Source organism: Solanum verrucosum, unplaced genomic scaffold (assembly GCF_900185275.1).
Source record: "Solanum verrucosum unplaced genomic scaffold, falcon-dt-bn FXZP01000264.1, whole genome shotgun sequence".
NCBI classification, from domain to species: domain Eukaryota; kingdom Viridiplantae; phylum Streptophyta; class Magnoliopsida; order Solanales; family Solanaceae; genus Solanum; species Solanum verrucosum.
The window spans coordinates 286346-358434 of record NW_026020180.1 but is presented as its reverse complement, the minus strand read 5'-3'; the positions used below and the strand labels follow the sequence as shown (position 1 = coordinate 358434).

The 72089-nt window shown below is 32.8% G+C and overlaps 5 protein-coding genes across 5 annotated transcripts; 3 read left to right on the top strand and 2 right to left on the bottom strand.

The window, feature by feature from the left end:
- The first annotated feature begins 19151 nt into the window (after positions 1 to 19151).
- Positions 19152 to 21412, top strand: LOC125829172 (protein RICE SALT SENSITIVE 3-like). The gene is made up of 7 exons (XM_049508422.1): positions 19152 to 19349; positions 19439 to 19492; positions 19568 to 19744; positions 19845 to 19950; positions 20221 to 20262; positions 20381 to 20437; positions 20753 to 21412. Exons 1-7 carry the CDS (start codon positions 19213 to 19215, stop codon positions 21374 to 21376), a joined length of 1197 nt encoding a protein of 398 aa, XP_049364379.1. The 5' UTR covers positions 19152 to 19212; the 3' UTR covers positions 21377 to 21412.
- A 765-nt stretch (positions 21413 to 22177) lies between these two features.
- Positions 22178 to 36054, bottom strand: LOC125829168 (threonine--tRNA ligase, mitochondrial 1-like). The gene is made up of 20 exons (XM_049508417.1): positions 35765 to 36054; positions 35115 to 35352; positions 34925 to 34984; positions 34128 to 34217; positions 32558 to 32632; positions 32325 to 32453; positions 32152 to 32241; positions 31357 to 31445; positions 31182 to 31278; positions 29875 to 29961; positions 27449 to 27533; positions 26871 to 26965; positions 26649 to 26681; positions 26487 to 26573; positions 26075 to 26167; positions 25389 to 25481; positions 25018 to 25239; positions 24834 to 24905; positions 23681 to 23752; positions 22178 to 22586 (listed from the first exon to the last, which is right to left on the bottom strand). The coding sequence occupies exons 1-20, from the start codon at positions 36037 to 36039 to the stop codon at positions 22491 to 22493; spliced, it is 2178 nt and encodes a 725-aa protein (XP_049364374.1). The 5' UTR covers positions 36040 to 36054; the 3' UTR covers positions 22178 to 22490.
- A 2222-nt stretch (positions 36055 to 38276) lies between these two features.
- On the top strand, positions 38277 to 39827 carry LOC125829173 (RING-H2 finger protein ATL47). The gene has a single exon (XM_049508423.1). It carries the CDS (start codon positions 38586 to 38588, stop codon positions 39705 to 39707), a length of 1122 nt encoding a protein of 373 aa, XP_049364380.1. The 5' UTR covers positions 38277 to 38585; the 3' UTR covers positions 39708 to 39827.
- Positions 39828 to 42693: 2866 nt separating this feature from the next.
- Positions 42694 to 61702, bottom strand: LOC125829162 (AP-1 complex subunit gamma-2-like). The gene is made up of 18 exons (XM_049508413.1): positions 61377 to 61702; positions 56788 to 57090; positions 56322 to 56463; positions 54795 to 54968; positions 52926 to 53105; positions 51883 to 52037; positions 51159 to 51249; positions 50716 to 50879; positions 50378 to 50432; positions 49782 to 49904; positions 49599 to 49694; positions 46982 to 47109; positions 46463 to 46567; positions 46112 to 46371; positions 44381 to 44629; positions 44122 to 44303; positions 43511 to 43615; positions 42694 to 43256 (listed from the first exon to the last, which is right to left on the bottom strand). The coding sequence occupies exons 1-18, from the start codon at positions 61406 to 61408 to the stop codon at positions 43161 to 43163; spliced, it is 2640 nt and encodes an 879-aa protein (XP_049364370.1). The 5' UTR covers positions 61409 to 61702; the 3' UTR covers positions 42694 to 43160.
- A 5048-nt stretch (positions 61703 to 66750) lies between these two features.
- LOC125829171 (uncharacterized) lies at positions 66751 to 70683 on the top strand. The gene is made up of 6 exons (XM_049508421.1): positions 66751 to 66886; positions 66969 to 67139; positions 67358 to 67522; positions 69353 to 69550; positions 69794 to 69891; positions 69974 to 70683. The coding sequence occupies exons 1-6, from the start codon at positions 66817 to 66819 to the stop codon at positions 70475 to 70477; spliced, it is 1206 nt and encodes a 401-aa protein (XP_049364378.1). The 5' UTR covers positions 66751 to 66816; the 3' UTR covers positions 70478 to 70683.
- The last annotated feature ends 1406 nt before the right edge of the window (positions 70684 to 72089 follow it).

The window sequence follows — 72089 nt, the reverse complement described above, 5'->3', positions numbered from 1 at the left end:
CGACGTCCTTGTGAGGTTTTGTATTGAAGGAGTGTCCAGCTCTAATTACCCTAATTAACCCCACCCCACCCCAACAAACAAAAAAAATTAAAGAAGAAACATATGTTCTTTTAATAATTTATCTTGGTTGGAAGAGGAGACACTTTATGTAAGATTGCTCCAATGTCTTTGTCAATTGGATGTGCCCACATATCTGAGTCATGTCTTCAATCACAGCTAATCTAGATGCCTATTCTATCTTTATATGATTGTGAGAGTCACTTTCAACATTCTGTTGCCTAAAGAAACTTGCATCATCAACAAACCCCACTCCCTATCACTTAAAGTCTTTCAATTATTTATAGCCTAGCTAGCTCTTACAAAGCAAACATCAACAAGTACTACCTAAGTCCTAATTAATTTTTCCATTAATCATTTGGATTGACTTCTCAATTGTCATTATCTTAGGGTTTTATTTAATTTAATCTTTGTCTCCAATTAGGACAAAGAGCACTATAACCTCTCCTTTAAGAGACATTGATTGCACAATTAAGAGAGAATAATTGTGCACAAAAAGCAAGGCAATCTAGAGTCTAATTATCCCAATAATGATACCATAATAGCCAATATAATTTATTTCCCCACCTACTTAGTACTTAGGCTTATCATCATGTGAATTTGAACTTAGAAATAACATTATTAAAAAGTTTATATGATGTGTGGATTAAGATCATCACTAGTGCTTCCACTTATAATGAAAAGATCCTTCTTAATCTATGACCCCCTATGGCACTAAATATATAAACAAGAAAAATTTAAAAACTATAAATAAGATATAAGCTAAGATAAATAGAATGAATTTTAGAATGTGCTGACCTGGCTCCAATGATATCTTCAGGACAGCTCCACACTAGGCAAGTCCTATATGACAGGCTCGATTCAAAAGGCATTGAGGGGGGATCGATTCTGGATCATCCGTGTGGATAACCACCCTCCAAATCAATATTTCTATGCATACTTATCTATATTCACTATTCATACTCACGCACATTTCTCTTATATGTACTATTGACCCCACGAAAATATTGAATAATGATAAGGTACAATAGTTGTTAGTAAAACTCATGAACTTTATTTGAGCAAGACATAATTAAAGAAGTACTACAAAAACATAAAGAAAAATTGCCACTTGATTAAACAATGATATGACTTCTCTTTCTTTTTTTCCATGAACTTTTGCATATAGTGAAAGAATAAAACCAGGACAGAGACCATACATGACATGCTTATATATGAGTATTGAGTAAATTAAAATTGAAATTGATCTATTCAATATTCACAAATTTTAAATAAGAAAGAAATACTTATAGGTAAACTATAATACATACCTCGTAATTAAATTAATCAAGACTTTTTAATCAATCTATCTTTATCTCAATCAATGCTCGAAATCGGATTATTTCATTTTAGAATTAGATCAGTCAGAATGTATTTATGCATGCTAACACACACATAGGGGAGAGGATTACAAAGCGTGGAAATCGAATCTTTTTCAGCAAGGTAAAAGTTCATAATTTAAATATATATAGTCAACCAACTGAAGTACCATAATTTTCCTCTCTTTGTTAGAATATGAGAAAATAATCAAGTTGTGGACGTTTTGCCTAAGAAAGGAGCAAAGAATAGAAATGTTTATGGGACAAAGATTTTGATAGTTTCTCCAATATTTGCTAATAAAGCTATCTAGACAAACATTTAGGAATTACGTTAAAATGACATATTTTAATTTGACATGTAATATTATATATAAAAACTAGGCATAACATGATATATAAACCGTGCAAATCTATGCACTCCTACTTTAGACGTGCATAAGGAGATACTCAAATTTGTATAAAGTTGAACAAGTAAATACACGTCCTACATGACATAATATATCTGTAGGACGCAAATTGTCATGTAGGACTCCACGTAGGTGTGTCGACTTGTTCAACTATATATAAGTTTAAATGTTTATCTATGCGCACTCAAATTTAGAGGACATAACTATCAGTTGAGGTCAAATTAAAGAATATTTTTAGGTGTGATGTGTGTATTATTTAACCCACCCCACCCCACCCCAAGCCCAAAAAAAGAAGATGTTACAATAGTGATTAGACTGGCTGTCAATCATTAATTTTTCCTTTTCCTTTTACTTTTTTCACCTCTTTATCTTCTCTTTCTATGTACACCTAAATTCTCATGACCAACAATGTCCATCACGTGATGTCTTGGATTTTTCTTTGGTAGAGGAACTACTTAATACTTATATTATTATAATGCCTAATAGGCAGTGATTGAACAACATTTTGCACCATTTACCTAATTGTAAGATGGAAAAAATTTCAATAAGTGAGTTGAGAGGTCGTTTTTGCTTGAAAAAAAATTAATGTTTACATAAAATAGGTCCTCCTAGCTTGCTTGAAAAAGTAATTCAAAATAAACATCAACTTATTGTATGAAATTATAAAACCTTAGAATTCTACCACCCCGAGTTCAAATTTGTGTAAAAATAGAATCAAGACACTTCATGTCGTTTTCACTGTGTCTAACTTACAAAATAATTATCTAAAAACCTCAAAAATTTATGTTTCATATCAGCGTCAGAGTCTCGGATGTGTGTGGGGACGAGTTGGAGTGTTCCGTTGAGATCAAATTGAGGTGTATATATCTCGATGTGCACTATCAAAGTTGGAGTGCTTACTTGTCAGCTAAGGTCAAATAATTGAGTGTATATTTATGTATTATTATTGTGTGTATCTCACTCTCTCCAAACTCATACAAGATAGAGATAAGATCTACGTAACTTATATGACCACATTGGATATTTTATTATTGTGTACAAAATCTTGTGTATTATAGTAAAAACAACTTATTTGGTACTTTAGTCCTTGCATAGTTTAGTTTGGCCATAGTGATGATTATACAGTTGGATGAATTAAAGAGCCTTTTGTATATAGACCTGCAGATACCCAATAACCTAAAAGTTGCACTTTTTTTTGTGTTTCCATTGGTTGTTACCTATAACTAAATTTGGATTCGCGTTGGAAATCACACATTCATGTAAGGTAAAACACTTCCTCATAAAGGTAATTAATTCCATAAACATAAGAATTCAAATCTGAAACATGTGGTTATATATATTTAAAAAAAGTACTTACCAATCCACTACGACGTCAAAAAGTTGCACTCATGGTATACAATGGTACTAATGAAGTGTTGTGTTGTAATATTAATAAGGATCTTCATCATCTCCCACTTTGCAGGTACCCTACAACTTTATTTTTTCAAATAATATTGGGTGAGACCTAGCTAGCTAGACTGATGATTTAAAAATATATATGGTATCCAGCTCTATTGTGCACTGTCCTATAATATTTCTTCTCACATAACCAGTTGCCTTCCACTTAATTTCCCAAACTACACATTTGACTTGTGCAAAACAAATGATATGATGTTATTCCAATACAAAAGCCTGACCTACAAACTACAAAGTCACTACTTCTCTCAATGGAGTTAAATTTTTTAGTTTTAATCGTAAATTCAGACATAAAATCTCTAAAAATAAAATAAAATTATATATTTGAAAACCTTGTAAAAGTATCATAAGGTATATTTCATTCGTCTCAATTTACGTGACACATTGTTCCTTTTTAGTCAGTCTAAAAAGAATGATATAGTCACAGAAATTTCTATGAAATTTTTTTAGATTATACAAATTTAAAAAGTCTTTATTTCTTCTCTTAAACTATGTATTCAGTCAGATATATACATTCACATAAATTACGATTGAGGGTGAAAGTAATAAATTACTTTGACTTTCGAAATTCGAAAAGAGGGATTCTCCAGCTTGTTTCTTTTGAATTTTCCTATGTATCTGTTGGGTGCTCACAGCTAAGCTAGATACTATCTTTAATTCTTTATTTTCCCATCAAGGTGTAATCTATTTGATGTTCGACTCTATTGCTTTACTATCCTAGCTAGAAAGAAGAAAATGATATATAGTACCATGCAACATGCAGCATCTCCAGCTTTTCACCTTTAAGCAAAGTTGACCCCCCTAATAAATTATACGTCTTATTGTTGATGATAGAATCAGAATTTTTATTTAAAATATCAAAATATAGAGAACTATAAACATAAGAAAACTTAAAACGTATGTGTAGTTAGCAATATATTTTTTTAACGAAGGAATATCAATTGACATCTAAGACGAATACATGTAAGTAACATGTTATAATCGACTAGATTAAGCTAATGGTGTTTTTATAAAGTTTTACGTTGTCACGCACTTACAATTGTACCATTATGTGAAATGTGTAATATGTCAACTCATGACTCACATGGGCCCTTCCATTTATGACAAACTTTGAATAAGTAGATTTTTAGACCTAAATAATAGGCGAAGTTATAATATTAATTACTACTCCCTCCGTCCCATTTTATGTGAGGTAGTTTGACTCGGCACGAAGTTCAAGAAAGAAAGGAAGACTTTTAAAACTTGTGGTCCAAAATGAATGATAGAAATTTGTGTGGCTGTAAATCATTTCATTAAGGATAAAATAGACATTTTATAGTGAAATTGTTACTTAATATAGAAATGTGTCATTCTTTTTGGGACTGACTAAAAAGGAAAGTAAGTCACATAAATTGGGACAGAGGGAGTATATGATTTCTCTTTTGAGTTTTCGAAATTATCATGTGTCAGATTTTGGTCCTCAAATGTATATGTATGTATCTAGTGCGTTCTAATATATATATTTCGGATATATGAAATTAAAATTAGATGTAATTTATTTCAGATATACTGTATCCAAGTGAGTTATATATTCACATGTATCTGAAATATGTGACTCTCTCGCTCGTCTCTCTCCTATATTGCTCGCCTTTCTCCTTATGTCGCTTGCGTCTCTCCTTATGTTTATGTATTTTAGAATGTATCTGTAATCTCTTATACAGATACATGTATCTAGTATGATTTGCATATATTTGGTATACATTAACTCTCTCGCTCACCTCCCTCCTATATTGCTCACTTCTCTCTCTATATTGAGTATATTTGGTAGCAAAAATACATGTATCTATATGTATCTGACTTGAAATTTGGTATAAAATTATGAATTAACGAGACAATATTAAATTAATTATTTCAAAATATATAGAAAATTAGTAAATATGACAGAAATGTTCGTGTAATTATAGATAGTTCGCTTCCAATTTAAATTTCTTTTACTACTAGCTAGTATACATAATGTTATTTGTTGATGAAGGGGGTTCGAATGAATCCTGCCCTTGCTTCTATCTAGACTAGATTCACATATGTCTTGTAGTTATACTGAAAAATTGACTAAATAGATAAAGTCTCTAGTTCATTATGAATCCATTAATTAAAATGAGCTGTAAATTTGATAGTAGATTCAGAACTTATAAACTTAAAATTTTGATTTCGCTCCCAACATGAATATGGATTCCACAATTTTCATGAATTTGGATTCCTGAATTCCGACATGAATAAGTTTATGAGCTATAGAAAATGCAAGAACTGAACTCCGCAAAATACGGTTGGCCATAAAATTCAGGAATTCAACTTGAAGTTATTAAATTCCATCATTTTCATGAATTTGGAAAACAATAAAAAGGTGTTTTCACTTTTATGACTCCAAATTACTCACAAAAAGTAAAAGAAGTTGAATTTCTAAATTTTCAAGAATTTGAAAAATAATAAATTAAAAAGGAGTTCTCATTATTATTATTTTCATTTCAAATTACTCACAAAAAGTCAAAAATAACTCCAATTTTCAAATATTTCCTCTGTCCCTAATTACTTGTCCACTTTTCCTTTTATAGTTATCCTTAATTGCCTGTCCATTTTGACAAATCAAGAAAGGACAAAATAATTTTACATATTATACCCTCAATTAATTACTTGAAAATCTTAAATTTTTAATCCATCCACTTCATAATTAATAGGGGTAAAATGGTAAACTCACTATGTCAATAATTGTTTTCTTTAAGGTGTGTTAATTCAAAAGTGGACAAGTAATTAGGCAATCATTTTTCACTTTGAAAATAAAAGCTGCTTTTTTTTTAATTTTTCAAATTTTACAATAAAACACGATTAAACATAGTAATAAAAAATATGGAAGGACTGCATTGCATTAATATCCCATGCACGTTTGCATGGTGGATATATGAAGAACTACATTATATTGTATGGAGTAATATTTTTAGGTTTCTGATTATGGAAGGTCCAAAGAATCACAAGATCATATTGGAAACTGTAAAAACCTTAGAATTCTTATTTTTTAATTAACTAAAATAGATGACGTTCTATCAATTCAAGAATCACTGAAATTTATAGCATTTGACCTGTAAGTTCTAGGGTGGCTACTCTTTTTTTAATTCTATATATCATATTATAATATAAAGTTTCTTTTCTTTGTAATCTATGATTAATAATACTCAGTACTAATAAAGTAAACGTTTCCAATTAATTAATTAAAATAATGATTTACTTTCATCATGTCAAACATTCCGAATCCTATGCCAAGAAAAAAGTAAAATTTAATATCAAGATTTGCTTCCTTTGTGCAGTGCACTATAAGATATCATGTTATATTGTCTCATAATTAAATTAATAATATTATCATTCTTATCATAAAGTGTTAAGTAATTTGTCATTTTTAACCAGAGGTCCTGAATACAGAGTCGCGACCTTTGTAAGTGTTTAATCCCCAATGTGAGATTTTCTGCCATAAATTCAAATTTACTCAAGTTTCAAACATCAGACACCAAAAAAAAAAAAAAAAAAACTCAACATCAAAAACTTTTATAGTTTCTTGTACTAGAATTCAAATAATTATATTAATTAAACAATCACCTTTCCTAAAATAAAATTTAGAATTACTAAAAAGATCAAAAGAAATTATGTGACCATGGAGTATATATATAGAAAATTAATTTCCTTAGTAGTAGAAGTAAGCTTTTGAGGTCACTAACTTTTTTAGATACTAAAATGGTGAAAAAAAATTTAAAAAATTTAAATTTATTTTGTTATTGTTTATTTTTTATTTTTTAAAAAGAGACATAAAACATTGGGAAGGATGGGAATAGCAGAGATTCCACTTTCCTTAATATGGAGGAAAGGGATGGGGCATTCCACACACTGTTTGTTTATATCTTGACCAAATTCTCTCTCTCCTCTACCATAACTATAGTAATAATATTTTCGTATAATTTTTAAATATCTAAATTTTAATTATAAGACGTTTGATCAATTAATCTAATACTATAACTAGGGGTGTTCACGAGTCGGTTTGGATCTGTTATTGATCAAAACCAAAACCAAACCAACTTAATCGATTTTAAAATTATCAAAACCAAACCAAACCAAATATAATATACATTTATCGGTTTGGTGGTTATTAGTTTCGATTTGGTTTGGTTCGGTTATTCGGTTATTAACCATACACAAAAATAAAAGAAACAATTCATTCAAAATGTGAAAAAAGTGACAACAATCCATTCAAAACGAAAAATAGTTAGAATGACTTCAATTACTGAACTTTCGATCATTAAATTTACTATCAATAAAGCTTTAAAATTCATTATATTGGCCTAGACAAAAGAGACAATAACATTTTCAGTCCCACAAAGAATTGTCATAGACACTCATATACGTGAAATCAATAAGATAAATGTTTCTTCTTGGACATTTTTGCTTTCAATAAGTAAATTATAAAGAAATTTTAATGAAAATATGTATAAGATCAATAAAATTGTTTATAAAAATAATATATTAAATATGTATATTAATAAAATATATGTATATAATTCATCGGTTCAGTTCGGTTATTTCTTTGATTTATTTCGAATAAAACCATAACCAAATCAAATACTATCGGTTTTCAAAAATCTAAAACCAAACCAAACCAAATCCAAAGAAAATCGGTTTTATTTTATCGATTTGGTTCGATTTTTCGGTTTGGATCGAGTTTTATCCAAACCGTGAACACCCCTAACCATACTAAGGATTCATTTGATTGGTAGATGAAATAGTTATAAATAAAGATATTAAATGAAATTAATTTATCTCACTTTTTTATATAGAATCTTGTTCTACTATGTAAATTAAAATATTAAGATAGTTTATTGGCACTTTGCATGATCATAAATAACTTGTTTTAGCCTTGTCATCAATAGGGGTCGAGAATAAAACGATCTGGTAACTAAATAATATTCTTTTATCTTAATTTATATAACATTTTTGGATTTCGATATTTAAAGAAATCTATTTTTCACCATAATTTTTCAAAATATCTTTTATATATTTTGAATTGTCAATTTTTGTGGTTGATAATACTTATAACATGGTTTTTAACTATATAAACTATATTTCAAAAAACTTGAAATTTTTCTATTTAAATTCACAATCAAATTTAAATTATTTAACCGTTTTAAAATTTAAAATATGGCATACAAATTAGCACAAAAAGAGTAGTTATCACCAAAATGTAAAATAAAATAATTATATAGAATAGTACTTTTGTTTTTAAAGAGGAAATCAAATATCAATTCTCTTGACAGGTGTGTCAATACAGAAGAAACAGTAGTTTTTTTTATTATTAATATTTTTTGTGTAAAAGAGAATTCCAAAAAAAAAAAAGTCCCCACAAGAGTAGAGAGCCATCACTAACACCATCACTATCCATCAATAAATACAATTTCTTTTAACCCAAACAAATACTCTCTACTTTCATCACTCTCTCAGAACTCTTGTCCCCAATACACTTTACTTAAATCTCGATTAATTTTATGAGATATTTGTCATTTTTTAGCAACGATAAATATCTATTCATCAAAACTAAGATAGATGGAAAGAATTATCTAGTAATCTTTTTGTCTCCGTTGAGTTTTGAATCTGAAATTTCAAAATTCTCAACCACTTCATTGACCACAATATAAAATTTTAAAAAGTAAAAGAATTTCGAATCTTATAATCTTATGGATTAAACATATCATGCAAAATGTTAAAATTTTAAAAAAAATTATAAGATAAATAAATTAAAATGAAAAAGGTGATAAGTATTTATTTCAGTTTTATGTACATTCATGCACAAGCAACACAAAATTATACACACCCCACACCCTTTTTAAAAATAGAAATTAATTTTAGAAAGTGCCAAAAGAAAACTTAATGTAAATGTATGTCGTTATCATGAAAAGGATGGTCAAAAAACTTTTATTATATTTATGTAGTAATCATTTATTGATAAAAAAAAAAAAAAAAAAAAAAAAACTTAAGGTACGTACTCCTAGGAGAAAAATAATACTGAAATTATGCTTGTTAGAAAAGAAAAGAAAAAAGTTTAGTAATAAATAGAGGAAATACATATGTTGTGAATTAAATATAAATCGTTTTAGTTTTGAATTTAGCCTAGCTATATGAGTTTATGGCAGGTTGGATATTTTATTTTTCAGTAATTAATTTCACCTAAAAAAAATAAGTGAAAATTTTAAAAATTAGAAGTGAATGGTAAAAAACACACCTACAATATCTATGATTTTTGAGTTTCATACCTTAATAATTAATTATCAAGCGGAAACATTTTTTAATTTAAATTATTGTCAAATATTTATCGAAAGACATGTTAACTATCAATTGTTTACCTTTTTTCCTCCGTAGCTTTGTGTATTTACAGGAGTTAAACATACTCTCAATTGTATCGATAAACAATCAAATTTTCATCTGCTTCTTAAACCTTTCAGTAACATTTTCCTTTTACACAAACTTTAAAAAATCACAAATAAGGAAGTATATTTCACTAATTTATCCTAATGTATATATTATTTACTATTAAAATAATTAGTTTAAAGAGCAAAATAAAAAAGCTTATTAATTTTATTAATTAATAAGTATTTTGAGACAGACATTTTAAGTAATATTGACAACTAATAAGACCAGAGGGAATAGTTACTATTTCGAAAATGTTATTTAGAAAATGGATCCTTTTATTTCCAATACTATTTCTACTCATATTGTTTTTTCAGAAAAGGGTCAAAATTGCCCCTGAACTATGCGAAATAGACCACTTATACCCTCCATTACATTTTGGGATCAAAAATACCCCCGCAGTTATCCCAGGAGACCACAAATACCCTCAAGAGTACTTAACACCCCAATTTTTTAGTGATGTGGCAAGCCACATGGGACTAATCCCTCCACCTAAGCATTGCCAACTAAGACTCACTACAAAAGAACTTGACTTTTAGTGGCGACAAAGTCGCCACAAAATCCCAAAATATTGCCACTAAAGGTTATGAGTGATTTTTAGTGGCGACTAAGGCTCCAACAACCATTCGCTAGTAAAACCTATTTTTTCAACAAAAAAATATGATAATTAATTTTCGATTGCGACCTAATTTTCTAAAATAAATAACTTGCAATATCCATATTAAAAACATCCAATATTATTACGAAAAATAATCAAAATTACTTCTCGATTCAAATCTCCTACTATATATATATAATGCATCATTGTACATTTTATACATTTACATATGATATAAAAATAAAACATATAGTGTCTTCAAACTCCTACTTAATCGATATCATATTTGGTTTTTTAAAAACAATGAAGAAAAAAACACAAAATTAGAATTTAATGTTAAAAACTTTTAGTGACGATTTTCTAGGCTTTTGTGGCGACTGTTGTTGCCGCTAAAGGTCTAGTTCTTTTGTAGTGAATCCTAGTTGGCAACGCTTAGGTGGAAGGATTAATCCCACGTGGCTTGCCACATCAACAAAAATTTGGAGTGTTAACTCTTGAAGGTATTTGTGGTCTCTTAGGATAACAACAGGGGCATTTTTTATCCCAAAATATAACGAAGGGTATAAATAGTCTATTTCACATAGTTTGGGGGCAATTTTGACCCTTTTCTGTTGTTTTTTTAATAATAGTGAAGGTAAGTAGTACTACTAAATTTCTGAATTGAAGGGTCAGGGAAAAGACTTGTCAAATTTTACTCTCACGTAATTGTCAGCTTGGTAGAAATTGAAAGCAACTTATGATATAATTATAAGTACAATAAAAATAATATATTTCTAGAAGCTAGCTAGATGTCACATGTATATGTTAAAAAATGTTATTTGGTTCGTATTCAATAAAATATGAATAATAAGCATTGTTCACAAATTTATAGTAACATAAGATGAAAGAATGAAAAAATCGAGTTTATTGAATTTATAATAATGTGTGTTTAAAAGAATTATGAATTGTGAAGATTCACTTATGCATGCCTCAATCTAAACTGGTTGAGATCAACTATTTTATATTGTGAAGATTTATCGTATTAATTACTTTTAAATTGATACAATTAAATTTATAAACGTCGATTTAGAACAGGTGAATTGAAATGACCAAACAGGAAAAAATTTATATTAATTTTCTTAATTGACAAGGTATATTTATTACTAATATTTGTCATATACATTGTTACATAGTTTTATTATTTTTTATGCTAATTTTCAATCTAGTGTAATCCTAAACTTTTTATCCATGTTTAAATTTTTGCCATATATATGTATGTATATATAATGAAGAAACTAGAATGGAAGTACAGTTAGGATAATATATTTCATCTAGTCCATATATAATTTTTTTTGTCACATTTATAAATAGATATACTTACATTTTGTATTTTATGTGAGAGTGATATGTGAAGTGTTAGGTATAAAACTACACAGTACAGTACAGTACTGTTATGTCTTATATAACAATTATATATATAATGATAACTGCAAAACAGTTTCGATTGTTCATTGTTTTGAGTTATTGTACGTACGATGTTAACAATGGTTTAACAATCATAGATGGTACACTTTACGTCTCAAATTAATTGTCATGTTTCATTTTTCTAGAGTTGATTGGACCAATTACTAAGTTAAATTGGATTATATTAATTAACTTAATATTTTGATAAATAAAATTTAGATATTCGGAAATTCAATGAAAGATATAGAAAAAAATGTCTGAAATATATTTAAATTTTGATCGAAATTGTTATAACAATCCCAAACTTTGGGCGAGACCTATTATCACATGCACCATTTAATAGTGTATTTTAAAGATATATAAGTGTCCAGCTGAATAAATTACTATTTATAATGATGCAATACTTTTGATGGGAAAATGTTTGAAAATATTATAATCCTATTTAATCATAATGTATTTGTTTAAGTATTTATCACTCAACACTCTCACGTTTCCTTTATTTAATTGATAAGTACTAGTAATTATTGTAAAAATAATTCAAGTATAAAAATAACGATTGTGTGTATCTGTTCACAACAGTAAAATAAATCGTAGTTGAAATCATCAAGAAAAAGCTGCCACAAGTCCACTTTGTCTCTCTTGAAAACAAAAATTTATTTAACTACCCGATTTACTTTACAGAGTTTTATTTCACAAACTACGGTCTATTATTGATATTTTACATTAATTGTGTTCTCTTCATTTCAACATATCTTATTTTTACCCTCATTCCTTATAGTACTCATCCCTATCATTTCATACCCCTATCTTCCTATCCAAATCGTCCATAGTGTTTGTCTAATTGTATTCAAATATTTTTAGGATAATATTTTTTGTTTATCCATCAAATACATAAAAAAAATTCTCTTATTTTCCTAGATGAAAAATAATTTTCTTCGTACGAACACACTCTTAATGTAGGATAGATTTTTTGGAGTTAAATAACTTTTTTATTACTTTTTCTAACATTTCTAGTACAGATTAATTTATTCGAGCTAGACATCGTATATGATGCATGATGCGTTCATGCTTCATATGGCCCTTTCTTTAATACTTTTGGCTCTCAGGGGTCTCGTTGTAGTATATTTGACTGAAGTGTGACTTGTAAATCCATAAATAATTGGTATTGTAACGAAGTGATTGTTGCTCACCAGATACAATCGTATGTCAGATCACAATTCACCCAATACGCAAGCAAAATTCATGTCAATGATGAGGATATTCAGTCGACTCCTTCCCTCTTTGTGGGGTCCCAACCCTTACGAGTGAGCAAAAAAAAGAGAAAGAATGAGATCCTGGTGAACTGTCATAATTAGTGAACAAATGTAAGCTTCATGGATTCCTTGACAACTTTTTCCAAATTAATTATCTCCTCTAAATGAGTTGAATCAGTCCATATAAATAATCCGCGACTAATAAGACTCGATATTCAACAATAATTAATCCCCTCAAGAAAAAAGAAATAATAAATTATAAAAGATTTTTTCTTCTTCTTTTCCAAAATATCAACTTTTCAAAACAAATTCATTTTGTCAAAATAATTAATATTTGAAACAAAAGGTAACATATATATACAATTACAAAATTGTAAGATAAAAAATTCTAAAATTGCAATAAATAAATAAATTAATATCATGTCAGTATATATATATATATTGAAACATGCATGTGTCTTTGTATTATTGCATTTAGATTTGTACATAAAATTTGTTGTTCCCTTGTGTGTTTTGGACCACAAAAAATACAGAAAAGAAGAAGAAGATGAAATTATGTATGGAGTTATTAATGTAATGAACAGTAGTCTGAAAAAGAAAATAAGATTGGAATTGGTCAAAGAAAACAGATGCATTCATGACACACATATGTCACGAGACTATTGGATTTTATTGAACGTTTTTCTATCTATACATACATCTTTTTAGTACCCAATGTATATCAATTTTTGGTACTATTGGGGTCATTAGGTTTGAAAATAATTTAGATTGGAATTAGTTAGGTTGGTATTATTTTTAATTGGCTATTTGATTTGTTATATTAAAAATAACATTTATTACATAATTTTTAGGAAACTTTACGTTAATTTCATAGTTTTAAGAGCTAGCTGCATTATATATCTATTTTTTTTTAATTACAAGTATCCCTTAAATTTGATGGAATTCGGATATATTCCAAAATGTCCTGACATATCACGTCTTGATTTCAAATACATCGTTCAATATTTCGATACATCACTCAATGTCCCGATACATCGCGTATGTACCGATACATTGCGTAAAGTGATGTATCCGAGAATAGGAGAGAGTAAAGATTTTTGTAATTTTTTCAAATGATAGAAAATTTTAGAAAATATGATAAATAAGTTGTGTATTTAGATATTTTTCCTAATTTTTAAGAAGTAGTTATTTGTTTATATAATTATTCTCTACCTTATTTAGTAGAAAAATGGTTTGAGGGGACTTATAAGGGTATTTTTGTCATTTTTATTATTTTATCTCGTGATAACTAATTTCTATACTTTCATTTTTCCATTTGGAAGGAATAATTTATCGTGGTACTAATTATTAATTATTAGTAGTAGAGACAGAATTTTGGCGAAGAATATGTAAATTTTCTTCTCAATTATATTAAAGTGTAGGAAATTAAATATACACTCCTAATAACTAATATTTAACTTGTGTACGCCACATAATTTATTAGTGAAGAGTGTCCACATACCACCATCCACCTAAGATAGCTCCATTCATGCTAATCAAAAAATAACTTATCTTAAAATTAGTAATCAAATAAGAGATAAAATATTATTAATTTTGTTTAGATCACATAAATAAATACTTGTCCATCATATCAAACGAACCGTAAATATATGGGTGGAAATTAATGTACATCTATTGCCTCTTTTATTTAATTGAGTAAGTTTGTTAGGCTGTTCACTTAGACTTTTACTTGTTTTTTAGATTGACTTACTTAGGCAAATGCACGAGCTTAATCGTGTTAGGTTTCTTGACATGTTGGACATGTATTTCTCCTTCCAAAATTAACTCGCAAGAATTTTTATATTATTGGATCATCTATTACAAAACAAAAATTAACAAACAACTGATAACTTTTGTGTATCAAACAAAAAAAATAATCAATAGTAACTATATTTAACGATGAATTTTCAAAATAGATACAAGCTATTTCGCAACAAATTAGCTTGGATGAGATCTTGCCTCAAATATACTCTTTATAGGGATGATAACAAAAGGGGTCACGAGAATGATGAATTTTGTAGTAAAACACTTTTTTACTTGACTAATTTAGCTTAAATACACTTTCGATCTTGCAATATGAGTGAAATATACTCTTAAATTCTCGTTAAGTTTAGGCGTGTTTCAAATACTTCTCTCAGCTTTTATTAAGGGCCCCATACTCCTACGTACAAGAGATTGAAACGACTTGCTATGTCATGTGGCAAATCAGAGGTGAATCTAAGTTTAGTTAGTTAAGTAGATGAGTATTTTTAATATTGTCAATAGTTTGAAGACAAAAATGTTAATTTTCGCCAAGTTCAGAAATATTTTCAATAATTGTCCCGTTTTATTAGGATAGAAAAACAGTTGTTTGTGCGTCACATGCTCAATTTGAAATTGTGTTACACAAGAATAAGTGTGTTACTATTTTATATGGTTCTTAACTTTGACATTCAAACTCCATCACATTTAGGATTTTTGGCAATGTGATTGTTGACTTCAACTGCCTAATATGTGACAACTTGAGCAAATTTTAAATGTTGATTGAGACCAATTTCTATTAATAGAGGTAAAATTAAATATTTCAAAATCATCAGGTATAGAATATTATTAAATTTAGGTGTAAAAAATCAGCCTACAAATTATAATTGGATAAGGGTCTAAAAAATACCGCAACTTTGGTCAAATTTGATGTTGCGATACTAAACTTTCATGAGGACCTATTACCTCCCTATACTATTTAATACCGTATTTTTACCCCCTGAACTATTTAATAGTGTATTTTAAAGGTATATATGTGCCCACGTGGACACATTACTATTTATAATTTTGCATTATTTTTTATGTCCACGTGGGCAAAAATATATGTTTAAAATACGGTATTAAATAGTCTAGGGAGGTAATAGGTCCTCATGAAAGTTTAGTATCGCAACAACAAATTCGACCAAAGTTAGGGTATTTTTCAAACCCTTATCCCATTATAATTCATTCAATTTATTTAGGTTTTGGGAAATTTAATAATTTACTTGTTTTATTAACAGGGTCATTTGCACTTTTGCCTCTCAAGATAAATCATTTTCTTACGGAGCATAAATTTATATTTTCACATCATAATATTTCACAAGTAATGTTCTGTGTCCTTATAGAATGTATGTCTCGCTAGGTATAAGGTCGATTTTGAAGGGCAAAAATTAAAGACCAACTCATTTGAAAGGGAAAAATTAAAATCAATTCATTTGAAAGACAAATCATGCAATTACACCTATGAAAAATTGGGTAAATATTTTTTAAAAAAGATATTTTTTATTTAATATTTTATACGGTCATAATATAAGAAGTCTTATTAGATACCTAAACAAATTATAATAATAAAAAAACAAAAAATTATAATTAATAAGAATTGGATGAGTTAGGTTATTACTCGATTTTTAGCTCATTTCACCCCACTTAATCTCGACAAATAACTTTTAAATGAATCAATAACACACTCACTTATTATCTCAGCCCATTTTCACATATCCAAATTCAACCTAACACGTTAATTTGACACCCTAATTAAACCCATTAGTCATTTTTGGTTATAGGTGTTAATTTAATTTGTATAAGTGCATACTTTTAACAGTGATCATTCGAATCATCAGATAATAACAAATTAACAATAATAACATATTCAATAAAAATTTTAAATGATAGAATATATGCAGATATTATAATCATCACATGTGTTATTGAAACTAGAAATCCGCCGTTGATAAATATATTGCCTCAAATTACATTATTTTAAAAATAATAAAAAGGAAACTTGACTATAGATAGGGTAGGTGCATTGCATATTACTAAATTAGAAATAATATTATAGTATTAAAAAAAAAAAATGGTGAATAGACTAATGATTTGGTCCCAATAGGTATAAATCTAGCAGAAAATTTGTTAAACGATAAAATGTAGAAAAAAAAAACTATGAAAGTGTAGTTTCTTTTTCCACATTGATTAAACATTCAACAAATAAATAAAATTCAAATCTAAGTAGGAAATAATATGGCAGAATAGTAGAGAAAATAGACTAGCACTATAATTATTGTTTGAAATTGGCTTCACGACATAGAGATCTTTATAGGCATTTTTTAAAATAATAATAATTACATTATCAGTTACTATACAAGAAAATATAATTGATGATATAAAAATAATAAATTTAACTTATGCACACCAATAATATGGTACGAAGCAAGCAATCTACAATAACATGTAAAAATGACTGATAATATTATCAGTATATATCAATTAAATTTAAAAATACAATAGATTATTAGTAGCAATATGTCAAAAGTATATTGACACTCAAAAGCAAAGCTAGTGTATCGATTATGAATTCGTCCGAATTTGATAACTTCAATTCATATATTATATTTTATATTTAAAATTGTATTATATAAATTGTTAATTTAAAATTGGAGGAAAATTTGGGAAAAAAGACTTGATATGCTTTTCAACTTTGTGATTTTAGAGTTGATATACCCTTTATCATAAAAGTAGGTTCATATATCCTTATCTTTACAAAAATGACTCACATATACCTCTATCTTATTAAAAAAAAAAAAAAAAAAGCTCATATATACCTTTTTCATATAAAGGATGTGAAAAAATAATTTTAAATTAACTTTTTTATTTTATTTTTAAAAAAAAAAAAAATCAAGTAGAGGTATATATGATCAAGCAAAGTTCAGAGGTATACTTGATCCTTATCACATATGATTTTATTTTTTTTGAACTTCTTTAATTCAATTACTAATTTGAGTTTTAAAATTTCCTTATAGTGAGTTTCTTATTCTTATTTCATTTTCTCTTCATGTTTTAGTGTAAAAATATGATAAATAAAAAGAAGCGTAAATGAAAAAAAATAAGAAAATAAAAAAATTATTTGTGATTGTATTGTAATTTTTTTTTCGTGTGTTTGTACAAACTAAATTTATTATGAAAATAAATGAAATATAAATTTGACTATCAAAATAGCCGTTGAATAAAGAAGTAAAAAAAAATCACATATGAGAAGGATCAAATTTACTCATACATGATTATTTTTAAATTAAAATAATAATTTAAAATAATTTTTTTCACTTTCGTTGGATTAAAAAGATACATTTGGGTCATTTATGTAACAGTAGAAGTATATATATATGAGTCATTTTTATAACAAGGAGCCACAAAATAAAAAGATATATGATACCCTTTTTTCTTTACAAATTACTCCCTTCATCCACTTGTATTTGTCATGTTATATTTTTTGAAAGTTAATTTGACTAATTTTCAAAGTTAATTTAGATTAGATTAATTCGATATTTTAAACAAAAAATTTAGATATTAAAAAATTATACGAAAAGTACTATATTGTAAATTTTTTTAGTTTAATTCTAAAAAAAGAAACTATGACTATTAAAAATGGACGGAGTTGCTTCAAATTTTATAACCTTCAAATGTTAACTTCGTATAAATCAACTTATATTGAGGGGTTTGAAAAAAAGAGTATTGGAAACCGGGCAGGCAAAAGTGTGGGGCCTTCTGCACTTCATTTTGGTATAATCTTGAAAAAACAAAATTCTTTCTTATTAGTATTATCATTATTTAGTACGGAGGTTTCTAGTTTAAGTTTTAGGTATGAATTTTTTTATAAGGAATGCTTTTTCTCGAGTGGGGCCTTATGTAATGTAAATTTAAAATAATCAAGCTCCAATAAGAAAATTGAACACCAGATGAAAAATTATATATCTCAACTTATTGCAAACAAAATGTCAGCTTTCTATAATTAGAAATAATTTCACTTTTATCTTTAATGAAAAAATTTATAATCACACAAACGATAAAAGAATGTTGGATCATAAATTTTTAAAATCTTCTTTATTTTTAAAATCTATATATAATAAAAATATCACGTAAACTGAAACGGAGAGAAGTTGTCTTTTCCATGAGAGAGAAAAGAAAGAAGGAAGAGGTATAAATGTGATAGATACTATTTTCTTTGGTGGTGGCCTTATATAAAGCAACTAAAGGATGTTATGTCTTTGCTTCTTCTTATATAAAAAAAAAAAAAACTAATTATAGAAGAGAAAGAAACAAAGAAAAAAAACATTATTTCATATTCTTCTAAATTAATGGAAGAACAACTAAATTCTTTAGCTGTTACTCATCTTCTTCAACACTCTCTAAGAAGTTTATGTATTCATGAAAACTCTCAATGGGTTTATGCTGTCTTTTGGAGAATCCTACCTAGAAATTACCCTCCTCCAAAGTAATTAAATCATATCGATATATATGAAATCTACTGATTCGACTAATTCAGATTCGTGTGTTGATTAATTATTATTTTTTGTCAATTAGGTGGGATAGTCAAGGTGGAGCATATGATAGGTCAAGAGGAAATAGAAGAAATTGGTAAATATTTTTTTCATATCATATTACATGTATCAAATTATATTCTTTTTTTTATGGAATTTTTTTTAATTATAGGATATTGGTATGGGAAGATGGTTTTTGCAATTTTGCTGCATCAACGGCTGAGATTAATGGAAATGAATGTCCAGGATCATCTTCTAATAATAATTATGGAGAATATCAACATTATCAAGGTCTTCAACCTGAGCTTTTTTTCAAGATGTCACATGAAATTTACAACTATGGAGAAGGGTAATAATAGAAAAATTATGTAAAATATTATTTTTCATCATGGGGTTTTTTATTTATTTATTATATATATAATATAATTTTTTATAATATTTTTTTGCAGTATAATTGGAAAAGTGGCAGCAGATCATAGTCATAAATGGATCTATAAAGAACCAAATGAACAAGAAATTAATTTCTTGTCTGCATGGCATAACTCTGCTGATTCTGTAAGAATAAATAATTACTTCATTATTTTTTGTTTAATAATTACGACAATAACAACATATTCAGTGAGATCTCACAAGTCCGAGTAGGGCAGTGTATACAACTATACACAACCTTACTCCTGCCTTGTGAAAGTAGAGATATTGTTTCTCATACATACTCGATTCGATGTACGCACCCCTTACCCTTCACTTATAGAAGTAGAGAGGTTGTTTCTGATAAAAAAAAATGTTGTCTTATGCATTTCGTGTGTGTTTTTTTTTTTGAAACAGCACCCTAGAACTTGGGAAGCTCAGTTTCGCTCTGGTATTAAGGTAATCTTTCTAAACATAATTTTATATTATAGCCCAAGAAAATAACCATATATATGTCTTCCAAAACATTATATTATATTTCAAATGTATTAAATTAAAATATTGTTGTATTTTTCAGACTATAGCCTTGATTGCTGTGAGAGAAGGTGTCATTCAATTAGGAGCTGTTCATAAGGTATAATATCTTTCATTCTCCTCTCTCCAAAACCCTTAAAAGACCAATCAACGGATCGGAGAGTTTATGATTTGTGCACTGACAGTATAAGAAATAATTATATTATTAGGTTATGTGGACCTATATTTAACAACATGTGATTTTTGATATAAGCCTGATATAGTAATTTGATTTTCAAAGTAATATGTTATAATCGGTTTAAAATGCACTATTAGTGTAAAGATATTAAAATCATTATATAACATACTTGAAAGATTATTTATATGTTCTTTTTGTTTACTTTTTGAAGTTTACTGATTCGACTAATTTATGTAGGTTATTGAAGACCTAAGCTATGTGGTGCTACTAAGAAAGAAGTTTAGTTACATAGAAAGCATTCCGGGAGTGTTATTGCCACATCCATCTTCCTCAGCCTATCCTTTCAAGGTAGACGGATACGGGGCGTCACCAGACGCGTGGCATTTCCAGACTAATTTACCAGCACCAACACCAACACCAGCTGAATTATACGAACATTTCAATCAACATCAACACATGAAGATCACACCTTCAATGAGCAGCTTGGAAGCACTTCTTTCCAAGCTGCCTTCCGTCATTCCAGCAGATGTTGCTGCTGGAATGACGGGGGGTTCAATACCTACTACCTATTGTCATGAGTACCAACAACAACCCCAATATAGACCTAATGTTGAAATGTTGGGGTTAGAGAAAGTTGCAAAAGAAGAGTATGAGGACGAGGACGAGGAGAAGGAGAATAATAATAACGAAGAGAAAACTCGAAATAATAATAATAGTAATGAGAGATTAGATCATAATGGTGGTGAGAGTAGTAGTTCAATGTCATCTTATAGTCAACATCATCATAATTATCATCATCAACATTATGGTTATCATCAGGATTTGAATGTAAGTAGTAGCATGCCTAATAATGGATATTAGAAGGACATGATGGTAATTATTTAAGAGTATTGTTTTATGTAATGTACTATTAATTAGATTTGTGTTAGGAAGAATTTGATGTTTTTTCTTCTTCACATCTAACAAAGTAATAGTAGTTTCTTCCTTTCTTGTTTCACTCAGTGTTGTGGTGAATTTTGGAAATATTCCCTTCCCTGCTTACTTTCTTCTGTCTACTATTACTTTTATCTTAACATCTTTAGCTTTACTAAAGTCGGAATTATTATTTTTTACCCCTCCCTAGCTAGTGACTCGAACTCACAACTTGTTAGCCATCCGAGCAATACTTGGCACTTTCAATTGATTAACAATTATTAAAAATGAAAAAAGGAACCCTTAAACACTAAGCTGGGGAAAATAAGGAAAATGATTACTCTTTTTAAAAGAAAAAAAGTAAAAGAGAGTGTATACGTGGGTATAGTGGTAGGTAAAAGAGCATAAACCGTACACAAAGGGGACCATTGGAAAAAGATTTATTTGGAATTTTGAAACCTTTTTGAAGGAGTTGATTGCATTGCAATGGCAAAAAAGAGTTTCTATATGATATCATCATATATAGTATATAGTAGTAATAATCATTTCAATAAGAAAATGAAATATTGCAATGGAGTTTCAATTTATTACCTCACCAAAGAACAAGAGAGACTCTTTGGAAAGAGTTTAAAGATCAATGTCAAATATGAGGACTATATATGATCTTAAATCTTCTCTTTTCTTTTTTCTGGAAAATGGTAGAGCAAGACATAATCAAGTACAACGAAAACATCATTGCGCTGCTCAACATTCGCGGAGTACTGCTAATCAATTTGAGGAAAACAAGTAAACTCTAAAATCAATACTTTAAACTGTTGATTACAACTGAGAGTCTGAGACCAATTACCATCCTGATAGTTGAGAAAAAATAAGGATACAAAACGAAAGTTTACTGAATCTATATTAGCGTTGAAATACAAATGGCTATCGAATGCTGAAGAACCAAAAAAAAAAATTGACTTGTGTTGGCATGTGTTACATTCTCAGACAATGTAAGACAAAATTGAACCTTGATTGCGGACTACATCTCTTCAGTGGTATAATGCAAGAGAAACAATGCCTCCTACTGAAATGATGCGACCAGATCTTTGAAGTGAGTGAGGAGGCCGTCAACTGTCATGACTTCATGATCAGGCTTGCTTCTCACTCGAACGCTCACCTGTGACATCATTTACATATAAGGAAGATCACATTTTTACAGCAAGAATAAAGCAGTTGGTTCTTGGCTACGAGATTTAAAATGAGAATTTGTGGAGAATGCATGAAGAATTACATAAAGAAACCAAGAAAACCAAGTAAAAAGAGCTGTTGCAGAATATTTCAAATGAACGCCCCCCCCCCACCCCCCACCCCACCTTTCTCCACTTAAATACCAGAGTTTTGTTTGTGTCAAGGTTTGAACCCATAGCGTGTGCCTAACCTACACATCACACATTGAGGTCTTACCACTGTACCAAAAGCCCGGGGGCAGTCAAAAATACAATTTTCTTTCTCAAGCAAATCAATCACTGTCTCAATAGAAACACGCCAAGGAAAAGCACAGAGTTGTCAAGCAAGGAGACGAGCTGATTGACCACCAAAATGTGAAATGTATTAAATACTTTAACGTTCTCTACAAGGTCCTTCATGTTCAATTTGCAATTACTTTCAATTGTGTAATGACTTCTGAAGATCTTTCTAGCCTTCTAGGTGCCATCACAGAGAAATTTGTTGCTAAAAGGTTACAACTTCCGTCACCAGAAGTCCATGACCATTATATGCTCTCTTTTCTGACCTTAACTTTCTAGTTTTCAAACGGAGTTGGATAAAGACAAACCAGTAATTTATAGAAAGTTAAGCATATTATGTATTATAAAATAATAGAAGAGAACAACAAGAAAGCAAACAAGTGAACCACAAAACACCCAGATCAATACCAATGTTACAAAAAGAAATGATGATGGCTTTTGACCAATTTATTCGAACTTAAAAAGATCACTAGTGTAATGGGGCCAGATAAAAGTGTCATTAGATGCTTTTTTTTCTCATTTTGTTCAGTTACAACAACATATCCGGTGTAATCCACAAATGGAATTTAGGGATGGTGGTGTGCATGTAGGCTTACCCCTACCTACCTTGTGAAGGTAGAGAGGTCGTTTCTGATAGACCCTCGGCTCAAAGTAAAGCATTTTATTCAGTCACACATTATAAAAAGATGCATAGCAGTGCATGTTGGGGGATACAGAAGTGCAAGTCGGGGAACAGTGCAGATACCTGCCCACTACTGACTTCAGCTTCTCCAACAACTAGAATATAGTTATATTGTGCCATTTGAGCCTCTCGTACCTGCATATAAATTAACATCCATAAACAAGCATTTCTTTCTAGCAGGCCAAGAAAAATTTTGGATTTGAGATTTAACTTGTATTGCTTGAGAGAAATTTTTCAGATCTTCAAGCATATATAGCTTCAAAGCTGAAAGCATCACGTTGATCCAATCTCAATCATGCATGCTTTCAGCAGTTCAAAGTACAGGATCCGATATACAGAAAATTTCCACATTTAACTGTTACTCTCTGAATGTAATGTCGCCACTTTTATTTTATTTTTCAGTCCACTAGTAAGCTTTTCTGGTAGCCTTTCTGAAACCAGATGTAGCTTTAAAAAATCAGGAGAATAGAAGTCTTTGCCAATCCTTAATATGCCACCAGTCCAGTCACAAAAGTAGGTAACCATTATTGACTTTAGTTGATACATCAAAACAAGGACTTAAAAAAACATAATGTCTGTTATTGGAAGGATCTGTCTTTTATACCAAGTAAATCTCCAAATAAACTTAGCTTATGTCACACCCCATAGTCCATGGATGTAGGTAGATCCACTTTAAAGAAGAGGAATTGATAAAATTGACCATCATTGAATTTGACAAAATCTGAAGGGCAGTATGACTATTTATCAGTTACAAATTATAAGATCAAGTTGACCATCCTAATGATTTCAACAGTGCAAAGCACAGACTTGTGAACAAGACCAACGTCATAAACTTGCCAGGTTTTGTGGACTAGCTATCACAATAGTGCCTTTATTTCCTTCTTATAGAGTAAACTCTCTCAACAAACAGGGAAAATCATTGTTACTTAGTCTTTAGGCCTAAATACCGCTGAGAACTAACAATAAGTTCATACAAAAATTGCTAAAACACTAACCTTTTTCTGGATTGCAGAATTAAAGACAAGTTCATATAAAAAATTGCTAAATGACCTTGAACTAGTGCGGACCAGACATGCATTCTACCCGATAAACTACATTACACTAACCTTTTTCTGGATTGTAGAATTAACAATAAGTTCATACAAAAATTGCTAAATGACCTGGAACTAATGCGAACCAGACATGCATTCTACCTGATAAACTACATTACACTAACCTTTTTCTGGATTGTCCTGTCACTGGTATCAACATCAACATAATAACCAGCATCATGTATCCGCTCCCGGAGCTGAATAAAAGACAAACAAAAGGTTGACGCAATTTCATAATGGATGAACTACAGAGGAAACAATAATTCATGAAAATGCTATTCGTTAGATGAAGTACGTTAATGTAACTACCTCAAATGCATACGACAGAGATTTGTCGGAAACAGGGCAGACCATCGCTTGACGTGGACTAAGCCAGAAAGGCCATTTCCCCTTGAAATGCTCCAAGAGAATAGCGAACATGCGCTCAACTGATCCAAGTATAGCTCTATGTATCATAACTGGTCTCTCCCTCTTACTTTCATCTTCTGCTGAGTATGATAGGTTGAATCGTTGAGGAAGTTGGAAATCAAGCTGAAAAGGAAAGCATTCAGATGATTCAGATGATATTTCCAACTTGGTGTAAAAGCCCTTGCTAAGAGAGCATGCAGGTAAATGAAATTTCAAAGGTGAATGATCTTTTTCCTGGAAATGAACCAAGGAAAATAAGACCAATCTCTAACCTGCAATGTTGCACACTGGAATTTCCTTTTCATTGCATCAGAAACAGTGATATCAATTTTTGGACCGTAAAATGCTCCATCTCCTTCGTTGATCTGATTGAATGGGATTCTTTTAGTACAAGGGAATATTAAAGCAATCACAAAAAGAAACAGACAAAAAAAATGACACAACAGGGTGACTACCTCATTTTTCATACATAAGACAGAAAAATTGTGCCCCCCCCCCCCCCCCAAACCCCGCGCTTTTTCTGTTATATAACCCAAAAAAACTATTCCTTATGTCTCATTTTATTAGACACTATTTGATTGCGCAAGGAGTTTCGATATTACTTTATATAGTAAAAGAGTAAATATAAGAAAATAAGAATTCCTAGAACTACTGAAACTCTGTAAACAAATCTATAGTAGATGGGATCAGTATTAAGTGGGCCGACATATGAATTCGAATGGAACGAATACAAAAGAAGCACAAAAATAGGTGTAGAATCACAACAAATGTGGCCTAAAAGTCTTTTTTTTAATGAAGTAAGAAATTTCATTGATGGCATAAAAAAGATGCAGAATAATACAAAAGTTAGGAAGATAACAAAATTTTGTTAGCTCAATCACAAAAAAGACTAAACTAGTACCAGGGACAAAACTCATTATCTCAATTTCTTACAATCCAAAAAATATTGATAACAAACCTCCCACGGCTTCCCGAACTCGTTCAATGCTTCTGCAAGAGCAGCTTCAGCCTTCTCCCAACTTTCCAAGTCTCCAAGATATTTTTCAGGCCTCTGCAAGTCAGAAATATGAGTGGGTATACACAGAGACAAATGAACGCCCCATATGTGTAAAATATGGAAACATTCATAAAATGCATCTTACATCAATAACATCACATAAGAAACAGCCCAATATCAGATAAATGGAAAATACAATTGCACTTGCACTTCACTTTCCAGACAAGTACATAACAGTCGAGAATGTTAGATAGGTGCAACTATCGCACTTATCTCTAATGATTATTATAACAATGAATGAATCTAGGACATATATTTAGCAGAAATCGCTTATAACGAATTTGATCAATGATTCAAAAGACAGAAGTCGTACCGTTGATAACTTCAGGTCAAAAGTGAAACCAAATATCTTATACACATAGCTAATGAAATCTAAGACACCCTTGACTTCTTCCTTAATCTGCATTGTGAAGAATATAGGTCAAGCTAGTATTCTGATAACGCAGGTTTACTGCATGTATTAATCTTAACCAACCTGTGACTCCCTGCAGAAGATGTGGGCATCATCCTGCAAAGTAATAGGGAAAAATCAACGGTTGTCTTGCAACAGAGTCGGTAATAAGGTTTTCAAAGGAATAGATTCTTCAGGAAGACACATGGCAAATTTCATGTATGAAAAGAACAATTATTGCTCCTTCAGAAAACACTTACTTGATCTTCTATAAAAGATAAAGGAAATAAAAAGATGCGACAATACCTGCTGGAATCTCCTGACACGCGTTAAGCCAGTGAGTGCACCACTGGCCTCATTCCTGTGTAGAACTCCAAAGTCAGCCAGACGAAGTGGTAGCTCTGCATTGTTGAACTATTGGTTAACCATTAAGGTGTTGTTTGTAGTTGTAACAACATCAACGAGAAAGACAACAAATAGTCACTATCTGAATTATGGTGCAAAAGCTATAGGATGTTACTAATGGGTAATAATGAGAACCAATGGAGCTTTATGAAAGAAGAATATTAGAAGTGAGTATGTTGTACGTTTAAACAGCCATCCTTTAAGATGAACAAAATTTCCATGAAATTTCACCCCTAAAGGTGCACTGAGATTCTTTGAAATTTGATAAGCTGACTTAGCATGAGTATCAGGCAAGCTAACAGTGCTTTGCAGTTACTATTAGCATCAACACTTCACATGGTCAAGCATCCTCTACATTAGCATGATAACATCAGATTAGGCATGCCTTAGTTTCAATAAGCTGCAGGCCAGAACAATTGTAAACCAAAACCATACAAGCAAAGCAAGAACGGTGAAAGGTAACTCCTGGAAAAGCTCACCCCTGTAAGAACGAACTCTGTGATCAAATATCAAGCAATGACCTGGGCAATTCATTGGCTTCAGCCCAAATTCTTGTTTTTCAATCTGCAGCATGAAGAAGCAAGAAACGTTACACAAACTATGGCTAGAAAAATCTGATCATCCAGAGGCAGCACTTCTTATAAGACAACAAACTACAACTATGGCCAGAACCTAACCAATTTTAATGTAAACAATCCTCCAACAAAAAGGAAGGGTTTAAAAAAAACACAAATCTAGATTATTTGTCTGAACTAAGTATCTCAAAAAAAAAAAAAAAGTCTCAAACAAGCGAAGATTTTTTTCTACTGTACAGCCTGCGATTTGCTATCCTAATCCTTTTCATCAGTTATCCAAAGTAAATAGCCGGCAAGTAAATTTATTAGCACTGTAAGACTATGTTGTTCGGACTCTCCAAAATTGTTGCCGCACCCGTGTGGGATTTTCCAAAATGCACTATTTTTAGAGTATCCGACACGCACCAGTCGACATATTTGAAGAGTCCGAGCAACAAATCTTTAAGATATATGGAGACATACATGTCTCGTCAGTTATCAATTCAAGATTTGTAAGCACATTAACAGAACTACTAAAGTTTGTATGGAACACTTAATGTAAAGGAATTGGAATTAATAGATAGATATTTGTAGTTAATTTATTATCCTTATTTACCCTTATTTTAGGAAAATATTCTTTTTTTTCTAATTATACTATTACTCACTGATGTTTGCTGAATTTAAACAAATAATCCTAGTCTCCTAGATAAATCTATAACACTTTTCAAGCCCCTTATCAATAAATCTGATTTCAAAATCTTATGAGCATGTGACATGCCATAGACCATCAACTAAACAGGGACTAATATAATGCCTATTAAGACATAACTGATCAAGAGGAAACTTCAAAAAAACTACTCTCTCCGTCCATCTTTACTTGTCCATTATACTATTTTGGGATGTCCAACAATACTTGTCCACTTTGGAAAACCAAGAGATAATTTGTCATTGTGTTTATTTTACCCTTGCTATTTAATATTATTCACTTTTCAATATTTAGATGACTTACAATTAATAGGGGTGATGTAGTAAAATTACCCCTCTATTTATTATTTCTTATGAAGTGTGTCATGTCAAACATGGACAAGTAAAGATGGACAGAGGAGTCTGTAATATAACAATCTTTGGCTACCCAAAAACACTTCCTCAATTCCAATTTATATAGTACTTTTCCATTTTGAAATGTTCCAAAATGTTTTAAACCATTTGTGACTTTCACAACTTTCAAAAACTTAAATCCATTAGACTATTCACATTTTGACTGTCACGCAATGATTTCTCTTTTTTCGACCACTAGTAAATTTTGCTTCCAATTTAAATAATACTCTTTCCACTTTGAAATGTTCAATAATATGTCATACCATTTGTAGCTTTCACAACTTTCAAGAAATTCATTAGACTATTCACATTTTAACCTTCACGCAATATTTTCCCTCTTTCTAACTACTTCAATATTCTTTTCCTATATAAGTCAACTTAGAGTCCATACCCAGTCAAAACACCATCATATATAATGGAAAACTGTCACACAAAATGTAGTGAATAGAGTAAAAACAGATTGAAGTTAAGCAGAAAGTGTTCCACAGTTCCACTACTCCTTTTCAACAATTGAATACTTTCTGCAGTTTACAATACTCCATACTTGCTATACTAGAAATTTGAAGAAATTGGAATCAGTCAACAGAAGGAACAAGATGTTTCAGCTTATTCAGAACAAATTAAATCTTCCTGAAATATAAGCTTTAGTGTAAAAACCACAGAAAACTAAAGTTTTGTCACCGCATATTTCACAACCAAGTATAATAACTATCTGCTTGGATTTTGTACCTTACCATATGTCTTGAGCCTGTAATAATTCATCTTCAGTAAATCATTCACCAAATTGGACCAGTGATTACAAATTCATTTCTTGGGAAATTATTTGAAGTGTTGTGCATGGTGGAAATATTTCTCTGTCTTATAGCACCAACTTGATCCATCATAATTCATATGCAGAAAAAACATCAAGAGTTTTTCCTGTGTTTATTCATATGACTTTGAGTTCAAATTCCAGAGGTAGGATCCATTCTCTAAAACCTTTTTACCCAAAAAAACAAGGATGCCGATTATTCTCTAAAACCTTTAGAAGATTAGCTTCCTCCATCTACTTACTCAGAACCCAATTTTAGAGTTCTATGATACTCATAATTATACCTCACTCATTTGTATAAATATGGGTTGTACCCCTCTAACCAACATATTACTCCCTACTTCAAGTATCTATATTCAGAAATTAGAGGTTTTAAAAAGAGTGGAAAACACATTGAGATGCACCATAATACCAAAGCAGCTAGTAGTGTACAAAAATTTACCTCAAACACAAACATGTTCTCCTTGTAATTTGCAGCATGACCAGAAGTCTCCCACAATTGCATGTTGTACATATTTGGACTCCAAACCTGCATAACTCACGTATCATACAAGCACTCATAAACAGAACGACACATAACTCTATGCATTGAGGTTCAACAGTGCCCTTTGCCCCAGTTCCTACATTGAGGAGAGGGGGAAAGGAAAAAGGAGAAAACGAGGAGGCAACAAATAGGCCAAGAGGAGAAAATAAAATATCTTAGTCATATGAACCATTGATGCAAAGACAATATTGCATGGATACAGGAGTGAGCATGTCAAGACACAATTTTTATTTTTCTGCATTTATTATTTAAGGTCACGTGAGTCCTCCAATTACAAGTGCCCCTTTATCAAGCAATGAGTATCTGATTTTCAGACACCAATATGCCTAATCCCTGACAAGAAATTTGTAGCCAGTGTAATTAAGAAGTTCGAAAAAAAATTAGTAATGTTCAACACACCACCAAAATTTCTACATTCACCATCTTTGGAGCTCAATGATGGTAGAAAACACAAAATTGAGCTCAAAGAACAACCATGATTCAGACTAGAAGTAGAAGAAGCAAAGAACCTGGTTCAATGAAGAAAAGAACATCTTCCACCTTTATGGCACCCCTAATTCGCTTTGTTGTTTCCCGAATTTACAATGTCCTCAAGTTATGATTTTTTTCCCTCAATCTTTTCTTTGTTCTAAGAGTTGCTCTTTTTCCTCCCTCTATTATATTCTAATTCCTACTACACTTCTTTCCAATATATAGGTTATTCGGTGCTATTAGGATATTCTTAAGAAAAATCATGTGAATTTTATTTTATTTTCAGAATTTTGCAGTTACTGATACTTTTTGCAACTTCCATTCAGGCCTGTATTACAACCTTCATCTATAATAGTGTTTCATTCAACGTGTGCCCCCTTCTTTAAAACTAGTGTATATGTGCAAAGGTTTGTTCCCAACATTACCCACATGTCTGCATCCTTGCTACATTGGTCTAATCTAAGGATGTATTGTAAGTGAATAACTTAGGAACCACATGAGGATCTCTTCGTTGGTCAGAAGGAATTCAGTCCACTAACAATTAGGAGGGAACTATCCCTCTCAAATCAAATCAAGAAATAAATGCAATTTTAAAAAAGGAAACAGTTTCTGCAAATGTCAAGAGTGAACTCAGCCAGCCAATTGTCCGTGCAGTCCGAAACTAAACTCCCATTGTTCATGTCTGCATTTCAAACAATCCTTGCAGCCAATATACTTAAGCACAAGTAAATTACCTCCTCGTAGCCTCTCTTCCAATACTGACTCTTTATGAATTCCAGCAGTTTGTTGCAAATTCGAGCACCATGTGGAAGAAAGAAGCAACTTCCAGGGCTGAAACGCATAAATCTCATTTAAATATGATGAAATATTTCACTGATATTGGTAACTACAAGAAATTTCAAGGTTTACCTTAATGGGTGAAAAAAGAAAAGCTCCTGCTTCTTAGTCAGCTCTCTGTGATCGTATTTCTTTGCTTCCGCCAGCATATCTAGGTATTCCTATAATAAAGATTGTTTCATTAAAAACTCCTCACAGGAAGCAGTTCTGTTACCCTTTTCTCTTCACTCACGACAGCACTAACACTCGACATCTTTTGCTTTTACTGATAGATCAAATATGTGTTCACTAATTCATCAATCTAGAAATCAAATAACTTACAATATTATGTGAGCTACTCTTGATCTCCGATCAAGACTACTCAACTCTCTATGAAAAAAATTCTATGCTCACCAAAGTATGGATGAAATAAAATGGATTTCTTTAAATTCATTAGATTGTTCTAAAATATTCACCTATTACTCTCGTTTCATATAATCCAAAGAAAAAGGCATAATGCACTTGTTTTCCATGCTTAAAAGGACTTAAACACAAACAAGAAAAAGCATCAGAAAAGGGCAAAAACCTTGGTAAACAAAAAAGACAACAAATTCTGAAAAGTTGAGGAAAAACATAACAATTACGAGTCACAACGGGTGACATTTGGTGGATTTCACACTGCAACATTGGGCACTTTAAAAATGAGCAAACCAATTGTCAAATATTATCACTTAAAAACAATTTTGAGAGCCAAAATGTCTCACACTTAATTCCTCTTTTTTCTCCATCTATTTTCATTTCCTTTTTTCTTTTTCAAAAGGGAAGAAGATATGGAAGTATATGAAAATCAAGTGGTCTGCAGTTCCATAAAAAGTTTTTCAAAGTCACCTTCAACTGTTTCTGATCTGGAAAAGATATTCCATAAACTCTTTGCAAGCTTTCACGGTCCTTATCTCCTCTCCAATATGCTGATGAAGCCTAGAACATTAGATTGATCAGAAAAAATCAAATCAACACACATAAGCTCACTCTTTCTTTAATGAGAATATGCAGCACCTCACCTTTGTACAGGCTAGTGCTTTAACAAAAGATGTATTCGGTATATGGGGACCACGGCAAAGATCAACCAACGGTCCACATCTGTATACTGTGATTGTTTTATCTTCAGGTAAATCCTTAATGATTTCAACCTGATTAGAAGAAGGGAAAATAAATTAAGATGTGAACTTCCTGAAAAATGTTGCACACAGGAAAAGCCTGGGAGGATAAATGCTACAGATAGTAGCAATCCAACCTTAAACCTATTATCAGAGAACATATCAAGAGCTTGCTGCCGTGAAACTTCAATCCGTTCAAAAGGTTGTTTCTCCTGATAAACAAGGGAAAGTTAGTTGCCTGTTGAATATAATGCAGGAAAATCAAACAAAATACTGCACCAACTGGAAGAGCGGCTCCTTAGCAATTGCTTCGAAGCAGAAAGGAGAAGATAAACTGTTGAGGTGCTCACTAGGTGATGATAAAGATCTCTAACAGCTCCTATCACTCTTATATCACTTATATCCTACATTTTGCTACAACATTATCATTGCATCCTTGATTAGGCATGTATGAAGGATCATAGAAGAAAGAAGATCCCACTAAGGTGGGGTACATTCAAGACCAATCCAAATAATTGACCGTGTATAGCTGTGTCCACTGTCCACCACATGTATAGATAGTGGTCTTGCTTTGGTTAATATTCTAAAACTGGGTCGGGCAGACTCCAATGACTATCAATCTATCATAACTAGGAGGGTGTTTGGATTGGCTTAAAAGTTGATCAAACCTACTTTTAAGTCAGTTTTTTACTTTTGGAAGTGTTTGGCAAGTATAAAAATAACTTAAAATAAGCAAAAAATGACTTTAAATAAGTTGGGAAATGTTTAGCAAGATTAAAAATAACTTAAAATAAGTTTAAAATTACTTAAAATAAGTTAAAAACCAAAAGTAGGCCTCCTCCTACTTTTTATTTTTTGACTTAAAAGTCATTTAAGTTTGACTTTTTTATTTTTAACTTAAAAGCCATTTTTTAAGGCCATCCAAATGGGCTCCAAAGAGATTCTCTTAATTCAGCAATTAGGAAAGCCTGTTCTTACATGAATTTTTCATTTGAAAAGCGACAGGACAAGATGAGATCCCGCTGGAGTTTTGGAAGAGCACGGATAGACTAGGTTTGGAGTGGTTGACTAGCTTGTTCAATGTCATTTTTAAGACGGCTAAGATGCCCGAGGAATGGAAGTGGAGTACAATGGTTCTGTTGTACAAGAATAAGGGTGAAATACAAAATTGCAACAACTAGAAGGGTATAAAGTTGTTAAGCCACACTATGAAAGTTAGGGAGAGAGTGGAGGAGATGAGAGTGAGAAGCGGTGTGCCTATTTTCGAGAATCAGTTTGGATTCATGCCAGGGTGATTGCCCACAAAAGCCATCCATCTTGTGAGGAGACTGATGGAAAAATATCAGGAAAGGAAGAGGGATTTACATATGTTAGGGAAAGTGAGTCTCAGAGTATTGTTTCCGCACCACCTATGATCCCAAAACTCACCCTACTCCCCTCACGAGCATAAATCATTTGAATCTCTTGAATGTATTTTCCTTTTTACCAACTTCCTAACCATACAACAAGAAAACTTTAACTTTTTACAAGAGGAACGTGATACTCAACCAAAAAAAATTCAATTCCTTTTTAAGACAACCAAAAAGAGACTCCAAAAGTAAAAAAGAGAAAAAAACACTAGTGAAAGATAAAATCAAAGTGGCAACAAGCATTTGCACTTTATGTTAATCAGATCGAAGGCAATTCTGACAGGTAAAGGAGTAATACCGAAACAGCTTTTGTTGCCTCCTCCTTAATCCGTTTAAAATGATCTTCATTTAATCCCAGATCACCATAAAAGGCATCATAATAGAACCCCTGCAATGGAAGTTTAGACATGTCATAACAGGTTGGAAGTAATACGAACTGACGACAGAATAAGCTATAATGACATAGAGCCCTGCCACCAAACTGTGGTCCAGGAGGAGGGAGGGAGTGAAACACTGTTAATCTAATTTTGTTTCATTCAGGGAATATTGGTTCCTTAGAAGTTGGTCCATCAGAAAATTTCAAGCTCAAATGACAGTACTGAAGTTAAAGCTTCATGGGCTTTTTCCTTCTGATGGCTCTTTCATCCGGAAAATCAACATATGTTGTGGCTGCAGTGAAGGTAACAACAAAAGGCGGGATACAGAATTGTCCCAAGGTTCTGACCAGGATATCAACTATCATATAAAGTGGTCAGGCAATAAATAGCAACTAAAGTTAATTATTTTTGTGAAACTACTTCAGTGTATCATTAGCTAGCTAGCTGGATCTTTTCACTTTAATCGATTCCCAAGGAAGAAATTAATTACTTTGCCGAGCCAAAAGCCATGTAAGGAGAATAAAAAATTCATGCCACGACTTAGACCGCAGAACCAATTAGTCAACCAATCAACTACGTCGCTAAGCCATTGACTATATTTATCCTCCATATTCATCCCGTTATTCAGGCTCATTTCAGTCCCCAATACTAAATAATTTGTCTCGCATTTCAGAATATGTCCAAGCTCTCAAAAGAAACTTGAATATTTAATATATACCTCTCCTCTTGTTGTACATGGTCCAATGCACAATTTGCATCCAAATGTCCTTTCCAACGACTAAAAAAACCACAAAAAGAACATAAACAAAAGTAAAAATGAGAATAGAAAATATTTCAGCAATAATAATTTCTGAAAATCACAACATGATGAAAAAAGAACCACAATGCAGTAGACAAAAGCTTGAAACCTCTCCAAGAATGTGAGCACTCGAGTGCCAAAATGTGTCACGGCCCTCATCACTTTCAAATTTAAAGATCTCTAGCTTACAATCGCCTTCCAACGGCCTCGACATATCCCAAAGTACCCCGTTCACCTTCGCAATCAATGCATTTGCAGCCAAGCTCTTCGATATCTCCTTTGCTATATCCAATGGTGTGGTATTCCATTTCTTTCCCTCCTTAATTGTCCCATCCACTAACTCAATCCTAATTATATAGCATCATAACCCACATTCAAAATCTTAACTTAGAAGAAAATACATTAGTTAGACCCCAAAAAAAGACTTCTTTCTATATTGAGTAACAATTTAACTTCAAACTTACCAACTTTAGCTTATTTTAGACTACAAAATTCAAAAGGTCTTTCTTTTATTCTTAAAATTCATGTTCAATCAAACACATTCACATAAATTGGGAGCATCAAATTGATTGTTCCTTTTGTCAAAAAGAAATGTAGCTCAAAGTACTAATTTGCAGTGTAAATTCATACATCGTCCCCAATTTCTACAAGATGTTTGATAAATACGCAATAAAAAGCAGTTAAAACGACTCTACTGATAATGTCATTCTTCTTCATTTTAATCATTTTAAGACAATTTAAGTAAGAAATAGAGTTTACTTGATAGGATCAGGGGAGAGCGCAAGTCGTTGAAGGCGTTGCTGATTCTGGAGAGATTCGAAGAGTGCGATACGTTTAGGAATAACATTCTGTAGATAAGTTTCGTCTTTGGGGATTGATGCACTAGAATTAGCTTCGGAACTTTTCGCAGCCTTTCCCATTGGTGGCAGAGATGAGAAGCAGCGGCGGAAGAGAGAAAAGTGTTTGTACGGCGGCGGAGGACGGCGGATGGATTGAGTGAAGAGGCGCCAACAGAGTGGTGAAGCCAGGAGCATATAGACTGAAAGTTGAAGAAGGGGGTTAGGGGAATTTGTTTCAGGGTTTTTAATAGTAAAATGTTCTTAACGACGCCGTTTAAGCGTTTCTAGTAATACAAATTTGTTTTTAACTTTTCAGTTTTGTAATTGAAAAATCGTCATTATCGTGAAATTTTAAATTTTTAAAATTTCAAGATGAATTTTTATGTTAATATCCTAAATTTGACCTGTGAAATGTGATACTTCATAATAATGATTATCTTTTAGTTATAATGACTAAAGAATAATTATTTAAAAATTGTATTTGATATTTTTATTATTTTTTCAGTGTTATAACCTTGCATTGTTATTATTTGAATACAAATCAATTTTAAGAAATGAGTACAAATAAAATTGAAAAAAATGACATTTTTAAATCTCTTATGATTATTTTAAGTGGTGCCTTCAGGTCGCCTCCTCTCTCGAATAATTAGAAGTTAGATGGACCACCTTATTTGCAACTCCACTACTCTCCAATTTTGTGTCCATTATGGACTTTTTATTGAGTGGGAGAAGTATAAAAGTTTTTTTGAGGCCATCCTAATCAATCTAGCCTTCATTTTTTCATGACTCCACTTCTTTAGATCTTTCTTCTGCACCCTCATTCACACATCAACGTTAGCCAAATTGAATTTTCAGCATCAAATTATATTTTCTCAACAGAGGGTTTTGATTTATCCCGAAGATTTGTTTGGCCTTCTATCTCATTAGGCATTTGTGTATTGATAACATTCTTGTTGATTTGATTTTTGTTTGCCACGAGTTACACAATTGTCTTGACCCCATAGTAGGCGCCAAATTGTTTATCGAAGAATAGTACAATTGAACTTGTAATAAGATCAATGACACACAATTTGATTTAATTTGTTATTTCTGATCACTATCAGTTAAATATGTTCGTGAATATAAGTAAAAATGAGATAAGGATAAGAAAATAAATAAAGAAAGTTGTATGAAACAGTGCAGCTTCAGTGACGAGTGGCTGCGCAAGAGTCGGTGTTGTTCAAGTGATCTTAGCTTAAGGTTCGAAATTGCTAGAATAAGTTAATGCTATAAGTTAAAATTTAGTAAAATATAGGAAATTTGAAGCACTTAAGTATATTGATATTGTATTATTCAGTATCATATGCCTTACAATTGTGCTGAAATTATTATTTATAGGAGTAGTTTACAAAGATAATACATTAACCAATTAAAAAGTTTCACTCGAATCATAAAGTATTTTGACCAATGACTGTCATCCACGTGGAAATACCGCTAGCTATGCCGTATACATCCTTTTTCCACTTCACCAGGACACATGTCCTTCGGGCCACAAGTTCGAACTGTTTTTCGATGATAATCATTCTATGACATTGGAGGATAATCAAGGTTGGTCTTTCTGAACACATCTCCTAAAATAGTTTATTCAACTTAACTAATTTCCTTAATCATATTATGTTAGAGTCACGTGTTCATTTTTTATTCCACCACATATACAAGCTATTTTTATCCAATACAATTCGATAAATTTAATAATGCACATTATGAAAAAAGATACAATATACTCATATCTTACTTCTTACTTCGTAAAGACAGAAAATCAACTCTACTATTCTCCGTATTTAAAAGAGAAGGATCCAGATAGTGTGAAGAGCTCATGCTAGATTAATTCAAAATCACAAAAAATCTATGCGTGTTGTTCGTGTGTGTGCTGGCGCGCATGCGGGTGTGTACTATACATGTAATATTGCAGATCCAAGCCAGTTGATTAGGCCCTGCTTCACTCATCTACCATTCCACATCCAACAACACTTTTCAATCTCAATTGCCAAAACATTCATCAAGAAGAAGAGACATCAAAACCTAAGAAGGTAAAAAGGGTAAAATTGTATTTTTCATAAGGAATCTTATCTGAATTCGCACAGTAAAAAAAATTTGCATATTAAGAGTAAAACACTTCCTAATAAAGATAACTCTGTATCCGAACTTGAATTCTGAAGGAAATTTCATATCAAAGATAAAACACTTTCTAATAAAAATAACTTTGTATCTAAAACTCGAACTCGATACCTTTGAGGAATAAGTACTTACCTTCTTTGTTAGTACTTATTAAAGTATTAATATGACTAAATGCCCTCAAAGGTCTAGGTTGTTTTGACCTATTTTTTGGAACCTACTTAAATACTACTCCCAAGTCCCAAGTGACTATTCTTTGTTGCCATCATTTAGTCATTTTGAAAAAAAAGTTAAGAAATTACCCAAGATTTCCTTTTTTCAACTTCCTGCTGAAAAAGGGGTGTTTTTTCTTCTTACAAATCCAGCTCAAGATTTCATCTTTATGATTTCTTGATTGATTGAGTAGGTTTGGGTTGACGTTGAATTTGGGTTTCTTGTAAATGAAAAGAAAGTGTGGGTCTAGTTCTTGTAGTACTCAATATATATGAGCTGGCTTTGTCTTTGTATGCCACCAGCAGAAGTGATGAAAATTACTGTCTGATTCTTGAAAAGGTATGAGCAAAGTATTGTCTTTTTAGTTCCAAAAAATGCCTTGGGTTCAGTCTGAAATCAGGGAAAAATATGATCTTTTGAATCATATTCATCTTCTGTCATCTCCTCAGAAAGACTCCTCTACCCCATCATCATCATCATCATCTTCATCTGGAAGCAAAATTAGTCCAGCTGTTCTTTTTATCATAGTAATACTAGCTATCATATTCTTTATTTCTGGTGTTTTGCATTTGTTAGTTAGGTATTTGATGAAACATAGGTGGTCCTCTTCTTCATCTAATAGAGACCCTGAAATGTCTGATTCTGGTACCTATCAAAGGCAGTTACAACAGCTTTTTCATCTTCATGACTCAGGTTTAGATCAGGCTTTTATTGATGCTCTCCCTGTGTTTCTTTACAAAGAAATTGTGGGTTTGAAGGAGCCTTTTGATTGTGCTGTTTGTCTCTGTGAGTTTTCAGAACAAGATGAATTGAGGCTGCTCCCTTTATGTAGTCATGCCTTTCATATAAGTTGTATAGATACATGGCTGTTGTCAAATTCAACTTGCCCCCTTTGTAGAGGAATCCTTTTCACACCTGATTTTTGTGTTGAAAATCCAATCTTTTGCTTTGATGATTCAATAAGAGATGAATGTGGTGGTGGTGGGGTTTCAGAACATGAAAGTGTTGGTGTTGGTATTTCTCCTGGTGTAAAACCACATGAGGATTTAGATAGTACTATTAGTTCAAGAAGGGTGTTTTCTGTTAGACTTGGCAAATTCAAGAACACAAACAATGGTCTTCTTGAAAATGGGAAAAGGGAAATGGGAGAGACTAGTAACAGTAGTTTGGACTCAAGGAGGTGTTTTTCAATGGGGTCTTTTCAATATGTGGTGGATGATTCAGAATTGCAAGTGGCATTTTGTCCCAATAGTGCTAAAAATCATGGTGTTGATGGTGGTGGTGGTCAGTTGATGAGGGGAATTGTGAAAGGGAAAAGTGGACACAATGGAAATTCTGCAAATGATGGAGACAATTATGGCAAAAGGATTGGAAATAAAGGGGAGAGTTTTTCTGTTTCCAAGATTTGGCTATGGTCTAAGAAGGATAAGTTTCATAATTCTGCAGATAATGTAAGTTTGCCATGGACTGATGATCATAGAACTCAACCTGTTTGAAGATAGTTATACAAATCTTTTTTTTTTGTCTTTCTTTCAATTGCCTTGTAGTTTGGTTAAATTAAAGTTTACAATTGATTATTCAGTTGCCAAAGTTCTTTTGGAGCTTTTACTTTTTCACTTTTTTTCTCTTTATTGCTTTCTAGTAGTACACACTATTCTTTAAATGATGCTTCTTTCCAATTTCCACTTTTGTGGAAGAAGGTTAACATGTTTCACTTTAACTTTTTTTTTTCAATTCAAAATCCCATCAAATTCACCCAAGATTTGAGAAAGTTCTTTTTCCTACCAACTCTGAAACTTAACAACAACATACTCAGTGTAATCTAGTAAGTGGAATTTGAAGAGGATAGTATGTATGCAGAAGTTGCCTCTAGACTTTTTTAACTTAATGGACCACTTGGGGTTGCTGAAAAGTTAAAACCATTGAATAATGTACTACAATTCTCTTGTTAAGGCATTTTCAAACTCAAATGAATGCTGCAATCTCAAGAAAAAAAAACCTAGATCAACTCTTGGGACTCTTCCTTCCTATTTTAATAATCTTGTTTGTGGCTCCCAAAAGATTCTCCACACTTTCAAATCCAATTGCCACTATTATCCTGTTTTGTCTCTTTTGAACTCTATGGTGTTTAGTTAATTAATGCCACATGAACATTAAATTGCTGGCTATATCTGTACTTAGGCTTACAGCTTACTATATTGTACTTCATTTAACAACTGGCTGAAAAAGTGGATGATACTCTCTTAATGTCAAAGCTCCTATTTAAACAAAGTTGGAACTTGGAAGTATATGATTCTTGGTCTTACTACAAATTCTTTTACACTCCTTAGTAGTCAATATGTAAAAACTCGAATAGGTGTATGCAAGCTGACTTGAACACAACAGTTAAAAAAAAAAACTTACGCGAACCCGATAACTTACCCTCCCCCTCCCCTAGCAGGACCTACTAATGTTCTACAAGATGACAATTTCTTTCTTCCAACTGATTTCTTTTTCAGAAATGGGTTGGTAGTCCCACCAACTATTTTCTTCTGCAAGGTCCATTGTGTGGAGCTTCTGATAATGGTGGGATTAGGGGTGTACAAAATCGAACTAAATTGTAAATCGAGTCAAATTGGAAAAAAAACCCGACTAGTGGTTTGGTATGACTTGGTTTGTATTTGAAAAAAAAACCCGGCTATATTTGGGTTGGTTTAGTTTCAACTAAAAAAAATCAACCCGAAACCAAACAAACCCGACATTATATATATAATTTTAAAATTTTATTTTATATGTATTTACTTTGATATAATTTTTAAATATTTCTTATACTTTTTCATAGTTTTTATTTTTTAACATATTATTTCATGTTTGAAAGTTTGAATTGTTAATGGTCCAATAAAGATTATAGTCCATAGATGTTGGTAATTATAATAAAGCTTAAATCAAAATCAAATTAATACTAATGCAAAAAGAAAATCAATTCAACACTAAGAATGACAATAATATTGAATATTTTTTCTTTAGTTTTACATACGTTTAGACAATTAAAATACATAATCTAATTTTAATTTCCTTTAATATTTAGTCATGTAACTAATACTTATTAAACTTATTTTAGCATGATTTAGTACTTTTAAATTATGATCATTGTTATTATTACTTATTAATTTGCAATATTTGTTTTACGCGATTTCATTATAATTTTTTTGTTGGATATTTTAGTGTCATTAATCATATCATATTTTGTGTTATTTTCTTAAGAAACACCTTAGAGAGTTGTATTTTGGTAGGACTAAAGAAATATTTGAAATACAAATAAATTATATGTTTGTATAAATACTTTACCGGAAAAATCTGAAAAAATCCAAAAAAGAACCGAGGTTGAAAAACCCGACTTTTATTGATTTAGTTTGGTTTATAAATTCAAAAATCCGACACAAATAATTTGGTTTGATATTTGAAAAATCCGAATCAACCCGGCCATGTACACCCCTAGGTGGGATCAATGAAAAGTGATGTGGGAGACTTTAGTGATGAAATAGATGGTTTCCTAGTTGTGGGGACATTGACATTTTATCCCTTGCTCAATGCTCATGTTGTTGTTGCACTCAATTACAAATAACTATGTAGGGTGTAGAGCTAAAGTAAAAAAAATACATCTTAATTATTTTGTTGACTAAGCTACCTACTCTACTGGGTTTAAATGAATAGTTAATAAATAATCAGACTAATATATGGCATTGACAAGTTAACAATGTTTTGAAGCTATAACAGATCATGAAGTACAAATGAATGGGCAGCCAGTTTATGAACAGTTCATTCTAGTTGTCACATAGGATATTTAATTAAAGAAAGAAACTCAATGTGAAAAAAAAAAAAACTCTAATACATTAAACAGTTCCAAGTAATGAAGAAAATTATTACTACAGCATAAAATAACACAATAATTTTCTTATGAGTGCAGTTCAGTGACCAAGAGACTACATATTCTAATTGTATATCCTAAATACTTTCTGTTAACCTAGTATGAATTCTTACTTCTCTATTTAAGCTCAACTCATGTCATCAAACTTCATACTTCGATTAAATGCAAAACTCGGCTCACCACCAAGGATTTGTGATGTATGTCTGCCACCAATTTTGTACTACTTCTACTGTTAAACAAGACTGATTGGTAAGTTATTGTATCAACCACAGTGTGGAAACAATAATTGGCATGCTTTATTACTCCCATTTGACACAGTAGTTGCTTGAATAATGCAACTGTATCTATGTCAGATCTTCTGTAATGCATAATATTAGGATAATCCGACACTGATGCTACAATATTTTTGGAGGATCCGAGCAACATAGTCTTGCCACGTAGGATAAGCCTCGCTCTTTAGGTCCCAAGAATGTAAAGAAAAAGAAGAGCATAAAGGTACAAAAAAGTGAGAAGGCTCACACAAAAATGAAAATGTATCCCAAGTACATGTGGAACAATAGGTCTTTGATGGTGGATAAAACTAAAAACAGCACATTTTATATTACTTGAGAAAAGAAATGTCTAAAATATAACCAGGGTCCCAACTCAACCTATATTACATTTCTTGAATTTGATTACTCCAAAATCTAGAACAAATGAGACTTACATATATCAAAACTTTTAACGAGGGGTCCAGCAAGGTCTCCCGTATGTGCCTCAAAAGCCAAAAGTTTACTTCCACAATGGCATACTTAGGTAGTATCAGATCATAATGTACACTGGCGGCAATCTCTATTGAAGGTAGAAAGAGGCAAGCAAGTTGAGGCATCCAAGCAATTCCCCAAGTAAAGCCACTTGAAAACCAACTAGCACATGCTACATCTCTCAGAACAATTTAACAAATTGATTGCACTAGAAAGTACAAACAACGAGCTGAAGCTTCCTCGCAGTGAATAACAGATTAAAGCTCTCGCAAATCAAACTCTTTTAGGGTCATTCAACTTCATAAATCACGGGGAAAATTGTTGACTTGGCCTTCCTCCAATACATCCTTATTATTCACCTTATAAGCTATCCGTATGCGCATGACAAGGGATTTCTGGGGAATGACGGAAAATATTAGATAGCTGTCACTATAAACCAAAACTGCAGAGGTGACAATGTTCACGGGCTATAAATAGTTACTCAAAAAGTATTACAATGCTTTAAATTTGTGGATGACGGGATGCACACACATATTGCAATAATAAAAGAGGATATGAAAAAGTGCTTATTTTTATAGTCAGGTTCACAAAAGAGCGATCATGCAAAGTGCTAGAATATGCTCAATCATCAAATGGATAATTCACATACCTTGCCGTGTTGGCTGTTTGTGAGTTTCAACTTTTGCATGATTGATCCACTACTATTTGCAGGTAACATGTTACCACTTGCTGGATCCAAGTGCAATTGAAGAAACTGCACCAAAAATGACGAACTAAGCATAGTTGAGAGCTCATGAACATGGTACATGACTTAAAATTAGATTGGTTAGATCCCAGAAACAAATTACAAATGACAGTTGCAGTGGTTGAAGGAATAGGTAAGCAAAAATGAAAAAAATCTCTTAACGAACCCCAAAGAAGTCATTGTAATTTCCTAGAAAAGCACCTAACCTATCACTAAAACCTCCAGCCTCAGAAGTCTCACCCATGAAGATATCACTTTGGAAAGATCGCTCTGCCCTCACCTGGGGTTAGATAATTTCATGATTTTTCCGCTTGGATTGCAAGTACTAGTTTCTATTGGAAGATGAAAGAAAACTGACAGATCAAAAATGATTTTTACCAAAAAAATTGATTTAGAATAATCACAGACGGGGTAAGCTCAGGAAGGGCAATTGGTCAGTTCATATCATAAAACCAAGCATTCTATGCCAACTCTTCTTCCCAAGTGAAAAGTAAAAAACAAATAAGTCCAATTACCTTTGGAACTGCAGCTTGGAAAATAAAGTTTGTGAGAACTTCACCCGACTTGTTTGTAAAACTAGCTTCAATAAGTGTTGTCTGTGGGTTTTCAGGCTTCTTTGAGAAGTTGAATGTTAATTTTAACGAGCTGCTCTCAAATGCAACTATTGATGGATATGCAGGACCATTTCCTTCTGTAACTGAACAAAGAAATATGTGTCAACTTTGAAGAAGCATTACACTGTAACCAAGGTTAAAGCACAGAAAGAGACTGCACCAGCAATTGGTGAGCTGGAAGGGAACCCATTCAATAAATCCAACATAGGAGAACTTCCAGCTGTAGTAGAGACTTGAACTGAAGGAGCAGAAGGTGAGGACAATCTATCTAATAGATCCACCGGACTTTTAGTGTCAACATTGGAGGGTGACACCTGAATTGTAGATGGGCTGCTATTAGCAGGTGGTGTTCCAATTGACAGAAGATCCAGTAAAACATTGGTGCCACTCATTTGGGCCTGATTTGTACCTGAAATTCAAGGAACAAAATGAGAATAACTGCAAACTCGTGTTTCACCTTTCCCCTCTCCCCCTTTCTTTTCTTTTTTACTGGTGACGGTCTTTGTAAAACAAGTTGGTGGGGTTGCCTAACTCAATCTAGTTTTACAGTAGAATTAAAAATCTTAAAGTTCAAATAGAACTTCAATATTCCCCTAACTTTAATCATAGATATCATGCAGGAAGCAGCGTTTTAGAGACAGGACAGTTCTGAAACACAAATCCTTCCACATCTTGGAATGTACAATTAAGGAATTTAACTTATTGTGCTCCTATAGTCCACAATTTACTAGCAAAACTTTCTCACACAAAAGAACAGTAAAATTCATGGATTTTAATTACTGTGCTTTAGATCGACAATTTACTAACAAAACTTTTTCACACACAATTGGACTTGATAAACAGTCTCGTTAAAATAAAATAAATAGAACCAAGTTTTTAATAACGGTAATTCAAAGGGCTTGTTATCGTTTTGTTGCATTGCATGTTGATATCTTTGTCCTAATGATATTACATGACAATCACTTGTATGGACCATATTCATTATCTAGCTCGCAAGGACAAAAACACTCTTCTAGTTCCCCACAAACTCAACCAATCAATTTTATAAGAAATGGAGGCTCACATCCAGTGTCTTGTGTCTTGTGTGATAAGAATGTTACCAAGACTTAAAGGTAAAGTTTTATAAAGTGGTTGTTAGACCAACTATGTTGATGGGGCGCAGTGTTGGCCGGTCAAGAACTCGCACATCCAGAAGATGAAAGTAGCGAAAATGAGGATGCTGAGATGGATGTGTTGGCATACTAGGAGAGATATGGTTAGGAACGATGATATCGGAACAGCGTGGGAGTGGCTTCCGTGTTGGACAAGATGAGGGAAGCAAGACTGAGATTGCTTGGGCATGTGAAGAGAAGATGTACAAATACCCTAGTGAAGAAGTGTGAGCAATTGGCTATGGTGGGTCTGAGGATAGGTAGAGTTAGGCCGAAAAAGTATTGGAGAAAGGTGATTAGACAGGACATGACACACCTGCAGCTTACTCGGTGCACTAAGCTCCCACTATGTGTGGTGTCCAAAGAAGGGCCGGACCACCAGGGTCTATTATACGCAGTCTTATCCTGCATTTCTGCAAGAGGTTATTTCCACAGCTCAAACCCATTACCTCCTGGTCACATGACAACCTAGATAGGAGGCTATGGAGGTTGAGAATCAAGGTAGAACATTAGCAGGTAGTCATGTTGATTCAAGTGACTCCAAAAAGGAGGAAAGAATAGAAGAAGCCATAGGTATGAGATTTAACTAAACGGTGGTTCTTGTTTGTACTAATAATGGTCAAAGGATGCACATTTAACATTTAAATAAGGTACAGGAGAAGATCTGAATATGAACAAAATCAGAACAATAAACGCAAACATAAGGAAGAACTCATGCAATGGAACATAGCAACACTAACCTGATTGTGAAGACATTGGCACCAGATCAACACCAAGAAGATCCTGAAGAAAGTCTCCACCAGAAGAGCTAGGTGCAGGAACATCATCTGAACTAAGATCAAGTAAGTCAACAAGAGGGGCAGCACTGGGCTTGGCAACTCCATTTGGAAGATTGACTGATACTCCTTGAGATGTTGACACAGCTGCTGGTACAGAACCAGCCTTCCTTCCGCTGTGGGTTGCTTCATCAAGAACTGGCATTCTTTCTACAAGTGAAGGCCTGAAAACATACATACATAATCAACAACTCCTATGACTGAGCTACATAAAAAGTAGGCATCGAACAACCTTCAATATGAAATCAAACAAACCTGATATTCTGATGCCTCCCAATTATTGAGTTAAATTCAATAGCTCTCTGTTGCAGTTCAAGCACAAAACTCCCTTTGTACTGGACAATGATGTCATTTATCCGCCTACACCAAATCGGATATTCACACATTTCTCATTATCCTGAAGAACTCGTTTAGCAGTTGTTTACTCTTTGAGCGGCCATTAGTGTGTCATCTTAAAAAATAGATTTAAGCAAGTAAAAATGAAAAATACCATGAGTGGGACACATGAGACAGTGGGAGGACAAATAGTGGGCTGTGCATAGATTTTATTTATTTATAGAGGTATGCCCAACTTGGTGGCATGTCCCATAATGGAAAGAAATTTCCATAAAATGCAACAAGACAGAAAAAACTTAGAGACAACGTGCAAAATAGATATCAAATTAAACAATGTGTGGTTAATTTGGCAGTAGTTTGTTAGCTGTGTTTAAGTAACTGTAAGCGCATGGGAGAAAAACCAAGCACCTCCCAAACAGAATGAAAAAGAGCACATACTGTGAACAAGATGGAAAGCGACTTGACAGCTTTAGCAAAGCAATCAAACACATCGCCCGAGTAGTGAGATCAAATGAATGGCTCTTAAAGGAAGTCTCCACAACATCCACAGCATCAGATTCTGTTACCTGCTCCAAAGAACTATATCAGAGAACCTAGAAATAGACAATTCTGATCCAGAAATAATTTAAAATGATGACGTGCATGCGTCGATCTCAAATAACTTTCACGGTTTTTTTAAAATGAGACACAGAAAAGGAGCAAATTGGATAGTGAGGACTGAGGAAGCTGACCCCAACTGCTGACCCCAACTAACATGAGAAAGAGTCAGCTATTGTAGTTTATAGTTCAAGGTTCAAGTCAAACTATAAACTATTACGACTGTCGACTTGTTTATCAGCATCTATCATTTCATTTTCGAAATCACATCTGTACTTCGTTGAGTGCATTTGAATCTGCAGACAACAAAAATGCTCCTCATAGTACATCATTCTTAACTTCATGTCAACATGCACAGCATGTGGAGCAGAGGCGGATCCAGGATTTGATGATTACGGGTACCACCATTACTAAAAAACTGAGTTCTTCCGACAGACAAAATTTACGGACGCCGTCAGTCTACTATTTCATTTAGATAAGCTAAAGGACAATATTGAAAACTCAGATGAAATTGATTTTAAAAATTTCTTCAGGAAACCAACAGAACCGACGAAAGTCATCGGTTAATGAAATTATCATTTTTTTCTAATACTTTTCTTCTTTTTAATTTAATTAATGATAGAGGCTATCGGAAAAAATCAAGGGACTCCATCGGTGTTTTATTCCAAGATGATAATTTTGATAAGTGACTATTTGTAGGTCCTGACCCTTGGGAAAAAATGTGTTCTTAGTGGGGCACTATCTTTAATGCAAACTTACCACTAGTTAATAAGAGTGAATTAAGGTCTGCATTCAGCCGGCTCAATCCATTTTGAATTAATTCGGTTCAATTTGATCCAATTTGAATTAATTTAGTTTGGTTTAAACCTTTTGGTGTATAAATAAGAACGTGATCACCAAAGCGAATAAGTTTTGTCCAATTCGACTATTTTTCTCGATTCAGATTCTGTTGAATTATGTGATCAAACGATAAATAAAATTTTCAACAAGCAAATACATCCCTTCAATCTACATATAGCTAGATTAATATTATGTCACTTGATATCACCACTCTAAATTATTTTGGAAATTAAGAAAAGAGTAACATTAGATGGGTAAATAGAAAAAATGATTTAAAATTATATTTAAATAATAATTTCAAGATCCAGAAAAAGAAAATGCAGAAAATACATAATTTAAATAAAATCATAAAATAGGGTTTGTGAAAGAGAAAAGAAACCGAAAAAATAAGAAAAAGATCTAGACTAATATTGATGTACATATTTTTTTCTAATAAAATCTGACCCTTTTGGGTCTTTAATTAAAAAGAAGAAGATCTAGACTAATATTGTATCTCTTGATATCATCGCTCTAAATAATTTTGGAAATTAACAAAATAGTAACATAAGATGGATAAACAGATATTATTATTAAAGTCAAATTTAAATAAGAATATCAAGATCCAGAAAAAGAAAATACATGATTTAAATAAAATAATAAAATAGAGTTCTGAAAGACAAAGAAATGGAAAAAAAAACAGCCGAAAGGAATGGGGACGGGACGCGGGGGGGGGGGGGGGGGGGGGGGGGGGGGTAGCACTAGGGACAGAGCCACAAAGATAATAAATGAAAAAAAAGGCTTTGAGTCTCGATCCTAGGATCAATTGCTTCACACTTGACACCTTAGCCATGGCACCCACCATCAATTTTTTACTTCGGTGCCACTTTTTATTTATGTATAAAATACCAGTACGTGTATTAAAAATATACCAGAGCATCTGGTTGACATGCCACTCCCAACCCACTATATAGATCTGCCTCTGGTGTGAAGTTTTCCAAGGTTTATGATTGCATTAGTAGAAACACATTACATTGAAATATTATTAGAATTTATGTGCTATAGTTCATAAAAGAATTAAAAATGCTGAACTTTGTGGAATTTGTAAAATCCCGAAGAAACAACTTAAACAATGTTTGGTTGAGGGCTTGTCTATTTTTCTTTTTTTGAGTGAGGGATCTGTAGGAGATGGAAGCTTTGTATATTACTTTATTGTTTAATTTCATAACTGAGAAATTTATTGTTTCCAACTTCAGTGCTTGGTAGAAATACCAGACTTGGTTCACCAATGATGAATCAAATTCGTCTAGCACACATCTCATGCTGTACCACCTTAACCAATTGAACTAGAAGTCTACATGCAGAAACTTGTATAATACATGGAATTTTCTTTTACACCAATTACCATAATCAATCCAATCCAATTAGGAAACTCTGCCACTACCCTACATGGTCCTTGTCAATGGTACATGGAGAATTGTGCTCTAGTGATAGAAAAAGTAGTGAGACACTTCATCTAGAGTATGCTGGAAAATAAATAAGAGGACCAAGTAATATGATGCAGAATCATTTAGGGAAAAACTGTGATGCTAAGAAAGATCAAAATTAGTAGAATAGTAACTGTTCAAAAGCATGAACTCACGGTCAAGGGTTCTTCAATATCAAGCCTTCCAGCATTGTTTACTAACATGTCACCGTATTCTCCAATGCACCAAATTGCAACTCGAACCAGAGTTTCCTAACAAGAAAAAATTACCAAATCATACAAACAATCAGACACAAAAGGGGGAAAGGAACTAGGAGTTCTAGGCAATTCTTGAAGTACCTGTTCCCCTGCTGCTTGCACTGCTCTGTATAGAGAACGTACTGCATAACCATGGAGGTCGGAAGCATTTGTAATCACCACAATCAGAGAATGCCACGCCTCATCCTTCACATCATTTCCAGCCTATTGCAACAGTAGACAGATCAGTACTTTTTAAGAAAGAACAAAAGGAAAAACACACCCATAACAACTTGAGCTTTTAGATGAGGCGGTCCACACTATTCAACGTGGTATTCGAGTAACGGAGTAAGCATGGGTATAAGTTTGAGTCTAGCTCGCTGCCACCCATGTAAAAGGTTTTTCCTAGTGCTTAAACCAAGAAAAAGATTAGTCCCCTCACGTAAGTTGGTGACTTACAACCCCTAAAAGATAACTTATGTTCTTTAATTAACAGAAAGACCATATGGCCTACAAACAGTCTAAAACTCAAACAGAAAGATCATAAAAAGAAGGTCAGCCCGAATGCACTAAGCTCCCACTATGAGCGGGGTTCCGGGAAGGGCCGGACCACAAGGGTCTATTGTACGCAGTCTTACCCTACATTTCTGCAAGAGGCTGTCCACATAATACAAAGAAATATATCAGTTTGTACATACCTCAGAGAGAACCTTGAGCATCTGATCAATGTACCAAATTTTCTCAGGTGAGAACCTACAGCACCACATAAGCAGTTGTAAGTAGGAGATGCATTTGAAGATGTCTTGGAAGAGTAAACAATGCAGTTGTTTGGGAAAGTTATTGAATCATATTACAAACATATGAACCCCGCTTCTCCTGGGGACACAACCAGAGAAATCAAGAGTAACAAAAATATAAAAAGAACAGATGAATGAACAGAAAACACATATCCTCAGTAATATTAAAAAGCAGAAGCATTTAGCAAATTCAAAGAATCAAAATCATAGTTCTCATAAACATTTTCAGTATTACTTACTTTTCCACAATGGAACAGATTTTTGCAGTGAGATCTCCCCTAAACTCCGGATCACTTGCTTCTAGATATTCTATTAACTCCTTCGTCATAGGCTTCACATTGCTTTCGTTTACTAAGAGATACACAAGTTCAACGGCTCTTTTACGAATTGATGGATCGGAATCCTGAAAATTAAAAAAGCCACAGGTTGCTGCATGTTGATAAATGGAACACCAGGGAATAGTATGTCTAAATACGCTAGTTTAACAAAAAAAGTTGCATAATCTCACATGTAGAAATGACATTATCGATCTGTGAAGCACATGGGATACATGTTCTAGCTAGTCAGGGTATGTTTTAAGATTCGACTGTAGATATGTTGGACTGGAGATTAAAGGGAAAGAAGGATAAGGATGAAGAAGTGGAAAGATTATGAGGAAGAAAATAATGTAAAGGTCAAATACCTTCACACATTCCAAAATTGTTGTCCGATGCCTCTGCACTGCTTGACTATCTACAGCTAAAGCTTTCATCAACATGTTCAGTGCAACATATCTGAAATAATTGGACCCAACTAGGATTACAAAAGAACCCATGCTAACAAGACAAACAGCAATGAAAATCATCCAATATATCTAACCGTGCATATATCATATAGAGAAGTGGAAGAAAAAAAACCTCCTATTCTGTAGCCTCGAAAGGAAAAGGGTAAAAACTAAGAAATAAGCAGGCGACTGTAGTCAGTATGTGGTGCAGATTCAGAGGCATGCCAAAGATCTGTCACAGGCTAAATTCAATGGAGATATGCATTTTCTCATTAAAAAAAAGACACGTGTATATCACACCAAACAAGGGTGCTCTAAGACAATGATAGAATTTCTGACCACCAATTAACACATAGAACACTATAGTACAAGAGTACCCTGTATTTTGAAGGCACACAACAAGTGGAGGCAAAACATACACCACTTAATTGCAAAATACATACAAGATCAATATGGGTTGGACACAGAAGTGCCACATTTTGAATGCAGATAGCTGTTCCTGACAACTGAGTTTTGTTTTGGTTAAACAATTGCTCGAGTGCATGACAACACTGGCCATCACCCACCAGGACCCAAAAGACAAAATAACTCACATAAGATAACCCCAACATATTGCGGGGAAAATATGCAAAAAGAGAATGACCTGATATTGTTATCACGGTTGGATAAAAATCTTCCCAAAATGTTAATAGCAAGCACCCTCAAGCCACCATTATCGTCTACACTCATGATAGCTGCAACACATTCATAAAGAATAGCATTGCCTGCATTTTTGTTTGATTCAGTTTTTGTTGCCACCTAGAGAAGATTACAGATTTGTTAGAGAAATATATATTTCATCATACATTATAAACTTCTGAAAGGTCGAGATATGACTAGAGAAAGAAAGATTATAGACCCATTCAGACACATATCATGTCCTTGTGAATATTCTCACTTAGTTGCATACCTATCAAAGAGAATTTCTCATTTTGTTGCATGTTTTTAATAAGAGCCTTTCTGATAAAATTTCATTACGTCTCCTCAACAAGCAAGTGAGCAATTGATTCAAAATTTGGAAAGTTTCAACCAAAAAAAAACATTTTTTTTTCAAAAGTTGTTTTTAACCAAACACCAAAAATAGAAGTTCATCAGTTCTTGCAAAAGCTAAAGAAGTACTTTCCAGTGTTTGGTTGGGAAACAGCTTTGGCAAAAAAAAATAAAAATTAACAGAAAAATTCAGAACATGTTCTCCAAAATGTTGAAGCAAACGCCAAATCTATTCTGATATTTTGGGGCCAAGAATCACCTAAAGCCTTTGCTGTAACAAAGTTCCAAAAGAGGAGAAGCTATGGCCAACCTAGAGGAGAATAACTCTGCCATTTGACATTGGTATGGTGGAATGCAAAAGAAAAACATAAGAGTCTAGATTTATGTCACTAAAAAGGACAATCCAAACCTGTAATACACAGTACACAAACTAACTGTACTGTCCCTTCGGTATTCATAGAATAATCTGTTAATAAAATTTCATCTATGCTAACAAAAATCTCTCTGCCACACAAATATTTCTGTAAGGGCAAGATTGACATGCACTACCAAAACATTGAAAAAGATGACTATCAGGAGACATTCGGAAAACTTCAAGACTAAACAACTCAGTGATATGAATAGATATACATTAAGATGCAAAGAGGTGCAACAAACCTGAGCTAGAATATCATTCATAGTATCACTGGCATCGGCATCATCTTTCCCCAAAGAACGCAAGAGCCTAAGCAATCTTATTTGAAGGAAAGGATCTGTAATGCCAGAAACGTCATACTCAGGCGCATATGGACTGTTTGCGAGATCCCTCATAAGTTTGACTAAACCATCCGTGCATTTCTAGAACCACACATAAAAAAAATTATTGCCACATCAAATAGAAGATAAAGTTTTTGATGCTTGAAGTTATCAAAATTCAAATATCTGCTCCAGCATGTGTAGTTAAGCTCACACTAACACTATTTTGGTTAAAAGAAGGCTGGAAGAAGTACAATGTGGATGCTCTTTGATTACATATTTGGTCACTCACTTCTAGTTGTTTGGTATGATAGGAAGAGAGTTTTGTCCTTCCCAACCAATCTTTAAAAGGTGGGAAAAGCTGACACAGAAAGCTTGAATAAACTCCCCATCACCCCAACTTTAACCTCCCAAGAAACAAAATAAATGTTTCTCACGCCTCCTCTTTTACTTCCCATTTCTCATAACTTTTCTTCCAATACGATGAAACATAGTGTTTGTTAAGGCCCGATTTTGCAGGTTTAGTCGTTTCTCATGTAAATCATCAAAAAATGACTAGGTGCACATCAGAAGGGCGGGAGACATCCTAATAACAAGGACTCTTTAGAAGTAGTGGAGGTATAAATTCAACTTTAGTTTTAGTGGTCACATAAAATCAAAACTTCTCTTAGGAAGAAGAGTAAAGTTCTCTTGGAAGCAGCAGTTTGAGCTGTCATGCTTCCTCAGGCCCTCCAAAATTATTTAGGCAACATACAAAAGTTAAAAAGGAAGGAATGTGGTGGAGGAATTGAAGGGAGTACCAAGGACAGATAAGTTCCCGAGCCTTCACTCAAGTTGCAAATTAGGGAAACAGAAGATAAATGAAGAGAAATTAGAAAAAAAACACAAAATCTATCACTTTTTGGCCAAGGAATTTTTTCACTTTTTCCTCAACTCCAGAAATCGCATTTGGCCATAAAATTCCAGAATTTCACTTGAAGTTGAATTCAAGAATTTAAAAAACAACAAAAAGGTGTTTTCACTTTTTTCACTCCAAATTACTCACAAAATGTCAAAGACAACTCCAAATTGTATTCATGGCCAAACACAATCAAATATCATTTTTTACTTTGAAAACAAAAACTACTTTTTCCAAATTTCACAATGAAACATGGCCAAACTCTTAAACAAAAAACTCATCATTTTTTCCTTTTGAAATACTTTTGGGCCCAATGAAAGATATGGTCCTCCAACCTACTTTCTACTAGCTTTCCAATTTCCTGACCAAATGAAAGAAAATTTTCTAAAACCTCTTCTTCCATTCTCTCCTTATCTAGAAAAAGCGTTGGTCATGACATCACACATCAATTCAGCAATGCATGTACTATTCAATGCAACCCTCCTTTTCAAAATAGAGCTCATGACCCATGGGTTATGAGGCACACACCTTATACTGTAGGATGGGTTTCAGGAAACTAGCTATACTTTTCAGTGGATATCTCCAATATCAACTAAATCATATTCCAGACGGGGAAAGCATAATCTGAGTAAATGACCAACTGTTTTACACAATCATAGTCCACAAGGGTTGTAAACCGGTTGCTCAATATTAAAAAATATACAAAATTCTTGATCTGCATCACATCACAAAGTTGCAAAAATAAAATGAGAATACAATTCACTTTCCTATTTTTACTTGTTCAAAAATGGAAAAGGAGGGGGCTATCAAAGCAACAGTACAGCGACACAAAAACATAATTAAGATATTCCTCTAGAAGTATCAACAGATAAAGTTATCAGTGGTTGACTAACCTTTCTGAAATGTTCAAGAGCCTCTGTACTAATTTTACATAGATCTATACAAAGCTGGACACCAGTAATGAGAACTCCATGGTGCTTCTCACTTAACAAGGAAGCTGCAGCGTGTATAAAATTTTCGGCAAGATCGGGGACCTTCTTTATAATTCTTATAGAGCAAAGTGCTGCCTACAGTAGACCAAAGTAGAGTGAATATAATGTGAAGGAACCATTTGCAAGTTTAGCACAAAAGGAACATCATATATCTACCAAGTGAAATACTCATGTCATGAGAAAAACTAAAAGACATTAAGTAGTTGTTTGGGCAATACTGGTTTCAAGTTGAAAACAGAGTATTTGAAGTTAAAATTTGAAAAGAATATTTTGAACAGATTTCGCTGTTTTGTGTAAACAACAACATACACAATTAAGTGATCTATTCCAAAAGGAGACCCAGAGGAAAAAAAAAGCAGAGCCAACGACAAGAATGAGGCCCCAAGTATAGAGTTCACATGAAAACTTTAAATGAGCTGATCATGGAAAGAAACACATAGATGCACAATGATACAAGGAGAAGAAATGCTAACAGCAACTCTTTTTGGGGGGTATAAGTCAAATGATTTTTTTGATAATGATAAATCAAATAATTTCATTGATAGAAGTTAAACACAAAGTCTGTAAGAAAAGATAAACGCTGTGTATGACTCGACCCAAGTCAACCATATTGTCTAGCTACCTATACAATATGGTATACTCTCCTTACACCAAAAGTACAAACGTTAAGTTAAGGTGTTAATGCAGAAATCAGTATTTCGGAAAAAAATTATAGTCTTTCATTCCAATGCTGACAGAAGCTGTTTAAAAAGGACGTGTTCCATAAGGTTTCATCAAGCAAAAAACGACTTTGAGTATTCCATTTTCCAGAGTTATACTTGATCAGGGAGTCAAATTTCCATTCAGTAATTCATGCCAAAACATAATGAGTCGTGGCTAGGATAATCAGCTGCTACCATCTCCCAATTCCTAATATGTAATTTCTGCAATAGGATATTACAAATTTCACCAACTAAGACACAAAGGTCGAGGAACTTAATTGTGAAGCCTGATCTGAAAATCTACTAAACCAGCCACCCCTCATCCGAGAACAATGTCCTAACATTGAATTAGCCCGCTTTTTTTGACACTATATCCTGAAACTCTCAAGCAACTTATCAGAGAATCATACACACATCCCTTCTCGTATATGGAAAGATACTATCTCACTTCTCAAAGACGCCAAGTTCAACACTGAGCCAATCACCAAGACCAAATTTTCCACACTAACCTACTCATTACTCAACATATTCTCTTTTCCTGTTAACAAACCTCCATCTCTACAGATGGACCTCAATTAAATATAGTTCTTCAAATGCATTCTTGTAGAAACAAGTTACAGTTGGCCAAAAATCCCATAAGAATTCCAGTTTAAGTAATGGGAAAGAAATTTGATGATATAGACAACATTCAAAAACTCTAGCCATTAGGAAGAGACATGAGACTTACCTTCTTTCGGATATTAGGATCTCTAAACTTTAGCAACCGTTCAACTTCTGGTGCAAGGTCACGAGCCATTTCTGCAGAACCAATATTCCCTAATGCACAAAGAGCAAGTCCAACAATATATTGATTGGTGTGGTTAAGATCTCTACTCAAAAGTTAAGGTATATGAGTGTAACTGTGAATTTGATCTTTAAAATTCACAGAGCAACAGCAGCTGTTACCTTTAAAAGTTTTATAAATCAAAGAGCAATAGCCTAGCCTAATCAACTCAAAGTGCTTTTGAGGTAAAAAAAAAAAAGGAAAAAGGAAGAAAAAGAAAAAAAAAAGGACCTTCTCCAGTGATTCGTTCTCCATATATCGCTTTTATTTTTTTTATTTTTTTCCATATATCCCTTATGATCTGGTTTGAATGTACATATAAAGAGACTTCTTTTAAAGAGGAAAAAAATGAAACACAACAAAAGGATACTGCTTTATAGAATTCGTAACCAACATTAGAACCTCTTGTCTTTCGTCAAGAAGCAACATTAGGCCAAGATATCCTATTCTTTTCTCTGGAAATCCTGGAGAAGCAATCAGCTTCAAGCATTCCATTTGACCAAAGTGTGTAGGATAACCTAGCATGTGAATGAACATTAGTTTTGCAAGATTGCGATGTCTGTAGTCATGATCATTATCACTGATTGCAGCTCTGATAGCAGCACACTCTTTTCTTACTACAGCACGCTCCTCTGCTGCAGTTTTGCTAGCACGGATAGCCCGAATCATGTCCCTGCATTCGACCAATAAGTGCATATAAATTTCTATTATAAGCTCTTATATTATCTCATTTTCAGTTAACCTAAATGAAATTTCTGACAGGGGAACTAGGGAACCACCCACATTTTTTTCTATGATAGAATACTGACTTTAAAAGGGAGCAGAAATTCAGATGGAATTGTCCTTGACAAACAACAACAACAACATATCCAATGAAATTCCACAAGTGGGGCCTAGGGAGGGTAAAGTGTACACAGACCTTACCACTACCTCGTGGAAGTAGAGAGGTTGTTTCGGCAAGACCCTCGACTTGTGTACAGCAAATCAAAGTAAGTATGAAAAAGGGGAAATGACACTGAAGGAAATATACCAACTAATACAGAAACAGTAACAACAACAAAATAGTGCAATAACAGAAACACCAAAAAAAAAAAACAGATGGTGGTAGAAAGCAAAAGCAAGACACTACAAGAATAAAGTTAATACTATGGCAGACACCACTAAGCCCCTAAACCCTTCCGGGAAGCAAGAGAACACTACCTACTAACCTTCTACCCTAATCTGCAACCTCCACACACTCCTATCTAAGGCATGTCCTTAGTAAGTTGAAGTTGGGCCATGTCCGATTTAATAATCTCTTTCCAGTACTTTTTCAGTCTACCTCCTCGTACCCACTATATCCAGCCTCTCGCACTCCTCATTGGAGCATCTGCGCATCTCCTCTTCACATGCCCAAACCATCTTGTATGTTCTCAAATGGGATTATTAGAAACAAAATATATCAGATTCCTCTAAGAAGACAAACAGAGTAATCCAGGCAGTCCCACCTTCCATCTTGTGAATGCTCTCTCTTTGATGAACTTAAGAAGTTTTAATGGGGAGTACCACCTCGCCCATCTACAAAGTTTTATCTTATGCAACATAAAGTAGTAGAAATAAACAAGTTTTCTGTTCTGGTAAAGATAAATTGCAAAGCACCATGTTGCTTCCAGGGTATAAAGGTGTCACAAGTGCCACTCTTCTACATGAACCATAGCTATGCAAGTAATGAATAAACACTTAATTTTGGACAATTTATCTCCCAAAAAATAGCCATTCGGTGTTGTGAAAGACTGTAGCACTAGCAGACATGGTTATGGGTTTGGAGATGGAGCGTCAAAGGTGGCAGCTCGAAGAATACGCAGTACTACGTCCATAAATGAAGCAATATGGACCCAAAAAAAGGAATCTCATTTCTAAACGCATGGAAGAAGTTCTTGACATGGACCCAAAATCTTGCCCTGAAAGCTGGAAAAACTACTTAAAACCTGGGATCATGAAGGTATCTTTAATCCCAGAAGAATAAATCTTGTCACTCCCTTTGAGCAGAGTATGGCAACAAGTGGAAGAAAATTGCTGTTGAAGTCTCTGGCCGTACTGCTAACGATTAGGCAAGTGGTGGGAAGTTTTCAAAGAGAAACAGCTTAAGCATGTTCAGAAATCCCAGCAAAATCAAGAATACGTTGACAATCTGTTTCTTCCATCTCTGGTGTTGGGTCAGCACAAGGAGGAATCTGTAGGAAGTACAAGCACATATTGGAGACTTCTGCAGAAAAGTACATGCACTTTCTTTTTGGATCCCCCTTGCCTTTACCAGCCATCAGTGTCATGCCAAATCTTGAACTGCCACCAGCTGTCTTTTAAACCCGGTGGCTATGAATGAACAGATGAATTCCACCACTATTTCGCCACCTTCGTCCGTTCTCCCCTGGTGGATATGATATCACATTTAACTTCATCATCTTCCGATCTATCCCCTTCTGTTGGTCCCATACTTGCACCATCTGAACCGCTGTTGCATATACATGAGCTGGCTCACCCCGATTTGGGTATGACAAGACACTTATATCTGGTTCAGCATCTGGATACCTTAATCAGGACTGAAAAGAGCTGGAAGAAGGAAGACAAAACTGGGTACAGCACAACAAGGAGACAAGTGGAGGCTGAACCGGCTGGAGCAACAACTAGTGTTAAGGAAGACTAGAAAAGGAGGGAGAAAATGGAGGAAATTGAAGCAAAATATGAGGTGTTTACATGAAGAGGAAACTGCTTTTCTTGGGAGGATAGAGGGAGGAGAGAATACAGACATCAAACCAATGCATTAGAGAGAGATACAGAGCTAAGGCAGCAAAGTTAATGATAGCTAGGAGTAGTAAGCAATTGAAGTTGTCTAAACTTATAGAACAAAAAACAAACTGGATTCCATAGTCATGGCGGTGGGGTTGGAAATATTGTATCCAAAGATAAACATTAGATTAGGTCAGTTTTTAGTAACTACTGCTAGTATTGTATTTAGTATGCTGTGTTATGACATCCACGTTTTGTAAATCAAGTTTGTATCTAAGACAAATTTTGCTTCTATAGTGAAAAAATCAGTTATTTTTGGCTTCACTGTTTGTTCGTTTTTTTTTTTTTTTACGAGAGTAATAATGAACTTTTTATATGACAAAACAGCACTAAGATAGAACAGAATCCATCTGGAATGAACTATGGATTGGGGAAGAGGATCTGAAGACTACTTTTCCAGACTTATACATCTTGAGTCTGCAACAGATGGATATGGTGACAATTATGGAGTCCTCAAGGGTGGAACTTGACTTTTAGGAGGGCACTAAATGATTGGGAAATCAACAGAGTAGCAGATTTCCTTCAGATTCTAAATGCCTTCCCAGGGACAACTGTAGGTCCTGATTTGCCAAACTGGAAGCTACATAGCAAAGGGTCCTTTACGGTGAAATCATGTTACTGGAGCTTGAATTTTAGACAGACAATGACAACAAAATAGCCATGGGAACTGGTTTGGAAGGTTAAATACTCCATAAAGTTTCATGCTTCATTTGCTTGGCGACCAGGAGAGCATGCTTAATTCACGAAGTACTACAGAGAAGAGGTATCCAGATTTGCTCAAGGTGTTTTATGTGTGATCAAGAGGCAGAGATAAACAGTCATTTATTCATGCATTGCAAAACAGCTATAAATCTGTGGAACATGTTCTTCTGTATACTTGGGATAAGTTGGGAAATGCCAAGGACCTCATTTGATATGCTGCAAAGTTGGGAAGGAGTGGGGAGAAGAGGATCACAAGAAGATTGGTGGAGAAGTATTCCGGCATGTGTCTGGTGGACCCTATAGAAAGAAAGAAATGAAAGATGCCATGATGGAAAAGCTAGCAGTCTCCAAAAGATCAAGATGAAGAGTATAAGTTTTTTGTATTTTTGGTGTAAACAAGAAATAGTGGGGGAGATAGATAGCTTAGTTGATTTCATAGGACAATTGTGAAATTTCTATCTAGACTTTGGTCTTGATGATACCCTCTAGGGTTGTAAATCCCACCCCATCAGCTTTTACCTGATGGGCTTTTTGGTGTGAATATACAGTTACCATTATCCAAAAAAAAGACAGAATCCATTGTATTTTGCAAGAAGTTGAATAAAATCAACAAGTTTTACATGTAACAACAAAACTGACTTTTTCTTATAAGCGCAAAAAAGCTAGCTTTAATTTTAAATCCTTCATAACCAAGATATTTCCCCAACATAGCCCTTAACTGAGAGACACCACCAAAACCAGAAATATCTTCCAACAGACTTATCTGTAATGCAAGTGAGTACTCAAATTCAAGAAATACTCGCACGAACCACAACTACACCTCAATCCAAACTAGAGCAAGTAAGCTATTCTAAGTTATACCTAGTGGTTCTCACTGAGAGACAAATAGTTAATCAAACTCCTGGCTAAAGCCAAATCTCATGTGATTGTAGTAGCAGCGATAAGCCTTAATCTCAATTAAGAAAATAGTAACAACAACTACTTCTACTACTTGTATGCCTGAATCCCTTATTGAGGTAAGTTGAGTGAATCTTCAATCCACCCTTCAATTCCAAAATAGCAAAAACTAACTTGAACTTTCAAACTTAATTCAATAGCAAAAGCAAAGCAAGCAATCTTTTATGAGGAACCAGCACCCAAAAATATCCTTAGCAAAGTGGGAGACCATCAAACCCAAAACTGTCTTCCCCCATTATTGTCAATCCAACCCTTTCACACAATAACTAAAACTCAAATCCTACACTAACTGGAATTTGTCTATATGAATCCTCAATATCCGTTTCCCTCCATTGAAACCCGTTTCATCAACTTTTGACAAAATTCAGTAAACCCAAAATGAAAAACAGATAATTCAGCAAAATATTAATGACCCATATTGATCCAATATAATTAGGAGAAATATGAGTTTCAATTGGGGAAGAGGGTACTAACCTAAGACGTGTACCGGACGAAAAGGGATTCATGATTGGTTCTGCTTTAAAACTTCGAGAAAGCTCGATCAGATCCAGCTGAACAGATTCTTCTAGTGTTTCCTCTCCAACTTGATCAACCCCACAAGCATAAAAAATAAAAAATAAAAAATAAAAAGAGGACTATTTAGGCTCCCATTAAAGCTGGAAAAAAATGTTTATATGACATAAAAGGAAGAATTTGGATTGGAGAAATGGAGAGAAATGAAAATTGAAGGATCTGAGAAGGAATCAGTGGGGTTCTTGGGAGAGGTTTGGATCTGGAAATGGAATGGGAAAAGAAGAAAAAGAAAGGAGAGAGAAGAGAGAGAATGTAACAGAGTGGAAAATATATACATGTGCAAATTAATTTAAGCTAGTAGTATAACAATATGTACATTTAAAAAATAAAATTGAAGCACAAAAAAAATTAGTTATTTTATTTTCTATCTTATCTCGCAATGTAATAATTAAATTGCAAAACGTTGTATTAACTTTACACGAATAACTTTATTTTTTATTAGGTGTCAAATATTATAATAACTTATGCAGAAATTAATACATGAATAAGTTGCCCGTTTACTAGCAAGTAAATGACTTCTTACCATATTTGTGTTTTCAAACTACTCATAAATACTGAAGCATATGGTTAAAACTTTGTTTGGATGGTTGTTACGTATTGTTTCATAATATATCGTATTATATTGTATTATTTTAATGAATATATTGTTTGGATAGATTGTATCGTTCTTCGTCGTTACATAGTGTCACACGTCAATAATTTGAATGATAAACCTAAAAAAAAGTAAGATATGGAGTAGACTACTATGAAAATGTAGGATAAAATATGAAATATGATTATTGCATAATAAATAAAGACAAAATGAAAAGAAAATATTAAGGTAACGACGCGATCACACCAAATCGGTCATTACATAAAATTGGTCATTTCGTTGTTACCTAACGATGGATTTAAACGATACGATATAATAAAATTTAAGTAACAATCAAAACAAACATTGTATCTCAACTAACAATACAATACAATACAATACAACGGGTAACAACCATCCAAACAAAGTGTAAGGGTAAGAACAGTTTGGGTTAAAAAATTGTTCCTTCAGTGTAGGTGCGCGACCTGAGTTCGGTCATTTGGCTAGTGTGTCCCTTGAGTGCAGGTGTGCGGTCTGAGTTGAGTGGGGCTTAAAAAATGCATAAAATTTGTAGGCGACAAATTTTAAACAAGCAACTTAATTTATGCAAAATGATGTCCAAACCATCGATCGGCGGAGTAAGTTTCATTTAATTTATATTTATATGTTAGAATATCATTTTTTTAGTGTTTGATTAAAATTTTCCATGAGACGGTGTTGTGTTACATCGCTTACACTAATATGCATCTACCTTTGTGATTCCTTTGTTGCCTTAGAATTCTGGGTATGCATCTATATCCATTCATATCATATGTGCTCATCTTAATAAGTTCAAATTTAATGGTCCAACATATTAGTATCACGAGATTTTATACATTATAGTATTGAGTCTAATATGAAATTACACAACATGAACAATAGAGTGACCTCAATCCTTGTTATATATAGAATATTATATATTCTAAGGAGCAAACTTTTACGTGAACAAAGAACCATTAGTTGTTATGGGCTTATGGCTTGCCTTAAAAAGGATCAAAATAAAAATAAAAAATCAAACATAGCCAAATCGATCAATTCAAACCAAACTTGAAAAATTAAATTCAAAAACAGAATATCCAAATTAAAATTTCCATATCCAATTCAAACTAATGAACATTCACACCTACATATAACATGTGTTTGCACACAACATTTCAATATCTAATTACAATTTAAGTTGAATATACTAATAACTTTTATAAATTGTCGATAAATTTTAGGGATAATTTCAAAAATCTCTTTTAAGTTTTGTGACATCTTTATAATCTCCTTTGATTTACAATATTACATTTATCTTTCTTATTCTATTTTTATTTTTTTTGTAATAACTCTTTAAACCTATTTATTACTAGTATAAAATAAAATGAAATATAATAGACAAAATTTTCATTTCTTGATATTACTTTTTTCTAATTTAATGAGAACTATCAATATCTTTTTTCATGATTATAATGTTTAAATTAACATATAATTAAAATTTAATATAACTGTATCAAAATCAATTATTTAAAACAAAAACTAAATTTGCCAAGTACAACTAGTTTTATTGGTCCAACTATCGCTTCGAGGTTTCGGTCACCAAAGTAATAAAAAGGAGGAAATTTCATAGCAATGAGATTAAACTTAATAAGTCTCCTTAGCTACAGTTTGTCTAATTATGCTCCATAACTGTAGCTTTGTTTGCTATGGATATTTCTATTTGTATAATTCGTTTGCAATATACAAACATGGAAGTATATACAAATTATATATTTATGCATTTATGAATTTTTCAGAACTTATACAAATCAAATGTATCAGCATGATAATTATATACAAGCTAGGATAAGCATATACAAATTCTGGATTTATACAATTAGGAACCGAAATATACAAATTTTAAATTTATACAATTATGATCCAAATTATACAAATTCTGGACATGGACCGTGTAATTATGATTGTAATATAGTGACGAATGGTAATTTAATCAAACTATAACTATGTTAACTAATTAACTAGTATATGTTTGTTTATTCGTTTAATTTTCCTAATAAAAGAGGCATTAAACCCAATTCAAATAAAACTTTTTTGATAAAAAAAAAATCAAAATAAAATAATTCTTCCCTAAAATCAAAGCCAAAACCAAGAAAAGGCCCAAAATAGTCCCTCATCTTTGGGTTAAGATTCAAAGTCATCCTTGAGTTTTTACATAGGGCATTAATAGTCCCTTATGTTTGCAATATTGGTGCATTTTTGGTCCTCCTTCAAAATTTTGCCTATTTTTTAACATTGATTTTATTCATAATTTATGTATGAAATGTTTAATCGTCATTTTATATATTTAGTAGAAATAATAACTCCATGTGAGAGATTGTGAGAAGAAAAACACCTCGTTTTATTTAGTAGAAATTGTATTGCAGGTAAAATTGAGAGGTTGATCACGACGATTTGATGTGCAATAGTACAAATTTTTCTTTTCTTGCAATGTCATATGTTTAAATGTTCTTAGTTTAGTTGCAGTAATATTTATACCGAACAGAACAAGGTGTTCTTCTTCTCACCTTCTCTCACATAGAGTTATTATTTCTACTAAATATATCTATATATAATAAGCCACAATGCAACTATCATTGTAACTATCTTGTTAGCTTTCAACCAAAAGCTAACAAGATTTTTAGTTACATATTTATTATTTAACTAAATAATAAATATGTCATTGTATGAGCTATTTATTACTCATTCCTTTTGAATTTGTTAATTTGATTTTGATCTGACACATAGTTTACGAAAGTAAATTAGATTTTGAGAAAAAATATTAAGTGATACTTGAAGTTGTCTCAGATTTTCAAAAAGACACCTTAACTTTGCGTGCGTCCCATTACCCCACAAAACATTCAAAATCACAATAAATACACATTTTTTACACAATATTTCCACTTTGGACAAAAATATCCTTCGAATGTGCAATTTCTTAAAAACAAAAAGTCGGACCCATTATTGATGTATTGAAGGATGCTTTGGTAATTCCTATGATGAATTCGTTTTGTTTGTTTCTTTTAAATTTATTTTACTATACTAAATAATTGTATAAAATATTATGAATCACGATAATTAATTACTTAAATATTTAAAAGATATAAAAATATATAAAAGATCTTATTGACTCTTCAAATTTTACCGGTGACACATAAATTGGGACAAATGAAATAATATATATTATTTGAAAATTTCTTAGAAAGTACTATAAATTACAATAATTAACAACTAGAAATATTTCAAAGAAAAAAAATTGATTGAATCTCAAAAAAAATTTAGTGCTACATAAATTGAGAAAGAAGAATGACCTCTATTATTTGAAAATGACGTAAAAGTATTATAAATCATACAATAAAAATTAACAATTTAAAATTTTAAAAAGACATTAATGCTTTATACTTATTCTATTTCCACTTTGGACAAAAATATCCTCCCAATATGCATATTTTTTAAAACAAAAAGTGGGACCCATTATTGATATATTGAAGGATGCTTTGGTAATTTTCCTATGATGAATTCGTTTTGTTTGTTGTTTAATTTTTTTTAAATAATTGTATAAAATATTATAAATCACAATAATTATTTACTTAAATATTCAAAAGATATAAAAATATGTAAAAGATCTGATTGACTTTTCAAATTTTATCGGTGACACATAAATTGGACAAATGAAACAATATATATTATTTTAAAATTACTTAGAAAGTACAATAATTTACAGTAATTAACAATAAAATATTTTAAAGACAAAAAAAATTGATTGAATCTCGAAATTTTATTAGTACCACATAAATTGAGAAAGAAGAAATAACCTTTATTATTTCAAAATTGCGTAAAAAATATTACAAATCATACAACAATAATTAGCAATTTAGAATGTTAAATGACATAAAAAATTTTTTTACCATAGTTAACAATAATTAAAAATTTAAACTATTTTAAATTAATATTAAAATTTGATTAATTTTTTAATTTTGTCTTTGTCATATAAATTGAAACAAAAAATGATACATATTAGGCCCGTTCTAGCACGGGCTCCGATGTCTAGTAAAAAAAAGACAATGGGACATTTTTATGAACAAAATTAATGTTAAAATATAGGCAAAAGTTTAGGGGAGGACCAAAAGTGCACTAATATTGCAAACATGATGACTATTAGTGCTTCATGCGATAATTCAAGGATGACTTTGAATCTTAATCCAAAAATGAGGGACTATTTTGGGCCTTCTCTCGCCAAAACCAAATCCAAACTAGCCCTCAAGTGTCAAACAAGATAATTTATAGGGTTAAAATATTTCAATATCTTTACTTCTAGGGACAAAGAATAAATTTTTATTTAGTATTTGACACTATAATCACTTTTCCTTTGGATTCCTCTATTAAAGCTACTATATACCTAGTAGAACTCTTTACCTAGCTGAGGGATAGCTCAGCTGGTAAAGGCATGGGACAAAGTCCTTCAGGTCGCCGGTTCGAGCCCCAGCAGGGCCACTGGAGGCATTACAAACCGGCCGCGTCTCCAGGGCCCCGTGGAACTAACCGTGGTGGACCCGCCTTGAAACAGCGGGACCCGGTGGGTACAGCTAGTCGGGTTCGCAAAGCGACGCCCGGAAACCACGGTAAAAAAAAAAAAAAAAAAGTAGAACTCTTTACCTTAATTCTGAAGCAAAAGAAAAAAAAAGTTTTAATTTCTTCATCAAAATCTTTGATTTCATGGCTTCACTGGTATCTACCTTCTGTGCATTCTTCTTCTTCTTGTTCTTCAATATCAGTCTTACCCCAGGTGAACTTTCTGTACTTCTTTTACTCATTAAATTCAGCCAAAAAAATATTTTATTTTATTTCAACTTTGACTGGTTTTACAGTTCTTGGTCAAGTGATCTTTGAAGATGGTTACTCAGTTAGCACAGTGATTGATGGCAATAAGATCAAAATTAATCCTTACTCCATCATCCCTGTATCTGGTGATACTCATTTCATCATTCTTGATTCTTCTGCCAGTACTTTTTACACATTATCACACAACAAAGACTCAGGTAAATGTGATCAAGATTGATTTTTTCTTCTAAGGGTTGGTTTTCTGAAGTGGGGTTGCTGTAGATTTAAGTTTGTTCAGTTTTTTTTTGGGGGGTGGGGTGGGGGTTAAATGTGATAAAGATTTGGTTTTTATTGAACTACTTAGAGAAAGAGTTGATTTTATGATGTGGGGTTGTTGCAGAATTGAGTTATTTCAATCTTCTTGGGAATTTTGCAGATATTACTGTTACTAAGTTAACTGGTAATGGCCCTGGGTACGCGGATGGTTCTCTGGATAAGGCTAAGTTCAACAAACCAAGAAGCTTTGCTGTTGATTCAAAAGGGAATATTTATGTTGCTGATATGAAGAACATGCATGCAATTAGAAAGATTAGCAAGTCAGGTATCTAGATATAGTTGTGATATTTTCTTATTTTGGTACTTTGTCTGGTCTTACTGGTTGTGTACTTGTGTTTGATCTGATATAAGTGTTTCCTAATAAAAAATTTATACTGGAAATTCATATCAAGGTTTTGGTTGGGGTGTAAAGTTGAAAGACTATAATAGTTGGAAAGTTGGAGCCATGGCCTGGTGTTTAGTGATACCTTGTCAGCATGCAAACTGTGAAAATAACTTTGATATGTTCAGAGGAGCAAGTGAAAAATGGCATGCAAGTGAAAAACGTAGAAAAGCACCCACTGGATACTTTTCGTTCTTGTAACCGTTAAATAGTCATAGTCATGGAGTTCTAGGTGGAAAACGCAGAAATAGCGCTGACTGACCACTTTTCGATCTTGTAACTGGAAAATAGTCATTGTCATGGAGTTCCAGGTGAGAAAACATAGGAATAGGGCCGACTGACCACTTTTCCATCTTGTAATTGGAAAACAGTCACTGTCAGGAGTTGCAAGTTCCACAGGGAGTTTCACCCGTGGAATTTGAAGCTCCGTGATAGTGATTATTTCAATTACAGTGGCTAAAAAGTGGTTATTTCTTTTGGGGCCTTCTCTTACTTTCCTCTGTTTGGGATTTGAATGTCAACGTTATGGTTGGATGTGGAGGGTCTTTACTGCTAAGCTATCCCTTGTCAAGGACATCATTTGTATCTTTTTAGAAATTGGTGTGGCTATCAGATGCTGGGTTCATGTTTGATGAAGGTTAAGAATGACACTTAGTAGAAGGAAGGATTTTTTTTAGAATAATGGGGAAAAATAAGAAGAGGACACCAAGCTTCATGGATGAATAAGTGGAATTGCTGGATTTCTAGCTTGAGTATTACTTGGAAACCAGGCTTTTTCCTTCCAACACAGTTTTCAAAGAAAATTGACTGGAATAGCTGCTTTCAAGCATTAAGAATTGATGATATTCCATAGGGGCCTGCTGAATGGAACCGCATGTACAAAGAAGATGGGCATGGAGCCAAGAGTTGTTAACTATAATTAGTCTATGTTGGTGTTTGGTGGTGTGATGGGTAATCAATTTGAACTTATGCTTCTCATGTTGGTTGATAAATATGCTGTACAATGTGGTGTATGAAGCATGTCTTCAAAAGTTCTATTTAGCAACTTCTCATGACTCTCATGTTTCCCTTCTTCAACGTCCTTTTTCTTTCAAGAGGACGTTATAGCTTAGAGAGTGTTTCTCCTCATGGAAGATGATCTAGTGTGTTTATCTTGCTTTGGGAAAAGGACCAAAGTTACCTTTCAACTATACAAAAAATTTCAATCACCTTACTTTGAAGCCATTCATACCTTGTCGTTAGCAAATCATTTTCTATTTGCACTTAAATTTTAACAGAGGTCCAAGGTGGATTAAGTGGATTCCATGTGACAAAATACTTTGGGGAAAGAAGTCCAAATTCTCCTATCTACTGTTGAATATGGTTTTAAATTATCCTCTATTTTACTTCATGTTGGAGCTCCCTTAGAGTCCAGGGAAAATAAGAGACGATTTGCAAATGACGAGGGTAACAAACAACATACCCAGTGAAATCCCAATACATGGGGTCTGGGGAGGGTGTAGAGTGTATGAATGACAAAGTATACCAAAGGATCAAATTATAGTAGAGAGGCATCTTTGACCTTCCCTTTTTTTTGCTTATTTACCTAGGTAGTTGTCAAATGGTGTTGTTATTACACGGTAACTATAGTTTAAGCTACTTCAGCAATTTTTGTTTAATTATTATTGTCATCTTGGATTCTGAATGCAACTCCTTAATCAATGATGATATCAGGTGTTACTACAATAGCAGGAGGTTATTCAAAAACACCAGGCCGTGCTGATGGACCTGGATTAAATGCCTCATTCTCAGATGATAATGAGCTTTCTTTCATTCCTAAAAGATGCACTCTAATGATCTCTGAGCATGGCACTAGATTAGTCCGCGAAATACAGCTTAAAGCCGAGGATTGTTCAAGAGATTCTCATTCTGGTAATACATTAATGCAAGCATACATTGCTCATTCTTTTATTGTGTTTGTTCCCTTATTGTGATTTTGAGGTTGGAATTGCCCATCAGTTTCTGCAGTCTAAAAGCTTGTGGATTGTTTAGTACACAACAACACTACCTTTTGAAATCTCATCTCGTAGATGTTTCTTGCTTTGTGTTTCTGAATGCCAGTCTTTCCCTTTACTTGAAATCAGATACTTTTTAACATTTCTAAAATCTTGTCAGATCTAAGAGCAGTTTCTACATGGCTCTTAACCGTGGGGCTTCCCTGCTTGGTCTGCTTGATTATCGGGTTGGTCATTCGTCCTTACGTTATCCCAAATGTAAGTACACAATGGAGGTTGATTTTGAGTTCAGTTGAGATGACAAATGCTCACATTTTCTCTAATGGAACTTTCTAGACAGGATCACAGCAGTCGTCTTCAGCACAACATGACATTGAAGCACTTCCTAATCAATCTGGAGAGACAAGTTCTGATGTTCTGCTTCGTCATCAGAAGCGTAATTGTTGATTCAAAAATCTATTCACTCTTAAGGCAGCTCGTATTGCTTAGTTTCTCTCATCTACTTCTAATGTTTAGTCCTAAAGTAGTAGTAGCACGCCAGACTTCTCTTAGACAACTAGCACCTCTCATAAATTTTCATGACTTTGAAAGCAACGAATCAGCCAACTCGCCGGTGGTAGCTAACAGTTTAGAAGATCTGATAACTTTTGATGGAAGTTTAGACGACTCTGAGCTGACTACTAATCAAGATGATGCAGTGAAGGAAAGTATGGACGTTTCTGTTGTAGATAGCATGATATTATCTAATATAAAAGTGTTTGCAGAGCAAGGGAATGCTTCTTCAGGCCCTGAAGTTTCTAAAAGCATTTTGAGCTTAGTTAACCAAAAAAAGAAAGTAAATTAGTGAAGTCTAGTAGTAGTATTAATGCATTATTGTTAACTTGTGCAAGTGTTATGAAAGTTGTCAAGTCCATCTGCTACAATATTTATGTACATAGTATGGCAACTGGACAAGCGAATGACAGCTCCTTTTAAGTTACTATTTCAGTTGTGTTTCTTGTTTCAATGAAGTGATGCCTCATATGAAAAAACTATTCCTTTTTGTTTCCATTTGATTTTTCTTATCTTTAGTTTTTGTAAGCTGCAAATATTAGTATACTCAACTATTTCATAATAATTACGTCTCAGTTTCAAACTAGTTGGGGTTGACTATACTCGTGTACTTATTGTCGTCCATGATGTGGAAATCCTAGCTCATACTTAACTCCTCTACTTGCGTGTCTAGGTGAGCACGTATGAAATTATTGTATTGTGAGGATTGTTTATGAATTGATAAGTTTTATGTTGGTTGCTAATCTATCATGGCCTTTTTTATTTATGAGATTTGATTGCACTTGCAACAAAGATAGTATTGGCCATGAAATTTTCACTTTTTAATGGAGTTGAACTCCGATAAATACTTTTGGCCATAAAATCTCAAAATTCAATTTGAAGTTTTTTTCAAGAATTTGAAAACAACAAAAGATGTTTTTACTTCGAATTGCTCACAAAAAGTCAAAAACAACTCTAATTTATATTCATGGCCAAATACAACTGCATGCCAATATTCAAATATCATCTTTCTCCTTAAAAATAAAAATAATTTTTTTCTTCAAATTTTACAATAAAGCATGGTCAAACACAGTATGTATAAAAGTTTTTATAAATATTTTTCTTGTCCTTTAGATGAGGTGGGAAGTTACATGGGATCTATAAACCATGTCACTAAACCAAATGAAATATATTTTGGAGTTATCCAATGCCAACAACCCAAATTAACTTGTGTAAAAAGTGGAATCCACTAAAAATGAGAATACAATTTTTTAGAAAAACTTGGTAATGATAATTACTTTATGAAACATTATAATAGATCTATTGACAAAAATGCTTAATTCATTTGTCTTTCTCTAATGTTAACTGTTGTTTACCGTTTGGTCACGTGCCCATGTGAGTGGTTGGTTCTCCTACTGTAACATCAGTACAGTTATATTATTATTAATAACACCACAAATTTAAAATATAAAACATCAACAAACATTCTTACTTTCACTAAGGAGTAATAATATATATAAAAAAGATCATTAATGGCAGATTCAAGTGCATATTTTCCTTTATATTGTTATATTCATGTCCTTACTCAGCCCATACCACATTGTTCTGCCAGGCTTGGTTAAAGTAATACAACTTGTGCTTTCACAGGTGTCGTACCGTACGCGGGATAAGGTGAGATATAAATTTTATCCCAAACTTAATTCCGATGATATCCCACCTTATCCTATCCAACATGTTGAATTAGTCTAGGAATTATAATCCCAAGACAATTTAGTCGGCATGCCAAATGACTCCATATGGTTTCTGTGTTTTCCAGCTACCTGTGGTGGAACAGATTGTTAGGAGAAAAACTTGTACATTTTTTTGGCTGTTTTTGTTGTCTTTGTCCACATTTTGTCTTTTCTTTTTTTCTTGGACCCCATTAG

What these genes read in the sequence shown, in the direction of transcription:
- LOC125829172 (XM_049508422.1), top strand. Translation starts at nt 19,213, where the DNA reads ATGGAAGAACAACTAAATTCTTTAGCTGTTACTCATCTTCTTCAACAC. An exon ending in GGCATAACTCTGCTGATTCT is followed by an intron (nt 19,951 to 20,220) that starts GTAAGAATAAAT and finishes TTTTTGAAACAG; the next exon opens with CACCCTAGAACTTGGGAAGC. An exon ending in AGTTTCGCTCTGGTATTAAG is followed by an intron (nt 20,263 to 20,380) that starts GTAATCTTTCTA and finishes TGTATTTTTCAG; the next exon opens with ACTATAGCCTTGATTGCTGT.
- LOC125829168 (XM_049508417.1), bottom strand. Translation starts at nt 36,039, where the DNA reads ATGCTCCTGGCTTCACCACTCTGTTGGCGCCTCTTCACTCAATCCATC. An exon ending in CTCTCCCCTGATCCTATCAA is followed by an intron (nt 35,353 to 35,764) that starts GTAAACTCTATT and finishes CTATATAATTAG; the next exon opens with GATTGAGTTAGTGGATGGGA. An exon ending in TCTCTGATAATAGGTTTAAG is followed by an intron (nt 32,454 to 32,557) that starts GTTGGATTGCTA and finishes TCTTCTAATCAG; the next exon opens with GTTGAAATCATTAAGGATTT.
- LOC125829173 (XM_049508423.1), top strand. Translation starts at nt 38,586, where the DNA reads ATGCCTTGGGTTCAGTCTGAAATCAGGGAAAAATATGATCTTTTGAAT.
- LOC125829162 (XM_049508413.1), bottom strand. Translation starts at nt 61,408, where the DNA reads ATGAATCCCTTTTCGTCCGGTACACGTCTTAG. An exon ending in ATCCTAATATCCGAAAGAAG is followed by an intron (nt 54,969 to 56,321) that starts GTAAGTCTCATG and finishes GGTCTACTGTAG; the next exon opens with GCAGCACTTTGCTCTATAAG. An exon ending in GCCAATGTCTTCACAATCAG is followed by an intron (nt 44,630 to 46,111) that starts GTTAGTGTTGCT and finishes CTTGAATTTCAG; the next exon opens with GTACAAATCAGGCCCAAATG.
- LOC125829171 (XM_049508421.1), top strand. Translation starts at nt 66,817, where the DNA reads ATGGCTTCACTGGTATCTACCTTCTGTGCATTCTTCTTCTTCTTGTTC. An exon ending in CAATATCAGTCTTACCCCAG is followed by an intron (nt 66,887 to 66,968) that starts GTGAACTTTCTG and finishes CTGGTTTTACAG; the next exon opens with TTCTTGGTCAAGTGATCTTT. An exon ending in GTCCTTACGTTATCCCAAAT is followed by an intron (nt 69,892 to 69,973) that starts GTAAGTACACAA and finishes CTTTCTAGACAG; the next exon opens with GATCACAGCAGTCGTCTTCA.